The sequence below is a fragment of the Mus musculus genome, chromosome 14 (genome assembly GCF_000001635.26).
Source record: "Mus musculus strain C57BL/6J chromosome 14, GRCm38.p6 C57BL/6J".
Taxonomy (NCBI): Eukaryota; Metazoa; Chordata; class Mammalia; order Rodentia; family Muridae; genus Mus; species Mus musculus.
The window spans coordinates 19,253,735-19,325,823 of record NC_000080.6 but is presented as its reverse complement, the minus strand read 5'-3'; the positions used below and the strand labels follow the sequence as shown (position 1 = coordinate 19,325,823).

The 72,089-nt window shown below is 41.8% G+C and overlaps 1 long non-coding RNA gene and 1 pseudogene across 1 annotated transcript; both read left to right on the top strand.

The window, feature by feature from the left end:
- Positions 1–14,134: 14,134 nt before the first annotated feature.
- On the top strand, positions 14,135–33,476 carry Gm33022. Its single transcript, XR_383116.3, has 3 exons — positions 14,135–14,326; positions 14,982–15,148; positions 33,320–33,476. It is a non-coding gene; the product is annotated as a predicted gene, 33022 (long non-coding RNA).
- Positions 34,605–35,293, top strand: Gm6122 (predicted gene 6122; annotated as a pseudogene).

Below are 72,089 nucleotides of genomic sequence, written 5' to 3'. Positions count from 1 at the left end.
AGTGAAATAATGAAATGTCAGCCACTCCTCTGCCCAACCCATGGCCAAAGCGTTGAGGCTGAGAAGCAGGCCAGCTGAGTTCAATTGACAGCTGCCAGTGTCATGACCACGAGAAGAACTTTCCTTCTCCCTCCAAGATATATGGTCTTGTCTTTGCATCCCAAGTTGGAAAGACCTTACTGGAAATAAAGTCATTTGAAACAGGGCTTGCCTTGGGATTAGGAGGCACACTTCAGAGAAAGAATGTCCCTACATATATTCTGTGTGGTAAATAATAATAATAATAATAATAATAATAATAATGATAATAATAACAAAACATTTTCAATTGTTTTAATAGATTGGCCTGGAGGAGTGAAGATAAATGACAGGAAATTACATTAAATCAATAACTCAAGGAAATCTACATAGAGGTAAAGGTTCTTTCTCCCTAATTTTAACAAACCCCAAAATGATGGCTAACAACTTGGTTTAAATACTGAACAGGACTTCTCATCTTTCTACTGCACCAGTATCACTGTCTGATGTGTTCTTCTCATTGCTATACCCACATTCAGAAGCAATTTAAGGGAGATAGTTTGTCTGGGCTCACAGTGTGAGGGTAGACCACAGATCACTGTCTAGAAGGCTTGGCAGGAGAAGCCTCCTGGCCACGGTGGCAGGAGCTTAAGACTGCCTGCTCTCACATCCTGTAGATGAAGGAACACAAACAATACAGAACAGGGACCCATGTATAAACTTCAAGGCACACACACACACACACACACACACACACACACTGCTACCTTCTAAAGTTTTCATAAACTTGATAAACAATGCTCCTTTTTGGAAACTAAGTGTACCAAAAACATGATCTCACGGGAAAATCACAACAATTCCTTTAGGTAAAGTACATTAAGAACCACACCACAGTGTGGGAGAATCAGTGACCTCTTCAGAACACTGGCCATCCACTGGAACAACACTGGAAGATCGGGGCATGCACAAAGAAGACGGAGGCAAGCTGAACAGAAAAAGGTAAGAATTAGCCATGGGAACAGCAATGAGCTTCTGACTTTGAGTGCAGAATAAGTTATCTTCTAGGAGCACTATACCCCTTTAACTCTAATTCCTCAGAGGTTATGACCAGCTTTGTAACTTGCCTTACTTGGCCCATTCTCTCTTGACTGTCTCTCCCTCAGATGCTTGTAAATGCTAAATACTCATTTCCTCAGTCACAGCAGTAGATAGAAGTGGTCGGCTCATACACTTCTGGCCAACAGAACAAGCAGAGAAGAAAACCGAAAATACCTTGTGATAAAGGTAACTGGGAGAAGAGAGGTAGTTTTTTTTTTTTTTTTTTTTTTTTTTTTTACCTCAGCAGAATATTTGAGATAATCAACTTGAAGGGTAGATAGGAGCTGTTTTGTCCCATGCTTTTTAGACTTCTCTCCAGAATCTAGTAACCTGTTATTTGGGCTATGGTGAGGCTTCATATCATAGTACATAGTACACAGGGAATAAGCTAACTGCCCCACAAGAGCCGCAAGGGAAAATGAAACAGGAAGGGTCTGAAACGTGTATTCTCTTACAAGAGAACAGTGCCAGGATCTACACTTCTTAAGACTGAGTCTTGCATGCATATATGTGTGTGTGTGTGTGTGTGTGTGTGTGTGTGTGTGTATGTATGTGTGTGTATGTGTATATATACATATATATATACATATATATATACATATATACATATATGTGCGTGTGTGTGTATGTGTGTGTGTATATACATTTATATATATATATATATATATATATATATATATATATATATATATATATTTCTTTGGGAATATTACATAATGTCCACAGATCACACTCACCTTCCCAGTCCTCCCAGGTTCATAGGCTACCATGCTTGGGAACTCCTCCACTCCCCCTACCTCCCCCAAAATGAAGAAAATAGAAAGAAAAAACAAAAACAATTCCAATATTTGTCTTGGCATTGAAGCATGGCCAGGCCCTTAAAAACCACTGAATCTTTCCCCTGCCCCACCCACACAACAAACCACACACAGTGGAGCACTACACTTCAGCATCCTTATCACAACTTTTAAGGGTTCTCTTCAATGGCTTGCTATCTAGGCTGCTACTTTTTGAAAGGTCCCTCCCCTTCCAAGTTGATTCACAATGAAAGGACCTTTAGCATATAGGCTTTTGAATAGATTTACTTAAACCACAAAAAAAGGAGAAGTCTTTTGTCATTGAAGATGTTCTAGCCTGGTCCGTTCTCCATATTTTTTTCTTTCTTCATGAATCACATGTAGTCTTAGTGTATGAAGCTACAGCCATCCTGTAACCATGGGGCAGCCAGCAGGGCGATTAAAGCAAGCACCTTATGGATGTTAGTGTCAAGAGATGGAAAAGAAAATTTGGATTTTCTGTGCCATCCCTGAACAGCTGAGCCAATACCAGAAACTGTATAATTGTAAACATTTTTTACAGTAAAAACACAAATTTTTATCTTGCTAAAAGACGTTCTTCTTCGCAAGGCCAAATTTGGTTGTACACACCTTTAAAGTCAGAATTCGGGAAATAGACACAGATAGATTTTTGTGAGTTGGAAAGTAATCCAACCTACATAATGAGACCTCTTTCCCATGAGAGAAAGAAAGAGAGAGAGAGAGAGAGAGAGAGAAGGAGGGAGGGAGGGAGGGAGGGAGGGAGGGAGGGAGGGAGGGGAGGGAGAAAGGGAGGGAGAGAGGGAGGAAGGGAGGGGAAGGAGGGAGGGAAGGAGGGAGGAAGGAAGGGAGGGAGGGAGGGAGGGAGGGAGGGAGGGAGGGAGGGAGGGAGGAAGGAAGGAAGGAAGAAAGGAAGGAAGGAAGGAAGGAAGGAGCAAAAGTCACTCTTATTTGGATGTATTCTTATTTGCAAACAAAACACATTCTTGATCGATCCAAAGGTTTAAAAATGTGCAAGGATTAAAAAATGTGGATGAAAGAGACTAAGTCAATGATTATAAAATTCTAGAGTATAGACATTAAGGTCTAAGTCACACCTGTTTTGTCCAGTTCTCACCAGTTGGGATACCTTAAGTCAGATGGGAAGCACAGGCTGTGAACAGTTAGCATTTTCCTTCATTTACACGTTTCTGAAAGATAGAGTCTCATCGCCTGTGGCAAATGGGGCAAAGAGCCAGAAAAATTACCAGAGGACAGAGATTTCACACTGATAATTTCTCTACTCCTGCATGTAGGAGAAGTCTAGAATCATTCTTGCTTGAACTTGAGGTTTATTTATGTACCTAATGCTGCTCCTAACATTCACATAGACATACACATTGACATGTATACACAGAGACATACCAACACACACACATAGAGAGATAGACACACAGAGACACACACAGAGATCATATATACACATGTACAAATATACATACAAAGTCACACCAATACACACACACACACACACACACCCCTTCTCAAAGGGACTACACATTGCAAGCACTCATGCTGAATCACTAGAAACAAACTCTTTGCTCTGGAACTATGTAAAACACCCACATTGTCTACTTGGTCAACAGAAGGTAGTACAAGAGAGAAAGAATCTAGCACTTAGCAGAACGATTTACTGCTGACATTTTCATTTGGTTGTTATGGGAAGAAAATTCACAGCCAGTGGCTGTAAAGTCCCAACACGCAGGAGTTAACATGCTCCAGTGTTTGACAGATGCACTCATTTTTACCTTCATAAAAAAGAACAAAACAGGGTACAGGGCGCAAGGAGTACAGAAATGATCACATCTCTTTTTGACACTCACAGTTATGAACTTTGGTGCAAATACACACATTAACCCCTAAAGACACACAGACCTCAAAGAAAGGAGGAAAGCCTGAGTGCAGCCTTTCTTCACTCCGCCTCAGCTTCTGTCTTGCACTTTTGCCAAGTCTTATCAGAGGAGTGCTATAAGCAACGTAATTTATGTAAATAGAATCCATTATGCAAATGCTTCCAACTTGCTTGGCACTGATAGGAGACCCCCCCCCCACCCCATTTCACGGGGCAGGTTCAGAACTACGGGACACTTTACAGCTCTGCAAGGTACGTACAGTCTTGAAATTTCTCCAGAGTTAGACACCCTTTTGATTGTTTTCAGGGCGATTATTCCTTCCCTTTCGGTTTCGTTTTGCTTCGACTGCTGGAACTGCTGACTGGTTCTCAGTCGCGGTCAGGCCTGGACAGCGACCAGTATTGCTGACTGGTTCTCAGTCACGGTCAGGCCTGGACAGGGACCAGTATGGGGGCCTCCCACTCTGTGGTGACTGCCTTATGGTCGGTCCTGAAGCAGTGTGGCTTGAAAGTCGCCACCAAGACATTAGAAGGCTTTGTAAAAGAGGTAGATCGCATAGAACCGTGTTTTGCATGCTCAGGGTCCTTAACTATCCCCTCTTGGGAGAAACTCAAGGGAGATTTAGTTAGGGAACTGGAGAACGGCAAACTTAAAGCAGGAACCATGCCGTTGTGGAAGCTGATAAGATCGTGCTTAAAGGACAAGAAATGTCAACAAGTGGTTTAGGCAGGGCAGAGAATTCTGGACAAAATTCAAGACAATCTATCAGAGGTAGAGGGGGGAGAGAGATTAGGAGGAAAACGGACACATGGTGCACCAATTAAGCATACAGGCCTTTCCACGGACCTTGAGCCCAAGGAAAAGATAATGTTGGGAAAGAATACCTGGGGTGAGTTTGGAAGGAAGGAGAAGGAAAAAGAGAAGAAAGATCAATCAGTGGAGGTCCCTAGGAGAAGGAACCTATACCCGCCACTAGATGAGTTTAAGGACCTAGCTCTTAGTAGCTCAGAATCAGATGAGGGACTTAGCCCCTCTGAGGAAACGACTTGGAGGAGGAAGCAGCTTGTTATGAGGGAGAAAGGTACCAGTCAGATAAAATGCAAGCTAATCAGTCCAGAAAAAGGCCAAAAGTGGCTTGTGAAAGCCAGCTTGCTGCTCGGCCTCTGGACTGTCGGCTTCAGGGTCCTAATGTACCTCTGCTTTATGTGCAGAGGTATCATTCAGACTCATTCATTCCAAAAGAGGAACAGAGGAAAATGCAACAGTCATTTCCAGTCTTTGAAGGAGCCGAAGGAGGGCGAGTTCACACTCCGGTGGAGTATATACAGATTAAGGAGCTTGCCGAGTCTGTTCGTAACTATGGAGTCAGTGGCAATTTCACTATAGCACAAGTCGAAAGGCTTGCAGCTTAGGCAATGACTCCTGGAGATTGGACAATGGTGGTGAAAGCTGTGGTTCCAAATATAGGGATGTATCTTGAGTGGAAAGCATTATGGCAGGATTTCTGCCAGACGCAGGCAAGGGCTAATGCCACCATGGAAGGGAACCAAAGAACGTGGACTTTTGAATTACTTACAGGTCAGGAACAGCTACGCTTAGGTCATTTAGAACCCTCTACCTCACCCTGGAATACACCTATTTTCATAATTAAGAAAAAAATCTGGCAGATGGCGCTTATTACATGACCTCAGAGCAATTAATGCACAAATGTGCCTGTTTGAACCAGTTCAGCGAGGGCTACCATTGCTTTCTGCCCTACCAAAAAATTGGGAGATTATAATCATAGATATCAAAGACTGTTTTTTCTCTATACCTCTGTGCCTTCAAGATAGGCAAAGATTCACATTTACCATCCCAGCCATTTACCATTTGGAACCTGATCAACGGTACCAATGGAAGGTTCTACCTCAGGGGATGGCAAATAGTCCTACCATGTGCCAACTGTACGTGCAATTGGCACTTAAATCAGTTAGAAATTATTTTTCATCCTTGCTTCTAGCTCTTTATATAGATGACATTCTCATTTGCCATAAAAATCCACAGTTATTGCAAGATGCATACCCTATATTAATACAGACATTAGGGCAATGGGGATTGCAGGTAGCCACCGAGAAGGTGCAAGTTGCTCGAATGGGAACCTTCCTAGAGTCACGCATTTATCCTGACAAAATTGTTCCTCAAAAATTAGAAATCCGCAAAGATCAAGTACGTACCTTAAAAGATTTTCAAAAATTGTTGGGAGATATTAATTGGCTGAGACCATTTTTGAAAATTCCATCAGCAGAGTTAAAGCCTTTATTTGATATTTTAGAAGGAGATACTCACATCTCCTCCCATAGAGCACTTACCCCAGCTGCCTGTCAAGCTTTACAAACTATAGAAAAGGCCTTATAAGGTGCCCAATTATTACGCATTGATAAGTCGAAGTCCTTTGAATTGTGCGTATTAAAAACCGCACAGTTGCCAACAGCAGTCTTGTGGCAAAATGGACCCTTATTGTGGGTCCACCCTAATGCTTCCCCTGCAAAAATCATTGAAAGGTACCCTAATGCAGTCACTCAACTTGCACTTAGGGGAATAAAAGCTGCCATCACTCATTTTGGAAAAGAACCTCATATACTAATTGTGCCTTATACCTCTGCTCAAGTTCGAACCCTGGCAGCAATGACTGATGATTGGGCAGTCTTAGTTACCTCCTATTCAGGAAAAATTGATAATCATTTTCCTAAACATCCAATTTTGCAGTTTGCCTTAACTCAAGCCATAGTGTTTCCAGTAATTACAGCCACTCACTTGCAGACGGGGTGGTAGTATATACAGACAGATCCAAATCTGGCATAGGTGCATATGTAATAAATGACCAAGTAACATCCAAGCAATATAATGAGACATCACCCCAGGTTATAGAGTGTTTAGTGGTACTAGAGGTCCTTAACACTTTCCCAGGACCGCTTAATATTATATCTGATTCCTTATATGTAGTCAATGCAGTGAATACACTTGAAGCTGCTGGCTTAATTAAATCATCTAGTAAGCTTGCTCACATTTTTCAACAAATTCAGTCAGCCTTATTACACAGAAGACATTGTGTCTATATTACTCATGTCAGAGCTCATTCTGGCCTTCCTGGCCCTATGTCTCATGGAAATGACTTAGCAGATAAAGCCACTAGAATCATGGCTGCTGCTCTGTCCTCACAGACAGAAGATGCAAGGGAATTTCATAAACGCTTTCATGTGACAGCTAAAACTTTATGCTGCCGTTTTACTTTAACCAGAAAAGAAGCTCGTAATATTATCACCCAGTGTCAAAACTGTTGTCAATTTTTACCTACTCCTCATATAGGGGTAAGCCCCCAAAGTGTCAGGCCATTACAAGTCTGGCAAATGGATGTCACACCTACTTCCTCTTTTGGGAGAAATCAGTATTTACATGTTTCTATTGACACCTCTCTGGTGTAATTTTGCCACACCTTTAACAGGTGAAAAAGCCTCTCATGTTATACAGCACTGCCTAGAAGCCTGGAGTGCATGGGGCAAGCCCACAATCCTAAAAATGGACAATGGGCCAGCGTATACTTCTGCTAAATTTCAACAATTTTGTCATTAAATGGATGTCACTCACCTGACTGGCCTTCCTTATAATCCTAAAGGACAAGGTGTTGTGGAACGTGCCCACCGCACACTCAAGTCTTATTTTATAAAACAAAAAGGGGGAGTTGATGAGACTCTACCCTCAGTGCCAAGAGTAGTTGTCTCCATGGCACTCTTCAAATTTAATTTTTTTAATCTCGACGAGCAAGGACGTTCTGCAGCTGAGAGACATAGCACAGACCCTGATAGACCAAAAGAAATGGTCAAATGGAAGGATGTTTTAACTGGTCTGTGGAAAGGCCCGGATCCTATTTTGATAAGATCCAAGGGAGCTGTTTGTGTTTTTCCACAGAGTGACGACAACCCATTTTGGCTGCCGGAACGACTCACCCGCAAGATATTCATCAAGGATGGTGTGGAAGATGCTGACCTCCCGAGGACTGTTCCTGATCCTGACAAGGCTGAACTTGTCTCAGGTTCCTAGTATAATGGGCGAAATGAGATGGGCCATTCTCTCGACTTTCCCTAAACCAATGCCAATTCGCCATGATGCTATAGTTTTTCCAAAATTCTTTACTACTAATAAAACAGTGGATTTGCCATATCTACTCTATGATCCCACCCGAGCACCATTAGGAGAAAATCGCTCTTTACTAGAACAGGGTTCTTTATGTTTTCAAATTAATGGACCAGGAAAATGTATCAACCTCACAGCCTGAGCCTTGGGAACGTTTAATAAGCACCGAGGAGGCTTGGGGAACACAACCCAAGATACTTCCAATGCAGATATAACCATTACAAATCGGACCTTCTGGCAGGAGACAATTTGGGTTAATGGTACATTTCTACCACCTAACTTTTCAAACAAAGAACATCCGCACCAACCAAAAATAGCTCCCATTGTCGTTTAGAAGATGAAGGGCTGATCCTGCCCTGGTCTGATTGTCAATCCTCCACCACTTGTTGGGCAGATCAGAGTAAAACCTTTTCCTTTTCTCCCAACATGATGGTTGACCTAGAGAAGTAATTTGCTATGAAAAAGGGACTTTTCATACAGGACACTAGAATGCATCCCTTTCACAAGTGGATGCTTTGTGGAGTCAATGGCAGTTGTACAGAACTCAATCCTTTGATCTTTATCCAGGGAGGAGCAGTTGGAAAGGCTTCTTTTACTGGCATCTCAAGAACTGCTCAGTATTGGGGAATGCATGCTGCCTCCCTGGACTCTTATGGATACACTAATACCAATGTAGAGATCACTGGGTTCAATAAAACTTTGGTAAACCCAATTAATTAGCCACCTACCCCAGTCTGGGTTTATCCCCCTTTCTTGTTTATCCTTTCAAATGGTTCATTTGAAGGCTGTTCTAATGATTCCTGTTGGATTTCTCAATGTTGGGATGTAACAAAGGACACCCATGCCATGGTGGCCCGGATCCCACATTGGATCCCTGTTCCAGTGGAAACACCCTCCACCTTATCCCTGTTTAGACAAAAAAGAGATTTTGGCACTACTGCCGCCGTGATCATAGCAATTTTAGCCGGTGCTGCTGCTGCTACAGCTGCAGGGTACGCTATGGCTAATACGGTTCAAGCAGGCACAAAATTAAATCAGCTTTCAGTTGATCTGGCTGATGCCATCAATGTTCAAACTTCTGCTAGCACGCAGTTGAAGGGAGGGCTGATGATTTTGAATCAGCACCTCGATCTGGTTGAGGAACAAATAAGTGTTCTATACCAGTTGGCCCAGTTGGGCTGTGAAAGAAAATTGGGTGCTCTGTGCATTACCAGTGTCCAATATGAAAATTTTACTCGTGCAGCTAATCTGTCTAGACAGCTCTCCTTGTATCTTGCAGGAAATTGGTCCGAGGGGTTCAATGAGACTCTCGAGGCCCTGAGGGCAGCAGTTTTAAGGATCAACTCAATGCAAGTGGACCTGTCATTGACAGAGGGCCTCTCCTCCTGGATTTCATCTGCATTTTCTTATTTTAAGGAATGGGTGGGGGTAGTTTTATTTGCTGCTGCCATCTGCCGTGGACTTGTGTTCATGCTCTGGTTGGTTTGTAAGCTCAGAACCCAACAAAAACGTGACAAGGTCGTGATAGCTCAAGCACTTGCTGCCATAGAGCCAGGGGCCTCCCTTGAGAGACTCAATGCTCATTGATCAGCACTTGCACTTTGCTGAGTTTTACTAATTCGTTTTTTGGCTGGCCTCTTTTATAGAGTTCGCCCTAGGTCATTTGGCAGTTACTGTCACACAGTACTGCGGTACCCAGAGACGGGCAACTTTCCTCATGTACAGACCAACCTAAGACACGGGACCTGGTGGCGATAGGGTTACCCTATGACAGGAAAGGCTGTGACATTGGAGGAAAGACCTAAGACAGGAGCCACAGCAGATGGACATGACTGCAGAGTCCTAGACCAGCCTCAAATTTTAATAAAATAAAAAGGGGGAGATGTGGAGAGCCGTGCCGTGAGCAATCGCCATTATAAGATGGCACTGGCTTCCACTGCGCCTAACTAGTAAACAAGCCTTATGCACAAGTGCAAGAGTAAATTCATGCCCAGTCACTGCCCATCTCAGGGCATAGTAATGGGGTGATGGGCGAGCAACTAATCAGGTGCTCTCACGCCATATCAGGTGCTGAAACGTCATGCTGCGGGCTATATAAGCAGCGCCATTTTCCGGGTTCAGGGTCTTCCTTATGTTGAAGCAATGAAAGCTTTGCCATAGAAGGATCCGGTTGTCCAAGTGAATTCTTGCAGTTAAACCCAGTTAAACCCAGGTCCAGTTCCCAGCATGTTCAGCGCATACCCCGAAGCCTTAGGGCTCCCCACTCAGTTTGCACCTAAGGTACTCAGAGTGAACCATTTTCTCCGCCTTGGTGTGGCCAGAAGGCTCTCTTAATATCCAAGCATCTTGTGTGATTTCACTATCTGCTAGAGCAGCCAGCAGCTCTTACTCTAGGGGATCTCCCAGCAATCTCCCAAGTACCACTTAGTTTGTTTTAGTATTTTGGTTACAAAGTTATATACCTTCATTAAGTGGGTTCCTGCCATTCTAAACATTCTAATTACATTTTATTCAACTTGATGATTCTTAGGCCATAGAATAACACCCCTTTATAACACTAGAGACTCTTGTTTGTTTCTATATAACTCTGGCTGACTTGAGATTTGATGGGATTGGCTTTGAACTTGCTGTGATCTTCCTGCTTCTGCTTCTTGGGTGCTAGCTCTACAGGACTACACATTAATACTGGCTTTTTACAATAAAACTTGCCATAAAACAATTTAGTGGTTGAGAGTAAACTTTTTTTTCAGGGAAACAGGAAAATAAAACCCACAATAACTACACTTCCCATAAAGAGAAACAAGCGGTATATTATGAAATGTGCGTGTTTGGTTTTTCTGACACAGGGTCTCACTCTTGAGCCCTGGCTGGCCTGAAATTTGCTATGTAGCTCAGAATTCACAGAGATCTGTGTGCCTTATTTTCCTCTTGAATGATGGGACTAAAGGCACATGCCATCAGGCACAGCATAAAATATTCTGATTATTATATGGGTGATAATCAAAATGGTTTATTTCAAATTGACACGTATTCCTATAATATTTCAAAATACAAGGCATTGCAAAGTGGCTTAAAATAAAATCATAGCGTTAGATACTGAAATGTAATAGAAATTTTTTATAGAAATGACTACTAGTTTTAGATTCAAAATGCTATCGAAGGAATGTGTTAGTTTTGTAATTTCCTTCCTTCTTTTCTTCTTTCCTTCCTTCTTTTCTTCTTTCCTTCCTTCCTTCCTTCCTTCCTTCCTTCCTTCCTTCCTTCCTTCCTTCCTTCTTTACAGTGTTCTGTCTTAGGGTTTCTTTTATCGAGAACAGACACCATGATTATGGCAACTCTTATAAAGGAAAATATTTCATTGGGAACTGCTTACAGTTCAGAGGTTTAATCCATTATCATCATGGCAGGAAGCATGGTGGTATGCAGACAGACATGATGCTGGGGAAAAAGCTAAGAGTTCTATATCTGGATCAGCAGGCCAGAGGAAATGAATACCACACTAGGCCTGGCTTTGAGCAGCTTAAACCTCAGAGCCTGTTCCCAGTGACACATTTCCTCCAACAAGGCCACACTTCCTAATAGTGCTGCTTACAACCTATGAGCCCATGGGTCCCGTTTTCTTTTAAATCAATGCGCATTCATCCCCTTTCTTTTTCTTTCTTTCTTTCTTTCTTTCTTTCTTTCTTTCTTTCTTTCTTTCTTTCTTCTTTCTTCCTTCCTTTCTTTCTTTCTTTCTTTCTTTCTTTCTTTCTTTCTTTCTTTCTTTCTTTCTTTCTTTCTTTCTTTCTTTCTGTCTTTCTTTGATACAGGGTCTATGTACTCCAGGTTGTACTGAAACTTGTTATGTAGCCCAGGCTGGCCTCAAACTCATAGAAATCCCTTTACCTTTGCCTCATGTGTTCTAGTATTAAAGGTGAGCTCTAACATGCCCAATGATGCAACATTCTTACTGGACCAGTCAGGCCTGAAACACCCACATTTGACACAATAGAAAAAAAAAAGGATTATTGTTCTAGTTATTATTAACTGTGAACTTGACACTGCCTAGAGGTGTCAAAAAAAAGAAAGGAAGAAAGAAAGAAAGAAAGAAAGAAAGAAAGAAAGAAAGAAAGAAAGAAAGAAAGAGAAAAAGAAAAAGAAAAAGAAAAAGAAAAAGAAAAAGAAAAAGAAAAAGAAAAAGAAAAAGAAAAAGAAAAAGAAAAAGAAAAAGAAAAAGAAAAAATGTCTCAACTGAGTAATGAGTTGTATAAAATTGGCCCGTGTGCATGTATATGAGAGCTTGTCCTCATTATCTTAATTAATTCAGAAGAGCTCAGCCCATAGTGGGTGTCATCATTCCCTGGGCTGAACAAGGAAGCTGAGTACGGCTGGAACATCTTTCCTCCACAGGTCTTCCCTCCAGGTTCCTTCCTGCCCTAACTTCATTCAAACATGGATGTGATCTAGACATGTAAGCCAAACACACCCTTTCTTCCCTAGGCTGATGGTGGTCAGAGTGTTTTATTGCAGCAATAGAAAGGAAACTAGGACATGTATGTTTAAGAAGAAGTTAGAATAAGGCAAAAGTGAAATAGGTTATTAGGTTTCTTTGCAAGTTTTTTGAACTTTATGAGATAGAACTGACTTACTCTGTCTTTGAAGTAATTCTCCCATACCAAGTATAATATATAGCATATATTTAAATATACCCAGATAAACAAAATCGAAGTTCAAGAACAAGTATTCAAGTACATCTGTTTTTCTTCAGAGCTAGGACTGAATCCAGGACCTCACTGATGGGGAGCCAGCACTCTGCCAACTTACAATACCAGTAACAACAAAAATCCTTCCAGTTGTGAAAATGAAAAGATAAAAACAAAATATCAATTCTAGTGGAGGGTAGAGCACATACTTCAAAGCAGAACATGATTATGATCAGCTGCTTCTAGCTGATAATTTTTAAAGTAGAAACTGGGGCCCAACAAATCTTTGCATCTCACTTTCACCTACCTAGGGCACAGAGCGCCCCTACTGGGAGTTCCTGACTGAATTCAAAAGCTCACTTTTAATATATACTTGAGTTTAACACCAATGTTTGAAACTTTCAGGGATTTTACAACTCATCGACATATAGTTATTTGTTCCTTGGACCCATACAGATCATTTTCAACATATCGCATCAGAACCATCCTAGCCTCACCACAAACGTTAGGGCTTCCATATCTCTCTGCTTTTCCACTACCTCTCTGCAACATTCCATCATACCTTCCATCCCCTCCCTCCCTAAGTGAGTCTGGACCTGGGTGCTGAGAATAAAACCCAGGTCCTTTGCAAGAACAGGTGCTCTTAACCTCGGGGCCAACTCTCCATCTGCCTCCCAAACTAGGATCCACACCTTTCAAATCTCACTGAGGGACTTGAACTCTGGCCCTCTGAGTCCCCGCGAGTTTCCGGAGCTCGGCTAGGTGGGTGGGAATGTGGTGCGCTGGGGAGGTATAGATACCTTTGCTCAGCGCCTGCGCAGAGGGGTTGGGAAACAGCACCTACAGCTCCTCCCTTCCCTGCCATGGCCTAGAGCGACTAGCTTGGGCACTGGCCACAGACAGTCTGGCAGTTCTAAACCTCACCCCAAGCTGACCACTGTAACCCGGACTCTGCCTCTCACAGGTTGTTCAGTTTATCCCTCAGGTTATTGTACCACTCACCAGCAACACAGTCTGCCCCCAGATCGGTGCCACAAGCCTGGGCTCTGCCTCTTCCCTGCCTAAGTTTCGTGCTTTTCCTGTTGCTCCACACTAGGACTCTGCCTCTCATGCTCCAAGCCCCTTCCTCAATCTATTTCCTCTACTCCTGGACTCCGCTTTTTGTGCTCCTAAGCACGGTCCTCACCCCAATTACTAAAGACCCTGGCTCCGCCTTCATGGTTTCTAAGTTCCGCCCTCATAACTGTTGCTCCCCTCCGGGCTCCGCCTCTCGCGCAACAAGCCTCGCCCTCAGCCTATTTCTCCACATCCGGGATCTGCCCTCTGGGCCCCTGAGCTCCGCCCTCAACCGCTGGCTTCACACCGAGGCCCCGCCTCCCACTTGTGGGCTCTCCCAGGGCTCACTGGTCCTTCCAGTAGTACTCTGGTTGCACGGGACCAGCAGTGAACTTTACTGGGTAGGGGTGGGAAGCCGATGGCTCAGGACAGCCGTGATAACCCGGCACAGAAGCAGAGTCGCATTTCGGAGCGTCCACTCATAATGGGCACACAGAGCCTGTATTCCAGGGAAGAGAAGGCCAGGGCGGCCCTGGAGAGGTTGTAGGTGCAGGCTGGTTGGTGGTGGAGACCCTGCCGGGCTCAGGAAGGCACTGTGAGCAGCAAGGAGCTGAACCCCTTTCCCAGACAGTAGAGTCTCCCTTCCCCTCTCCGGTGACCTTTACCTGTCACCTCCTGAAGGATCGAACAGGAAATGTCCACTAAATTGGCCTTAGGCACCATTTGTCTAGGGCAAGCTGGCTGGGCCTCAGAACTTAGTGCTCTGGGCCATTGAGTTGTCCAGGGAGCACAGGGTGCATCACTTTTATGTAGGGATTGGGCCTGGGGCTGGGGCATGGGCGGGAGCTAATGTCCACAGGCAGTGCCAGCAATATGCCAAATGCACCAAGCACCAAGGCAAAGCCACAAGGCTGCAGATGACTTATTTCAGGCAACTCAGTTTTGTGCTAAACCTCAATAGACTTTCTTCTGTCAGGACCATGCAAAGAGTGGAACACCAGCTATTCAAGGATGTAGATGAAAGTTGCTCCTCAAAACTAAGAGTGGTGTGAATTATATTTAGTTCCTGTCTTCAAGGATTTATAAAGATAATTTAAAATGCCTTTGAGATGACAAAAGTTAAGACTCATCATTTTACTTAGATTTGCATCCTACCGTTATAATTTTAGGCTCCCTCATAGTCCTACTAACATTTTACTCTCTCGGTACTATTTTTCATTAATTCATCAATTTCATTTCATCCTGGCTAGGTTCTTTCCTCACTTCCTTCCCAGCATGCACTTGTACATGCTGTACATACACTCCAGTCTCTTCAGTACCACAACAGGACTACAAATTCTTTAGAGGATGTACAGCCAAACAAGGTGACCGCCTGCCAAGAGAGCTTATTAAGAGATTTCATTTCTTGTGCATCCAGGTAACTTATTCACAAAAACTCATTGTTTTTTTTTTAAATTTCATTTATATGTGTATTGGTATTATGACGTGTGTGTGTGTGTGTGTGTGTGTGTGTGTGTGTGTGTGTAAGCCCTTGGAACCCTTGAAACAGGAGTTACAGGCATGAGCTGCTGTTTGGGTGCTGGGAATTGAATCCAGGTCTCTGGAAAAACAGCTACTGCTCTTGAGTCATCTCTCCAGCCCCTAGAATATTTATCAAGACATTTCTCATCTGTGCCTTAAAGGCTAATAGAACTGTAACTTTTAAGTGTATCTTTTTTTTTCTTTCCATTTTTTATTAGGTATTTAGCTCATTTACATTTCCAATGCTATACCAAAAGTCCCCCATACCCACCCACCCCCACTCCCCTACCCGCCCACTTCCCCGTTTTGGCCCTGGCGTTCCCCTGTTCTGGGGCATATAAAGTTTGTGTGTCCAATGGGCCTCTCTTTCCAGTGATGGCCGACTAGGCCAACTTTTGATACATATGCAGCTAGAGTCAAGAGCTCCGGGGTACTGGTTAGTTCATAATGTTGATCCACCTATAGGGTTGCAGATCCCTTTAGCTCCTTGGGTACTTTCTCTAGCTCCTCCATTGGGAGCCCTGTGATTCATCCATTAGCTGACTGTGGGCATCCACTTCTGTGTTTGCTAGGCCCCGGCATAGTCTCACAAGAGACAGCTACATCTGGGTCTTTTCAATAAAATCTTGCTAGTGTATGCAATAGTGTCAGCGTTTGGATGCTGATTATGGGGTGGATCCCTGGATAAGGCAGTCTCTACATGGTCCATCCTTTCATCTCAGCTCCAAACTTTGTCTCTGTAACTCCTTCCAAGGGTGTTTTGTTCCCACTTCTAAGAAGGGGCATAGTGTCCACACTTCAGTCTTCATTTTTCTTGAGTTTCATGTGTTTAGGAAATTGTATCTTATATCGTGGGTATCCTAGGTTTTGGGCTAGTATCCACTTATCAGTGAGTACATATTGCGTGAGTTCCTTTGTGAATGTGTTACCTCACTCAGGATGATGCCCTCCAGGTCCATCCATTTGGCTAGGAATTTCATAAATTCATTCTTTTTAATAGCTGAGTAGTACTCCATTGTGTAGATGTACCACATTTTCTGTATCCATTCCTCTGTTGAGGGGCATCTGGGTTCTTTCCAGCTTCTGGCTATTATAAATAAGGCTGCTATGAAGATAGTGGAGCATGTGTCCTTCTTACCAGTTGGGGCATCTTCTGGATATATGCCCAGGAGAGGTATTGCTGGATCCTCCGGTAGTACTATGTCCAAATTTCTGAGGAACCGCCAGACGGATTTCCAGAGTGGTTGTACATGCCTGCAATCCCACCAACAATGGAGGAGTGTTCCTCTTTCTCCACATCCTCGCCAGCATCTGCTGTCACCTGAATTTTTGATCTTAGACATTCTGACTGGTGTTAGGTGGAATCTCAGGGTTCTTTGGATTTGCATTTCCCTGATGATTAAGGATGGTGAACATTTTTTCAGGTGCTTCTCTGCCATTCGGTATTCCTCAGGTGAGAATTCTTTGTTCAGTTCTGAGCCCCATTTTTTAATGGGGTTATTTGATTTTCTGAAGTCCACCTTCTTGAGTTCTTTATATATGTTGGATATTAGTCCCCTATCTGATTTAGGATAGGTAAACATCCTTTCCCAATCTGTTGATGGTCTCTTTGTCTTATTGACGGTGTCTTTTGCCTTGCAGAAACTTTGGAGTTTCGTTAGGTCCCATTTGTCAATTCTCGATCTTACAGCACAAGCCATTGCTGTTCTGTTCAGGAATTTTTCCCCTGTGCCCATATCTTCAAGGCTTTTCCCCACTTTCTCCTCTATAAGTTTCAGTGTCTCTGGTTTTATGTGAAGTTCTTTGATCCATTTAGATTTGACCTTAGTACAAGGAGATAAGTATGGATCGATTCACATTCTTCTACATGATAACAACCAGTTGTGCCATCACCAATTGTTTAAAATGCTGTCTTTCTTCCACTGGATGGTTTTAGCTCCCTTGTCGAAGATCAAGTGACCATAGGTGTGTGGGTTCATTTCTGGGTCTTCAATTCTATTCCATTGGTCTACTTGTCTGTCTCTATAAAAGTACCATGCAGTTTTTACCACAATTGCTCTGTAGTAAAGCTTTAGGTCAGGCATGGTGATTCCACCAGAGGTTCTTTTATTCTTGAGAAGAGTTTTTGCTATCCTAGGTTTTTTGTTATTCCAGATGAATTTGCAAATTGCTCCTTCTAATTCGTTGAAGAATTGAGTTGGAATTTTGATGGGGATTGCATTGAATCTGTAGATTGCTTTTGGCAAGATAGCCATTTTAACAATGTTGATCCTGCCAATCCATGAGCATGGGAGATCTTTCCATCTTCTGAGATCTTCTTTAATTTCTTTCTTCAGAGACTTGAAGTTTTTATCATACAGATCTTTCACTTCCTTAGTTAGAGTCACGCCGAGATATTTTATATTATTTGTGACTATTGAGAAGGGTATTGTTTCCCTAATTTCTTTCTCAGCCTGTTTATCCTTTGTGTACAGAAAGGCCATTGACTTGTTTGAGTTAATTTTATATCCAGCTACTTCACTGAAGCTGTTTATCAGGTTTAGGAGTTCTCTGGTGGAATTTTTAGGGTCACTTATATATACTATCATATCATCTGCAAAAAGTGATATTTTGACTTCCTCCTTTCCAATTTGTATCCCCTTGATCTCCTTTTGTTGTCGAATTGCTCTGGCTAATACTTCAAGTACTATGTTGAAAAGGTAGGGAGAAAGTGGGCAGCCTTGTCTAGTCCCTGATTTTAGTGAGATTGCTTCCAGCTTCTCTCCATTTACTTTGATGTTGGCTACTGGTTTGCTGTAGATTGCTTTTATCATGTTTAGGTATGGGCCTTGAATTCCTGATCTTTCCAGAACTTTTATCATGAATGGGTGTTGGATCTTTTCAAATGCTTTTTCTGCATCTAACGAGATGGTCATGTGGTTTTTGTCTTTGAGTTTGTTTATATAGTTGATTACATTGATGGATTTTCGTATATTAAATCATCCCTGCATCCCTGGAATAAACCCTACTTGGTCAGGATGGATGATTGCTTTAATGTGTTCTTGGATTCGGTTAGCGAGAATTTTATTGAGGATTTTTGCATCGATATTCATAAGAGAACTTGGTCTGAAGTTCTCTATCTTTGTTGGATCTTTCTGTGGTTTAGGTATCAGAGTAATAGTGGCTTCATAAAATGAGTTGGGTAGAGTACTTTCTACTTCTATCTTGTGAAAAAGTTTGTGCAGAACTGGAATTAGATCTTCTTTGAAGGTCTGATAGAACTCTGCACTAAACCCGTCTGGTCCTGGGCTTTTTTTGCCTGGGAGACTATTTATAACTGCTTCTATTCCTTTAGGGGATATGGGACTGTTTAGAAGGTCAACTTGATCCTGATTCAACTTTGGTACCTGGTATCTGTCCAGAAATTTGTCCATTTCGTCCAGGTTTTCCAGTTTTGTTGAGTATAGCCTTTTGTAGAAGGATCTGATGGTGTTTTGGATTTCTTCAGGATCTGTTGTTATGTCTCCCTTTTCAGTTCTGATTTTTTGAATTAGGATTTTGTCTCTGTGCCCTCTAGTGAGTCTAGCTAAGGGTTTATCTATCTTGTTGATTTTCTCAAAGAACCAACTCCTCGTTTGGTTAATTCTTTGAATAGTTCTTCTTGTTTCCACTTGGTTGATTTCACCCCTGAGTTGGTTATTTCCTGCCGTCTACTCCTCTTGGGTGAATTTGCTTCCTTTTTTTCTAGTGCTTTTAGATGTGTTGACAAGCTGCTAGTATGTGCTCTCTCCCGTTTCTTCATGGAGGCACTCAGAGCTATGAGTTTCCCTCTTAGAAATGCTTTCATTGTGTCCCAAAGGTTTGGGTACGTTGTGGCTTCATTTTCATTAAACTCTAAAAAGTCTTTAATTTCTTTCTTTATTCCTTCCTTGACCAAGGTATCATTGAGAAGAGTGTTGTTCAGTTTCCACGTGAGTGTTGGCTTTCTGTTAATTTTTTTTGTTATTGAAGATCAGCCTTAGTGCATGGTGATCTGATAGGATACATGGGACAATTTCAATATGTTTGAATCTGTTGAGGCCTGTTTTGTGACATATTATGTGGTCAATTTTGGAGAAGGTACCATGAGGTGCTGAGAAGAAGGTATATCCTTTTGTTTTAGGATAAAATGTTCTGTAGATATCTGTCAGATCCATTTGTTTCATCACTTCTGTTAGTTTCAGTGTGTCCCTGTTTAGTTTCTGTTTCCATGATCTGTCCATTGGTGAAAGTGGTGTGTTGAAGTCTCCCACTATTATTGTGTGAGGTGCAATGTGTGCTTTGAGCTTTACTAAAGTTTCTTTAATGAATGTGGCTGCCCTTGTATTTGGAGCATAGATATTCAGAATTGAGAGTTCCTCTTGGAGGATTTTACCTTTGATGAGAACGAAGTGCCCCTCCTTGTCTTTTTTGATGACTTTGGGTTGGAAGTCAATCTTATCAGATATTAGGATGGCTACTCCAGCTTGTTTCTTCATACCATTTGCTTGGAAAATTGTTTTCCAGACTTTTATTCTGAGGTAGTGTCTATCTTTTTCTCTGAGATGTGTCTCCTGTAAACAGCAAAATGTTGGGTCTTGTTTGTGTAGCCAGTTTGTTAGTCTATGTCTTTATATTGGGGAGTTGAGACCATTGATGTTAAGAGATATTAAGGAAAAGTAATTGTTGCTTCCTGTTATTTTTGTTGTTAAAGTTGGCATTCTGTTCTTGTGGCTGTCTTCTTTTAGGTTTGTTGAGGGATTACCTTCTTGTTTTTTCTAGGGCATTGTTCCCGTTCTTGTATTGGTTTTTTTTCTGTTATTAACCTTTGAAGGGCTGGATTCGTGGAGAGATAATGTGTGAATTTGGTTTTGTCCTGGAATACTTTGGTTTCTCCATCTATGGTAATTGAGAGTTTGGCTGGGTATAGTAGCCTGGGCTGGAATTTGTGTTCTCTTAGTGTCTGTATAACATCTGTCCAGGCTCTTCTGGCTTTCATAGTCTCTGGTGAAAAATCTGGTGTAATTCTGATAGGCTTGCCTTTGTATGTTACTTGACCTTTTTCCCTTACTGCTTTTAATATTCTATCTTTATTTAGTGCATTTGTTGTTCTGATTATTATGTGTCGGGAGGAATTTCTTTTCTGGTCCAGTCTATTTGGAGTTCTGTAGGCTTCTTGTATGTTCATAGGTATCTCTTTCTTTATATTTGGGAAGTTTTCTTCAATAATTTTGTTGAAGATGTTTGCTGGTCCTTTGAGTTGAAAATCTTCATTCTCATCCACTCCTATTATCCGTAGGTTTGGTCTTCTCATTGTGTCCTGGATTTCCTGGATATTTTGAGTTAGGATCTTTTTGCATTTTCCATTTTCTTTGATTGTTGTGCCGATGTTCTCTATGGAATCTTCTGCACCTGAGATTCTCTCTTCCATCTCTTGTATTCTGTTGCTGATGCTCAAATCTATGGTTCCAGATTTCTTTCCTAGGGTTTCTATCTCCAGTGTTGCCTCACTTTGAGTTTTCTTTATTGTTTCTACTTCCCTTTTTAGGTCTAGTATGGTTTTGTTCATTTCCATCACCTGTTTGTATGTTTTTTCCTCTTTTTCTGTAAGGACTTCTACCTGTTTGATTGTGTTTTCCTGTTTTTCTTTAAGGACTTGTAACTCTTTAGCAGTGTTCTCCTGTATTTCTTTAAGTGATTTATTAAAGTCCTTCTTGATGTCCTCTACCATCATCATGAGATATGCTTTTAAATCTAGGTCTAGGTTTTCGGGTGTGTTGGGGTGCCCTGGACTGTGCGAAGTGGGAGTGCTGGGTTCTGATGATGGTGAGTGGTCTTGGTTCCTGTTAGTAGGATTCCTACGTTTACCTTTCGCCATCTGGTAATCTCTGGAGTTAGTAGTTATAGTTGACTCTGTTTAGAGATTGTTCTTCTGGTGATTCTGTTACCGTCTCTCAGCAGACCTGGGAGACAGATTCTCTCCTCTGAGTTTCAGTGCTCAGAGCACTCTCTGCTGGCAAGCTCTCTTACAGGGAAGGTGCACAGATATCTTGTTTTTGGACCTCCTCCTGGTCGAAGAAGAAGGCCCAAAACAGGGCCTCTCTCAGAAGCTGTGTTGCTTTGGCAGTTCCCAGAAGCTGTCAGCTTCTGTGATGCAGACTCTCACCTGTGCAGACTAAATTCCTAAGTTCCAGGGAGTCCTGGAACCAAGATGGCGACCGCTGCTCCTGAGGCTGAGGCCGCCTCCCGAGCCAGGTGGACACCTGTCCTCTGGTCCGGACGGTGGCCGGCTGTCTGCAGCCTGCAAAGGGTACTGCCTCAGCGGCTCTGTGCTTCCGCCTGTCCCAGAAGCTGTCCGGTTCTCTGGCGCACCCTCTAACCTGTTCAGATTAATTTCCTAGGTCCTGCGGAGTCCTGGAACCCAGATGGCAACCGCTGCTGCTGAGGCTGAGGCCACCTCCCAAGCCAGGTGGACACCTGTCCTCTGGTCCGGACGGTGGCCGGCTGTCTGCGGCCCACCAAGGGTGCTGCCTCAGCGGCTCTGTGCTTCTGCCCGTCCCAGAAGCTGTCCGGTTCTCTGGCGTACCCTCTAACCTGTTCAGACTAATTTCCTAAGTTCTTTAAGCGTATCTTAAAGGGCATTTTTTTTTTCCTGGAAGAAAGGTTTATTGCATAAGGAAATCGATAGTGAAGGTAATTAAAATATTTTTAATTTATGCAAAAGTTTCATCTGTATGAAAGTTTTTCTTTATTGCATTGTAGTATTCAAGAAGTTCTGGAGAATTTCAGATTTTCAAGATTAGGGACATTTAATCGTTTGGTTTTTTTATTTTGTGTTTTCTTTGAAGTTTTTGGTAGGTTTACTTTCTATTACTTTCACATCTGGGGGTGGGGGTGTCTCAATATTTTGCCTGTACTTGTCTCTAACTCCAAGGCACAAGCAATTCTCCTGCCCCCATCATATGCTGGAAATACAGGATTGTGACTTCATAAGTTTCTACCTATATTTTGATAAGATTTTGGATTTATAATTTGATAGTGAAGTGGGATAAGAATTTGGGGACTGTCAAAAATATATATGAGAACTTATATGTCTCAAGAGCAGAATGTTATGGATTGAATTAGGTTCCTTAAAAACTTATATGTTAGCCCAGTACAGTGCCACATATCTGTAATCACAGCACTTGCAAGATAGAGATATGAGAATTATAAATTCAAGGCCATTCTTGGATATATATATATATATATATATATATATATATATATATATATATAGAGAGAGAGAGAGAGAGAGAGAGAGAGAGATGGATATAGTGATTTTGAGGCCTGGCTTGGCTACATGAAACCTTGATATATATATATATATATATATATATATATATATATATATATATATGCGCCAAGAAAAATGTTACACGCCCCAATGATATCATATGGCTGCCCTCACAGACTAATACAGCCATTGTCGAAAAAGTAAATTGGCCCAGGTACAGGGTGTGTGCCTGTCATCCCAGAACTCAGTACAGCAGGGCAAGAGCCTGGGTTACATAATGGCACTACCTGAAGAAGCAAATGGAAAGACAATACAGAAGGTTGGAGAGATGGCTCACTGGTTAAGAGCTCTTGCTATGCCAGGCATGGTAACAACCTTTAATCTTAGTACTCAGGACACAGAATCAGGCTGATCTCTGTGAGTCCAAGGCCAGTACGTAGAGGGACTTTTTTAACACCCTCCAAACAACAACAACAACAACAAGAATCAGCTCCTGTTGCTTTTGCAGAAGACCTAGGTTTGGTCCCCATCACTGACATGGTAGTTTACAGCCTCTTATAACTACAGATGAAGGGGATCTGATCCCTCTTCTGACCTCCATGTGCACCACCACACCTGTGAAATCACACAGATACATGCTGTCAAAACACTTGTACACATTAAATCTTTAAAAAGTTTTCTTTTTTAAAGATAATACAGATTGGGAAAACAATTTGCAAACTCTGTCTCTTACAGTCTGTCTTAAATATATGAATAACTCTAAACTCAACAAAAGACATCCCTATTTAAAAATGAGAAATGAAGCTAGGCAAGTGGCTAAACTCTGTAATTCTAGCTACTGGGGAGGTTGAGGCAGGAAGATCACAAGTTCAAGGCCTGCGTCAGCAACTTAGTGAGACCCTCTCTCAAATTTTATAAAGGAAAATGAGGACAGAGTGTATAGCTCTAGTAGAACACTGAGCAGAGAGAGAGAGAGAGAGAGAGAGAGAGAGAGAGAGAGAGAGAGAGAGAGAGAGAGAGATGGGGGGAATGAGAGGAAGGAGTTGAAGAGATATTTCTTCCTTCTCTCTCTCTCTTCCTTCCTTCCTTTCTTTCTTTCTTTCTTTCTTTCTTTCTTTCTTTCTTTCTATTTGATTTTTATTGGATATTTTCTTTATTTACAATTCAAATGTTTTCTCCTTTCCAGGTCTTCCCTTCAGAAATCCCCTATACCATCCCACATCCCCCTGACTCTATGAGAATGCTCCCCCACCCACCCACCTACTCCCCTCTTCCCTCCCTGGCCCACACTGGATCATAGAACACCCTCAGGCCCAAAGGCCTCTCCTCCCACTGATGTTCAACAAGGCTACCCTTTCCACATATGTGGCCAGCACCATGAGTCCCTTCATGTGTATTCTTTGGTTGGTGGTCCAGTCCCTGGGAGCTCCAGGGATGGTGGTCTGGCCTGTTGACACTGTTGCTCCCTCCATGGGGCTGCAAACTATCTCAGCTCCTTCAGTCCCTTCTCCAACTCCTCCATCTGGGGCTCCTGTGCTAAGTCCAATTAATGGTTGGCTGCAAGCATCTGCCTCTGTATTTGTGAGGCTCTAGCAAAGCTTCTTAGGGGACAGCCATATCAGGCTTCCATCAGCAAGCACTTCCAGGCATCCAAAATATTATCAGGGTTTGGTGGCTGTATATGGGATGGATACTCAGGTGGGAGAGTCTCTGGATGGCCTTTTCTTCAATCTCTGCTCAACTCTTTTCTCTATATTTTCTTCTGTGAGTATTTTGTTCACCCTTCTAAGAAGCACTGAAGCATCCATATTTTGGTCTACCTTTTTCTTAAGCTTCATATGGTCTGTGAATTGAATCTTGGGTATTCTGAATTTTGGGCTAATATCCACTTTTCAGTGAGTACATACCATGTGTGTTCTTTTGTGACTGAGTTGCCTCACTCTGGATGATATTTTGAAGGTCCATCCATTTGCCTGCGAAGTTCATGAAGTCATTGTTTTTAATAACTGAGTAGAATTCCATTGTGTAAATGTACCATGTTTTATGTATCCATTCCTCTGTTGAGGGATATCTGGGTTGTTTCTAGCTTCTGGATGTTATAAATATGGCTGCTATGAACATAGTGGAGCATATGTCCTTATTAAAAGTTGGAGCATCTTCTGGGCATATGCCCAGGAGTGTTATAGCTGGGTCCTCAGGTAGTACTATGTCCAATTTTCTGAGGAACTCCAGACTGATTTCCAGAGGGGTTGTACCAGCTTGCAATCCCACCAGTAATAGAGAAGTGTTCTTCTTTCTTCACATCCTCACCAGCATCTGCTGTTACCTGAGTTTTTATCTTGACTATTCTGGCTGGTGTGAGGTGGAATCTCAGGGTTGTTTTGGATGCATTTCTCTGATGACTAAGGATGTTTCTTTAGGTGCTTTTCAGCCATTCAAGTTTCCTCAGTTGCGAATTCTCTGTTTAGCTCTGTTCCCCATTTTTAATAGGATTACTGGATTCTCTGGAGTCTAACTTCTTCAGTTCTTTGTATATATTGGATCATGTCTATCAGATGTGACATTGGTAAAGATCTTTCCCCCAATCTGTTGGTTGTTGTTTTGTCCTATTGACAGTGTCCTTTGCCTTACAGAACTTCTGCAATTTTATGAGGTCCCATTTGTTGGTTGTTGATCTTAGAGTGTGAGCGATTGGTATTCTATTCAGGAATTTTCCCCCTATGTCCATGTATTTGAGACTTTTTCCCACTTTCTTTTCTATTAGATTTAGTGTATCTGTTTATATGTGGAGGTCCTTGATCCACTTGGTCTTGAACTTTGTACAGGGAAATAAGAATGGATCAATTTGCATTCTTCTACATGATGACTGCCAGTTTAACCAGTACCTTTTGTTGAAAATGCTATCTTTTTTTCCAGTGGATGATTTTAGCTCCTTTGTCAAAAATCAAGTGACCATAGGTGTGTGGGTTCATTTCTGGGTCTTCAATTCTATTCTATATAAAAATAAAAACCCCAGTGTTTAGCTCATGAGAATTGCCCTTACAATTTCTGTGGTGTATAAACAGCTTGTCTGGTTATTTTCACTAATTAAAAATTGGAAGCTGAGCTGGGCATGGTGGAACACGCCTTTAATACCAGCACTCGGCAGGCAGAGGCAGGTGGATTTCTGAGTTTGAGGACAGCCTGGCTTACAAAGTGAGTTCTAGGAAAGCCAGCACTATACAGAGAAACCCTGTCTCAAAATCCAAAAAAAAAAAGAAGCTGGTATGACTGAGGACTTGGCTATGTTAGCTGCATTCTAGTTAGAAGTCAAATTTAAATTAGTTCTATTTATCTCCCACGCAGAGACCCAGAATGAAATAGCAGTTATCACTAAGTTGTGGTTTCCTCATAGTGGAAAGCAAGCACACATGAGGCCAAGTCACAAAAACTCAGCTGGACTGTTCACTCCCTGCCAGGAAACAAACCCAGGGCCCTGTGCTTTGTACACAAGCACTCTGCCTAGGAACTTATGGGGGACCTCTGACTAAGTATGTTATATGTCCTACGTAGTCACTTTAGTTAACTGAGGAAGCTGTGTGAATGAGTTATGTGGGCATCCCTTGGAGTAGAGAAGTAAATGGGAAGGAGAAGGCATGGTCAGTACCTTTCAGCAGACTTCCTAATAATGACCTACATCTCTGATATATTGGTGTTAGGCAAAAACTTAGTACATGTATCATCAGGATGGCTTAGCCCATGAAGCTACTTGTCACCAAGCCTGATGATCTCAGCTGATCGCCTGAACCCACAGGTCAAAGCTGAGAATGGACTTCTTCAAGTTGTCCTCTGACTTCCACACATACACTGCCATGTGCATGTCCACACACAGACACACACACAGACACACATACACACACACATAAACACGCAAATATAATTTGGAAACTTTAATATGTGGTCACTACTTGTCTGAGGACAGAATGGAAATACAGCTTTTATTCTCATCAGTCACCCAGTTAAAATGAAGAAAGGTTAGCCCTATGTCGTAATACACTCTTGTATGAGGCACAAGGATCACGCATTTGAACCCAGCCCACTCTGTGTAGTGTGACCAAGTCTCCAAACCAAAGTCTATTAGTGAAATAAAGATTTGCTGCTGAGAGGGAAACTATTAACTTCTACTAGACTTTCTTAAGCTTCATTAAATTATAAACCTCAATAGATACATTCACTTAGATGCCTCTGTATAGAGGGTGAAATAGAAGACTCAACTGAAGAAAGGGTCTACAGTCAGTGTGGAGGTAGAAGGAAATAAAGTGGATATGGAAGAGGTGAAGGAGATTTAAAATGGAGTTTCTAATTGTAAATTCCACTAGAACCCCAGAAGGGAAGTCGAGAATGGATGCAAGTTTGTTTTTAAAAGACGTTGAGTTCTTTCTCCAAACTATTGAAAATTAGAATAATAGGTCAGAAATCACTAAGAATACTAAAGAGCATACATAAGAAGAAATGCAACCTAGGTACATCGGAGTCAAACAGGGAACAGAAACCAAAGAGTGGGACTTAAAATCACTTGCACTGGGTTCTTCGGGCTGCCACATCCAAGTGCTGCAGACGGGAAATTCATCATCTCAGGTTCTGGTCCTGAGGATGTAGCATAGTGGAGGAACACATAGATACTTAGAATCCACGAAGTCCTAAATTCAGCATCCCTTCTTTCAGAAAATTCATAGGATGTTGACAGAAGTATGCTAAAACTGTACTGAGTTTATGATAGGAATATCTAAAACCTTTATTAGGGCTCCCTGTGCCTCTTCCTGGCTCTGATGATTAGCTGAAAATCCTTTGTCTTTAGCTTGCAGCTGTAACCCCCAAGTATCTCCTAGTATCACATACCCTTAACTAATTATGTCAGCAATAACAGATGCTCCTCCGTTTATGGGGTTAAAAGGCCAGAGGGCTCATTTTAAATGGAAAGTTTCTTAATCTAAAAGGCAGTTAAGGTGGATGTGGTTTCAGTGTTTGCAACTCCAGCACTTAGGAGGCTGAGGCAGGAGGATCTCAATGAATTCAAGGCCAGCTTTGAACTCCATAATGAAGCACATTCTCAAACAAACAAACCAAGCAGTTAATACCCAAGTGCCTAAACTTTACAGCATGCCAATACAGTGCATTATACAGTATCTGGTATTTCCCTTTCTGAATGTGTGAGTGAGACCTGAAACTTCTGTTGTTGCCCAGCCTCACAGAGAATATAACAGGCTTAGCTCTGAATGCGTCTGAACTGTGCTCTGTCTGCCCTACATAGGGGTGGCTAGTCTCCTGGGTTTTGTGGGGATTTAGAAGGCTGTTCTCAAGACTACCAAGGAACCAGAGGATGAGTGATAATAATCAAGAGGATAAATGATTGTTTAAAAAAAATAGCCAGTATTTTCTTATATGGTTCAAATTGGCTGAGTGATTTTTTCCACCAGCCAGTATGAAATAGAAAAGGCTAGAAAGTTTTGGTAAGTAGAAAAGTAATTTCTTCCAGGATAACATTTAGATATTTATTAATATCTACTCATAGATATTTAACACCCTATTCCTGAGAGTAGTACATTCTAAGGACAAAATGAGTCCTTATTGACTTCATTACACCACACAAGATGCATATGAACACCTAAAAATCTTAATGGACAAGGTTGTTTGTAGAAGAAGTCGGCTTCATCATGCCCCATTGACACAGCCAGTGTAGGAATAGAAATCTCAGGACACAGAATTTTATAATTTCATTATACTGACCAAGGCAAATAGATGCCTACCTGTGTAACTGACAGTATATCTCAGGAGACAAGATGAACATCTCATCTGGCAGTTTTCTGGGGACTAGTAAAAAATAATTTGGAATAAGCTAGTTTTGGAGAAAAAAGTCTATTTGATGATAAATTAGAGATCACACAGTCTTCTAAGCACCTTCTTAACAAAAAAAATCTAATTAAGGAGATTTATATCTAATTTAGTTCTATACCTACCTTCCAATTAGTACTAGGCAAGGAATGAACTTTTGTGACCAAAGGTGACAAACTTCATTGAATCTAAAAAATGTATAAATCTCATGTTACAGGGAGGAGTCAAAACAAACAAACAAACAAACAAAAACTCATGTTACCTTGCAAAAGATGACAATCTTTTGAAAATCAAAATTCCTAAGCCAGTGACCATTGGAGAAGCCTGGCCGGCATTTTGTTGAGTATCGTGTCCAGAGTCTCTAATTAGCCACCCTCTGAACTGAGACCTCAGCTGCAGGAGCTGAAAAGGAAGAAGGATGACTTGGAAGCAGGGCTGCGGAGAAGCACCTCAGCAGGCAGAGAACATGTTTTGATCGCATGCTGGTAACTATTTAAAAATGAAAGAGGAATTCTATTTTTTGCCTGAAAAAGGCAAGAAAAATGGGAGCTGCAGAGATGGTTCAGGACTTAAGAACATTTGCTTATGTAGAGGACCCAGGTTTGATTCCAAACCACATGGTGGCTCACAACTGTTCTGTAGCTCCAGTATCAAAGGTCAGCTGCTATCCTCTGGCCTTTGAGGGCACCATGCAGGCAAAAGTGTAGTGAGCATGCAGATACATGTACCCAAACACTCATATATTAAAAAGTCACCAGTTGGAACAGTAGAAATAAGCTTTCCTGTCAAAAAAAGAAGTTATGTAAAATTTTTCACAAAGCCCAAGTCATTATGTATAGCTAGAGGTATCCAGATGGACCACCATCAAAGGCCCATTTCTGGATCCATTCTTGAGAATATGGAGACGCCACTTGGAGAAATGAGGTACCACTGAAATGGCCGCTCTCTTGAACTTAGTGAGAACCTTCACCTGGATTACACAACACTAGAGAAGCCTTTTTTTTTTTAAGGGTCCCTATGAACAATGTTCTTCTCTTATTTGAGTGCCAGAAAGTCTCTACTCATTGTATAAATATCGCTACTTACACACACCCATTGCTATTGACACAGCCATAGGCATCCCTCCCAGACCACAGGGAGCACATCTCCCATAAATCATTGTTTCCCCCTATCCATACAACAGTCATTTTCTCTCCATTAAGAAAGCTAATGCTGGAGTGCTAGCCCAGCTCAGGCAGTGTAAGCATGGCTTCACAGACTAGAGAGAATAAGAAAAAGCCTTTGAGAAGGGAAACCAGGTTCATCATCTATATTCCAATGGGAACTGAAAAGAAAGGTGGAGCTTACAAACATGTCCTGAAAGATCCCAAGAGATGAACCAAAGACATTTAAACCTTGGTCTATACCTATAGCTTAAGCAGCTGTCATTTCCTAAGAGATATTTTAGTACTCAAGTGAAAAGCTAGCTTCTTAATCCTGACTAGACTCCACACTGTTTTCATACGCTGTTGGGTGGGAAGGAGGGGTGAGCCTTGTCACAAAATTTAGAATCACTGTTCAAATCTAACCACATTAGAGAGATGAGGCATCTCTTACAAATTGTTTACTTAGGGTCCTCAGCCTAGAGGACGCCAGACAAGCACTGCAATGTCTGAAGCACTTTTAATGATTTGTCTTTGAAAACACTGAGTAAATGTTGTTGCAGACGGAGCAGAAAGGAAAGGAGATCTGGTGTACAGACGCCATTTTTGCCTGAAAGAGCCTGCCAGCAGCTATTGTGATGCCTTTGACCAGGAGCCACTGAGCCTTAGCAGGGCGAGGTTTCTGCAAGGATTTCTTCCTTTTTATCCCCCTCACCAGCGATAGGCTGTAGGTCTATGTATGTGTATTTAACAGAAAAGAAGTGGTATTTTCCTTGTGTTAGATGATTGTTCAGCATGTGAACATCCCTTTGGAATTTGAAGGAGAAAACAGTGTACAGAGTTTTGAATGCATTATCACAAGATGTTTTTTGCTTTTATTTGTATGGGACTTTTTTGTTTGCTTGCTTTTGTTTTGACTTTTTATGGAAAACATCTGATCTGATATCAGAGCTTCAGAAATGCTGGACGGCTCACTTCCTCATACATTGAAACAAGCAACAGGGAATAAATGAATCGCAATTGTTCTCAGCTTTGTATTGTGGTTTAAGATACTTAGGAATTAAAATGTAGGTCAGTGATGGAGGATTTGCCTAGAACGTTCTATGTCAGTCCTGAGTTTGAACCCCGGCACAACAAAAAATAAAGCTAAAAAACAGTAAATGATAAAATATGCAGGGTCCATGGAAGTCCAAACAGGTTTTAAGAGCTTTCAAACGAGCAGAAAATTGCATATAAATTGGGTCTATTGATCAGAAAATGGATGAGAACACTGGTATTCTACCAGCCAGGATTCACAAGTCCTAGTGGACAGACTCCAGAAGTGGGTGAGAAACTGAGGCTGGGCAGAGAGTGAGGGGGGACTAGTGGGCACAGGGGCCTGGAGAGCAGGCCCTCATCACCTGAGGCCACAGACACACTGGCTTGCAGGGGGCAGAGCACAGCTGTCCATGAGTCTATCCACTGACTGAGAGGTTCCATGGCCACAGGAGTCCAGGAGAAGCAAGCACAGGAGAAAGGACTGTGGGGCAGAAATGTCAGAACAGGACAAGTTAAGGTGCACAGGCAGAAAGCAACAAACTTTTCAGGGTGGCTGAGATGAAAAATTGAAATTAATAAAACAAATCTAAACTCTTTTGAAAACAAATTCCTCAGTGTAAAATCTAATGAAAATGTCAGAAAGTTGCTTTATCATTTGTATTTTAAATGGTTATGCACATAGTTTATTTTAAATGGTCATACATATAGTTTTTTAATTTGGTTTCTTAAGGATAAGTGTGGTTACTGGAAATGTATTTTCTTTGTCATGGGTATTTCTAAATACTAAAATGAGTGGGGTTTGCATACAAATGATTCCTGTAAGTTGATGTACTCAAATCTGGATAGTATAAATCTTAATAAAATACTTTTTAAAAAATCGAAAAAAATAAAGAAAGCTAACGCTGTTTAGAGGCCACAATCAAAATAGGAAAAGGCATTTCTGGAGCTTGTTGTTAGCACAGAGAGCTTCAGAGACCCCCAAACATTTCTTTCTTTCTCCTACAGCTCTGTGTCCTGGGGCCTTTGCAAACCAACTCAGCACTACAGAAAACCAAGTCCACCAATGAAATGCTTTGAAAGCTGTGATGGCAAGCTGGGTACAATGTCTCATACTTGCACTTGGGAAGCTGACACAGGAGGACTGCTGAAAGTCTGAGACCAATTTGGGCTATAAGTGAGACTGTCTCAAAAACAAACAAACAAACAAAACAAAACCGAGAAAGAAAAATAGTAACATGATGTCCTGGTGTCAGTGGCTCTTGGATCACTCTAGTTTTCTCTTCTCTGACTGTATCAACAAACTAATTCCTTAGAACCACCATGTGGCGATGTGACTTGCAGATGCCTCAGTATAGGGGAATGCCAGGACCAGGAAGTGGGAGCAGGTGGGTTGGGGAGCAGGGCAGGGGTGGGTATAGGGGGCTTCGGGGGTAGCATTTGAAATGTAAATGAAGAAGATATCTAATAAAAAATCAATAAGTTGATAAAATTTAAAAAATTAAATGTGTAATTTAAAAATACTTTTTACATTGTTTTACTCTGTTGTACAATTTTGTTATATCTGCATTTATTTTAGCTACAAAGTAAAGGAAGAAATACATCTAGGAAATATAAAATTATTGATATTTGAATGTCAGTTTGTCTGAATCAAGAGACCTGCTGACAAAAAATCTTGGAGTTGAAAAATATATCGACAATATCAATATGAATAACAAAAAAATCAATGTCCCTGATAGTTGACCAAAGTTTTTGTATTAAAAGAAAGCATTGATCTCAATTGATAAAGATATATCTGTACAGGATGGATGAGTTAACTATAATTTATCAGGAACTACTGAATGACAAACTTACACTAAATAAATATTTTTAAAAAACACATAAACGCAAAGGGAACATTGTAATTGAGGCGAACTCATTTTGGCTTCTAAATATGGGGCTGTTGATAACTTTACCAACATGAAGAAATCATGATAACAGTGTTTAAACTACTTTGCTCAATCTCAAGTATATAGAGGAGGTTTATTTAGATCACACATGTACTCACTACCCATACAGAAGATTTAATGATTCAGCTCAGGAGAAAGAACTTGACAAGCCAACCTTCCATACTCAGAGTTCTTTCTAACAACTTCTCTGACTGATTCCTGGACATGTTTCTATGATGTTTCAGTGATTCCTTCAGCACTGCAATTAAAGTTAGTTCCTCAAATTTATGCCAAATGTACTGTCAGATAGTTGGAAACTTCCTTTAAAGTTTAGTATTATAAATAAAAGTTAAATCACCAGTTGCCTGATTATTTTGTGTGAATGAGTGAGTGTGCATGTGTAGGAACAGGTGTGCATACATGTTTCTGTGCTTTGGGTGTGTTGTCTATATAAAATACAGAGTATATGTCCAATTTTTCTATATTTGTTTTCTACTGTATGTTTCAAGACTGTGTCTCCCACTAAATCTAGAGCTCACCAATTCTGCTACACTAGCTGGCCAGCAAGCTCCAAAAAATGACCAGACTTTTACCTGAGTACTAAAGATAAATCCCAGGTCCTCTTTCTTTGGCAGACTGTGTTAAGTGTCAAATTCAGAATGCAACCCTGGTTTCTATAGTTATAACCAATGAATCATGAGGCTTTGCTATTCCTATAACACTAACTTTCTTGATACTTCTTTACTACAGGGGAATCAGACTGAAGAGAACAACAGTCAATAAGGGTCACCCAAAGGAGTTTGTTTTACTTGGTTTTGCAGATAGTTCTTGGCTGGAACTCCCTTCATTATTCTTCTGGAAACATAGCCCACAGCGATGATTGGGAAGATTACCATCATTCTCCTGTCTTCCTTAGACCCATGTTTCCACAGCTCCAGGTATTTCTTCCTCACCAACCTCTCCTTTCTGGACATGTGCTACACCACAAGCATTGTGCCTCAGATGCTAACTGACCTGAGGGCCTCCACAAAGACCATCATCTTCATGGGATGTGTAGTTCAGCTTTATTTGTTCCACACAATTGGGGGTACAGAGGGTATCCTCCTAGTTCTTATGTCCTCTGCGAGCTATGTGGACATCTGCAGATTTCTGTACTACACCTTGTCGAAGGCCAGCTCTGGACTTCTAGTTCTTTCTTGATGGTAGCTGAGCATCAGTGGGGGCAAGACTTGGTCTTGTGATGGATTGAAATTGCTTTTTTAAATTAATAATAGTGTTTACCTATCTTGACTTTAAGTTACTGTGAAGCCAGAATCTACAGGCCTCTGGTCAAATTAACACATCTCTTAACAGCAGAGGATTGAGTAAAGAATTAATTGCTAGGGCTCCTTTCTCTTTTGTCCAGAAGCCTTGCCTTTAGCTTCGCAGGTGCTAGGGAGCAAGAAACTTTTATTGGGCCAGAAGAGAGTCATGCTTGCATAAGGAAAATTTACACATGCGAATATGCATAAACACACATATTTTCATACATACACATTCATGCTTATTTGTTGGACCCAACAATTTATCTAATCAACTTACATACTTACACACACATACATACATACATACATACATACATACATACATACATACATACATACTTATCTAAGCATATGGAGCATAAGTCCAAACACCAGTGCAGAAAGAATTTACTCATTCTGGATGAAAAATGAGTTCCAATCTTTATTGCATAGAGAAAGAAAAAACTTCTACCTTTTATTGCTAAATTAATTAAACCCAAGTCTATAAGAAAAAAAAAAAAAACAAACAAACAAAGAACAACTTTGCCCTTTTTAGTAAGACTAAGGCCTACCTTGTTGTTAAGAAAAGACCTGTTCTGTCCCATGGTAAAGAGAAGTCCACCTGCTCTTTCTGCTTTCTTTGCAGCTTCTTTGTCCCTCCTTCCCTCTGCTCTTTGCATATTGTTCTCTTCTTCTGCTCCTGTCTTAACGTCCTCTTTATTTTTAAGGGAAAGTAAAATGGGAGAAATCTATCAGAATATATTCTCTCTTAATTTCTAAATTACTCACTTAATTTTATGTTACTCTACTCTGCTGTCTTTCGCCTTACTCCTCCATGGTGAAAGGAGCCTGACAGAAGACACTGAGGGACCTGCAGCTGAACTACCTGAATCTGCCTTACTCACTGGCCCACGGGCTTCAAGCCTGGGCCCGACTATTTCCCACTGGATGCATCAGGAAACGTGATTCCTAGTGACACAATTTTGTGGACACTTGGACGCTATGGAACAACTTGTGGATGGAGGTTTGGTAAGAGCAATTAGTATCTCCAACTTCAACCCGCTTCAGACTGAGAGTATCTTGAACAAACCTGGCTTAAAATATAAGCCTGTGGTGAACCAGATCAAGTTCGACAACCCATACCTAACTCAGGAGAAGCTGATTGAGTACTGCCATTGCAAAGGCATCGTGGAGACAGCATACAGCCCCCTTGGTTCTCCTGACAGGCCCCGGGCCAAGCCTGAAGACCCTTCTCTCCTGGAGAATTCCAGGATCAAGGCAATTGCAGACAAGTACAATAAAACTACAGCCCGGGTGCTGATCCAGTTCCCCATTCAAAGGAACTTGGTAGTGATGCCCAAGTCTGTGACACCAGCGAGCATTGCTGAGAACTTTAAGGTCTTTGACTCTGAGCTGAGCAGCAAGGTCATGACCACTCTACTCAGCTACAACAGGAAATGGAGGGTGATGAACTGTGCCAAACACAATGATTACCCCTTCCACACAGAAGTCTGAAGCTGCGGCGGATCCCTTCTCCTCCTCGAGAGACAGACCTGTTCTTTCTGCCTCATCTGCCCTTGCAAGTATCCTGTGTCCTGTGTTCCTCTGCACTGTGTGGCACCTTGCAGACCAGATGGTGAGAGTTTGTTAGTTTAATGTAGAATCTGGAGGGCAGTACCAGTAGCTGAGGTGTTTCTTCCAGCCTTTCTTTGTCTTTCTTCTTACCCACCTGGAGGACTTTAACATGAGTACTCTTTCCAATCAAAGAGAAGCAAGATTTATAGCCCAAGTCGTGCCACTAACACTTTAATTTGAGTGCTTAGAACTGTAATCCTTTGAGTCAGACTTCTCCTTGCCTCAAATAAAAACTGCTTCTCTGAAGAAGAAAAAAGCCAAAAAAAAATTCATATACTTAATAACGAAACACCAAGATGCAGCTCTGACAAGATCCATCCTGGGGGATGCTGAGATGAGATGACCTGCTGTTCCAACTTCTGCCTGACTCTGCCTCTCCTTGTGCTGTTTCCAGACACTTGCTCCCAGACAGCTTCAAGAATAGCTGCTGATTTTTGATGAGCTTGGTCCATCCAGCCTTTTAGATGGTTCCAGTCAGGACTTCAGGGAAGCCCTGAATTTTCTAAGGATGCAGAGACTGGAAAACAAATGCTAAAGCTAGCTATTTTAAGTCAAACCATTTTGTCTAATTTTCCTACTCCTCCACACCCCTTTAAAAGTAATTTGCTACCCTAGTAGTTGTGGAGAGCTGTCATTCTGATCCCTTGGGTCTGGGTGTCTGATTATGGTTATTTTATAAAATATAGATAAATTGTCATTTTAAGGGAAAATTTGGAAATGGTCATAATTTTGGACTGAGAGGAAACTAGATACAGAGCATAGACTCAGGGATTTGTTTTTTTCCTTCCCTCTTATTTATACTTTCTTAGGTAAAGGGAAGTGGCTTGACAAGAAAATAAAAGGAATAGAGTAATAATAAAAGAAATTAGATAAATGGAGATGGATTAATAATTTTACTCTTAAAACTTTTTATAGCCACAGTTTTATATTTTTTATTAGATATTTTCTTTATTTGCATTTCAAATGTTATCCCCTTTCCTGGTTTCCCCTCCAAAACCCCCCTCTCCCCTCTCCCCACATCCCTGCTCACTAACTCCCCCACTCCCACTTCCTGGCTCTGGCATTCCCCTACACTGGGGCATAGAGCTTTCACAGGACCAAGGGCCTATGTTCATAGTCTCAAATTTTGATGCAGAATTGAAGTTCTGTTTTCTTACATTGGTACAGAGTGTATATATTGATTCAGGATTAAGGTTTTCACTGGCATAAATCTTTGTATGTTGATACAAAATTTAAAATTAAGTTTGTTGCTCTTAGATAGATGTTGTGCTTATGCAATTTATTTAAGAATACAAGGGTTAGACCCAGCCCTTCTAATAGCTGCTATTACAAACTGTTTCCAATGACTAGATAATGCAAGTTAAAGGTCAGATAGTAAACTCATAGTAATATTAGATTCTGATTTAATTACAACAAAGTGTTTTCAAGATTGTTCAAATAGTAAACAGCTAAGAGTAATCACTGTTTACCGACTCTGTTATACTACCTATAAATAGCTGGCCTTCAACACATCAGAGATCCACAGAATATGTCATTTAAAATAATTTCATTATTAATAGATCTTCTGACTAAGAGACATGTGTGCTCCTGACAGTACCCACATCCCACTTCAAAGAAGATAGTGAGTACCATTACCTCCAGATACAGTTGGTCCAATTGTGGCAAACTAGCCACTGGGCAAGAAATGCTTTAATTTCATCTGCAGACAAAAATACTATTCAGAAAGGATATATAGATGTGGGATAGTTGATAGCTAAGCTCTGCCAATACAGGGTAAACTAGTTTTTCATAATTCCTGCTTCACATAAGGTTTGTCAGATAGGTATGGCCCTGGAGACAGATGCTCCAACATTATAAGGAATATTGTAGACCTACAGGACATTCAGCTGTCTCTACAAATTGTATAAGTTTTGGAAGATATTTCTTGGTTCTTCCTACATAGTCAAGTGATATATAATTCCTTCTCAGCTTTCTACAGAGTTGAAGACTAGCTAGAGTCATATAATCAAACTCATGGTGTTTAACATTAAAGAAGATGATCTAGATTTGAAGGATGGTTTTCAGATGGTAATATAAGTTAAAATCAAACATAATTGAATTGTAAACTACTTAAATTAGATTAGATGATAGAATATTCTATCCAAATTGCCAAATGTAAATGCATATCATCCCTTAAAATTTATATAATTGTTATAATTATGTTCAATATATAGCTGAAAGAAAAGATCATTTTTTTCCATTGAACAAAAAGGGGAAATTGCAGCTGTTTGTATTACAAATGCCAATTATGTTCCCCCCAAAAAATGTTTGCATGAGAGAATATGCATATAGCTTCTGGAAACCTGCCCCTTATTGGCTTTGACTGGTAAATAAAGATACCAGCAATGCGTAGCTGGAAAGGACAGAGAGAGGCAGGATTTTAGGATTTCCAAGCTTGGGATAGGAGGTGGGGGAAAGAGAAGAGATCTGCCATGCTTTGGGAGAGTGTGGAGGTAGGACGATGCTCAGAGTACCCTGGAAAGAGAGGCCCTTACCACAGTACCACAGATGTCACTGCTTCCGTTGCTGGTCTTCTTACTCTCCACACTTCACTCCCTCAGCTAGCTTTTGGTTGCTGTCGCCCCAGGCTCATTGGGTTGGGTCCATCCTGCCATCAGTAAGAAAAAGAGCACGCAATGATATCAAGGGCCTTCTCATGAATGGTACCCCCTAGGGTACCTGCATGGCTTCTACGGGGGCAGGGCAGGTAGTCCTGGTGGCTCTTCTTTCTTGTTTGGTTCTTCTTGAAGCAGTGAATGGGGAAGAGTGTCAGCAGCGGTAAAATTTGGTCTTATGAGATATTTAGGGTTGCTGTGTAATAATAAAATGTTTACCTAAGTCTAAGTCACTTTGCTACTGTAGTGGACCTGCCTGAGGCCAGAAACTGCAGGCTCTGGTATTTACTACCTCATTATAAAATAGCAGGTGATAAGTGAAAGAATTTCTTGCTAGTGTTCTTTCCTTTGGTGAGTTAGCCAAACTAGCTAATATGTTTGACTCTTGGTGAACCAGAGAGGAAGGAAAAGAAAAGAAGTAAATGGTTTGTACAGACAAATATGCACAGATATATATGCATTCGAACGTTCATACACCACACTCTGCCCGGGCCTGACCATCTGTCACAATCAACTCCACAAGTATTCATAAATGTTTACACATATACCTACACAAAAACATATATACAAGTAGACATATACATTTGGATGGATGGGGCAAAGTTCCCCCAGCCAAAACATTCGACCAACAACTTTATTTCTTTTTTCTGGTCTTTTATTTATACCTTATTAGACAAAAATTTCTTTAGAAAATTACCTCAGAAATATAGTTTCATAAAATGTGAGTTACAGGAGGATGTTGATATTAAGTTCCAAGTAGTGTTTCATTATAATATACTCTCTGTAAGTTAAAAGCAACCATTTTTACATGGTCTTGCCTTATCATAGTGCATAGTTGTGACTTTATCCTTGAAAAACTCAGTGCTTTTCCTTAAACACAAAATTGTCCCAAGCTTATTTCTCTTTTTAGTGTGATTATGACAGCTCATTGGATTTCTTGCTATGCAGCCATTACTTGCTATTCTGAGGAATGGGCATAATCTATCCTTGATTCTAAATATATTACATTTTTCTATCAACTAAGACCATCTCTAAAAAAAATTCTTCCTAAAATAATTTGTATCATATCAGGAATTCTAAAGAATTATTATCTATTCGTCTGTATAGCATCACTACAAGATCGTACAGCAGGTCTACAGAAATCTGCTCAAAACAGTGGGTCAGTACCTAGTGAATGTTATAAACATTTAATAACGGGAAAAGAATATTAATAGCAGGAATCTTTCCTGAAATGAATTTCTCTTGGGCCTTCTCTATTGGAGCAAATCCGTGGTAGATTTTAATCAAGGGCGGTTCCACCTCAGGAAGATCACCTACTAGTTTTTAGCTGCTTCTTGTTGACTCTCGACAGCCTTCTGCCCAGAGATTCAGCCAAGTACATCCCTACTCTACTCCTGTCTTTGGTGTGGAAGAGCATTTGCTCTTTTTTCTACCATGACCCATGCCTCCCAACTCCAAGTTGGAGGAGGGATCATATCGGGCAGCACTATCATTTTGCCAATGTGCAGAGCTATGAGTTCTTGTGGTGGTTGGGAAAGGCAGTGCACACTCCCTTCTAGAGTACCTGTGTGGAATGGGGAAAGAAAGGAGGTAGGCTCCTGGTCAACACCTGTGTCCCATCCTCTAGACGTGCTGCCGCATGTATCCCTCCAGCTTGTGTACCCCTTTCTTCTGTTCCTGCAATGCAGACATGCTGTGTGTGGTGCTTGATCTCCTGCTTGAAATGTGTGGTATTGTGTCACCCCCTTTCTTGGCAGTGTTCCCCTGATGGTGGGATGCAGGTGTCTTGCCTTTCTCAAGGACAGGAGGGTCCATGTCTTGTGAGATTGATCTCTCTTGGGGGCAGCCTTTTGGGGAATGGTGGTTCATTGCTGTCTGAGGGTCTAAGTCATATGCCATTGGTTTGGGGGCTGCACAGCACTGCAGACATGGTGAGGCTGCTCCGGGAGTGTGGGCAATGTGATTCCTGCCGCTTTATCTTGCAAGCCCATTTGTCACCTGTGTGGCCTCTTGATCCTGCATGAGGTGCCTTCCAGGGGTCGTTCCTGTAGCCCCTACAATAACTGACTCTAGTTCCCTAGTTCTGCTGTGTCATTCCCTCACCCCACCCACACTGCCTTCTCTCCCAGTCTGGCTGACCTGTGGCTGGGTTGCCTAAACCCAGATTTGTGAATGGCCAGGCAAGAAAAGACCCAGGCAGTCACCATGGTCTGGGAGCTCCCCACAGACAAGAGAGCAGTACAGGTGACAACGACCACGGGGAAATCAGGAAAACACCTGACACAAAAACAACAAACAATGCCCAGTTGTCACAAGCCACCTAAAGAGCACACTCAAGAAAGGAAGCACATGAAGTAAGAAGTAAGTGGTGTGCAGGTGTATCTCCAGGCACTAGGAGTCCCAAGGGCAGAATATAGGTGGCCAGATAATCCAACAGTCTTGAAAGGTCCTATCCTTTAATAACACCAACCAGAGGACAGTGTGTCAGCATATATCTCCAGGTATAATATGGACAGATTGCAAAAATAAAAACAATAACAGGTATGGGGGAAAAAATCACAGGCCACATGGTATACCCAGAAGTCATGTCCGTCCGGTACAGTACTCCCTCCACCCCCAATGTCTCCATAAACAGGAGAACAGACCTCTAAGGAAGTCAGTTGACATTATGGCCATGATTAGATGTAGTCAGACAGGGCCATGCTAGAATGCCATGGCCACAGCATTATCTCAGCCTCAAAAATCTAGAGCCATGGCCCCAGAGACCAAGGAGCTCCTGAAGAAATTTTAAAAAATTAAAGACTCTGAAGCTCCAGGTAGACCAGGCTGGGCCTCAATGGCTTGGAAGCATGGGCCACATTATCCTCTTTGCCTCAGAAATCCAGAGCCCTGCCTCCAGGGACAGAATAGGAGGGGACAGGGAAAACATGAAGTTCCAGGGCAGAATTTAAGCCTTCTAGTTGACATGATCAAGTGCTGCCAATCCTGTAATTTGTCTCAGTAGGGAGCACAGCAACTAACATTCCCCACATAGATCTCCCAGAATTCACTCTGATAGTGAATATACCATATAACAGAGACTTCCACTGAGCACCCTGACTATCATGATACCTCTTTCTTTTAAAAATTAAACTCCATAGCAACACCAGACTTCCAATGTGCTTTGTTTCATTTTCTTTTTCTTGATGTCCTCTTTTTGTTAGAATTCAGAGTCAAGGTAAAACAGGAAAAAATGACCCAAAGTGATCAATTTGTCAGCCTCTGAATTCTTTGTCCTTTCTTTTTTGTTTTTGTTGTTCTCTGTGCTTGCTATCCTCTGGATGATAGGTATGTAAATAGAATTTACATGTGGTGTCTTGTAAGGGGGATCCACTAACATTGAGAGTACACTTGAAATAAAATGAGACTCAAAACAAGGACTTGTAATAAAATATATGGAAAAAATACAATTTCTGCTACGTTCTCCAGTTGAGTCAGCTTGACAGGCGAAAGTTCGGAAGCCTTCTCATGAGGAAAAGAGTTTCATGAAAGCTCCCTCCTGGAGTTTGGTGTAAAGCCATGTTCTCCAGTTAGGCCAGTTTGACAAGCGGAAGTTTGGAAGCTGGCCGTGAGGAAAAGAGTTTAAAAGAAACTCCCTCCTGGAAGTCTGGCCATCCCCCTAACCCATAAAATTAATTTTCCACTCCCGTGTTAGTCTAGTGTATGGATCCACGTGCCCTCTATTAAGCATTACCCTATTATAAGTGCCTTTTAAGATTGTAACATAGCTAAAGCCTTTCCCAGTGTTCCAAAATTCCAGATTACAGCAAGGAGTTTAACCTATTCAGTAACTAATTAAGCACTACAATAAATCAAAGCCATTATCTCAGTTGTCTGCAGAAAGAGCCTGGGAATCTCACTGAGATAGAAATCTTTACTACAGGCTACATTCCATGCCAAGAGCAAGTTGATATACTATCCTGATAAATGGGGAATTCTCCAGACAAGATAAAATTTTACAAGACCTAGGAATTTAGAGCTCCATGACACCACATTATTCTTGAGGCCTGTCAAGAGTTAAAAAACCCCTGGTGCTATTAACACTAAAGTGTGAAACTCTTGCCTGGCACTAGGCTGATCCTAGGCAGGGCTGCTAGTCTCTATTGTAAACATTTATCTAAGTTTCTGCAAATTCCTTTAGCAGTAATCTTGCTTGTATCTGGTAAATTTCAGTGTACCTTGTCTTATTTGTGATTTGAAACTCCTGATAATTCCCTGTAATATAACAGCTCGACCAGACATTACATTCAGATTCAACACCTCTCTTGTGTGCATCTGTTTGTCAATTCCTACGCTTTGCCCATCTGCTCGAGAGGACCCGTTCCACGCAGACACAGGGGACCAGAGGGTCTGCGGCAAATTTCTATTATTAAAAGAAGCCCACACACCACCACCAACAACAACAACCCCCCCCCCCAAAGAAAAGACCCAACAGTAACACTTTACTGACTGGACGAGTCCCTTTACTGCATATGCAACCATTCCTCGATAGCTAGGTAATGTGCAACTCTGTCCTAGTTGGACTATCAAGGTTAAGAAAATGGGAAGCCACTTATTCTGTTATGTGAAGCCATCATCAGTACTAGGTAGTCTTACATATATCAAAGGACAGTGAGTTGTAAAACATTCACACTAAAATTATGACTGATTTCATGCAGAAAACTGCTGCTGGAAAGACATAGCTCAGAATTTAAGAGCACTTGCTGCTCTTCCAGTCCCCGGGCAACTGACACCCTTCTTGTGGCCACAGTGGCCACCAGGCTTTCTAAAATAGTTCACAGACCAACAGACATGCAACCCCCTAACACATACAGGGAGATATAGTTGGGTGTGGGGCAGGCATAGGTGTTGAGGAAGAACTGAGCTAGCTTGAACAAATATATAACTGAAAATTTTATTATTTTATTTACTTCATTTTATTGAGTGTGCAGCACAAGAGGCAAAATGGGCTGCACCACACTTAGGGTACCACCTGTGGGGCAAGAGGAAGGACCATCTTCTTCTTCACAATTGATCCGTCCCTTGGGAGGAAGGGTAGTCATCCCAGATGTGCTGGTATGTATTCCTGGTTCTTTATCAAAAAGACTTTGATTGTGACCTTTCTTCTGATTCGCCAGGGCAGCCTGGGAACTCAGCACATATAGAAAGGAAAACCACGTCAATCAAGCCAGCATGCAGGAAAAAACAAAAACAAAACATATCTGTTAAGTTGAACCCAACAAAGCAAGCTCACATTCCACAAATCTGAGAGCCTAAGACTCATCTCTGTCTGGAAGGAGAGAACTGAGTGTAGCACACACAGAGAGCTGGTCATCTCAGAGTCCACACTCACCCAGCCCTGACGTTCATTTCACTAGGCCACAGCATCTAGCACCTCACTTTGTTCCAGATAAATTATGGTGGCTGGAGCATTTAATCTCAGCAACCAGATCTCCACTTTCTAGGTAGGCATGATCTCTGGAGTAAAAAGAAATAGATGGACAAAATAAATATTTATTTGTTAGAGATATTTCAATATTTCTTTTTGAGAACAGTTATAAGTTTTAAGGAACATAACAGCTTAACATTCAAAGCCTCTGGTTCACTATCACCTTCCTCACATATCTAAGCCAATGCTTCCTAATGACTGCCTCCTTCTCCATGACTGGTCCCCAACCCCTGTGTGTTGTGTGGTGAGTGTGTGTGTCTGTGTGTGTGTACAAGTGAGCACGTGTGTGTGTGTGTGTGTGTGTGTGTGTGTGTGTGTGTGTGTGCGCGCGCACAGGACTACCACACTTGAAGATTAAATATAAACAAACAAGAGAGGAACCATAGACATAGCCAAATACTTTCTTTCTTCTTTTCATAGAAAGAAAGAAAAAAAAAAAAGCTGCCACTGTAGCAACATCTGCCACCATCACCACTACCACTACCACCAACAACAACAACAACAAGAAAAAGATACTTGTCAAACTCCTTTTGTTATAATAACCAAAATTAAAAATTGTGTGCATTTGTGTGTGACCCACAGTACAACCCTCACAGGAGGATTAAATCAACCAAGAGCGCCAAGGCTTTATAATAAAAATACTAAAACACAAATGATAGATAGACAGACAGATAGAAAGACAGACAAATAGACAGATGGACAGATGAAGTAGGGAGGAAAAAGAGAGAACACAAGAAGGCTAATAAGGGCTCATCATAGCCCCTCGGAAACAAGGAAGGCTGGAGGGAATAGTCAACCTTATGCTTATGAAAGGCAAAATCAAAACAAAAAGTGAAATGAAACAAAACAAACCTAGCCAAATATTTTCTTTCTTCTCTTCAGATACTAATTTAAAACACACACACATACACACACAATCATCAAAAAGAAAGAGACACATAGAGAGAAAGAGACAGAAGAAAAAAATCTGGTTTTGGCCACTTTTATTGTAATAAGAAAGTAATGACTATTAAAAATTAAAACTGGCCCATCTTATTCTAACACTCAGTGATAAAACTGATTCTGTTGAGTAAGAGAGGGATACCTGGTCAACATTCTTATAATTTAATCAAGAACTAAGGAAAACAAAACAAAAAAACAACAACAAAAAAAAACAAAGCAAAAAATAAAACAAGAACAAGAACAACAAAAAAAACCAAAATTTAAAAAAAAAGCCAGACAACATTCTCTCCTTAGATAAAAAGAAAAGTGGACAACTGGTTGAACTCATTATAGTTTTTATTATTAAAAAAAGAAGAAACAAAATAAAGTCTGATTATCGACTGCCTTTTCTAATTGTTAATATCACTAAATATTTTTTAAAGATTGCCCCACTTTTCTAAAAAATTGGTCGACTTTACTATTCACTGTTCATTTAACATCATGAGTACTATTATCTCAAAACAAGTTTTTGTTTTAATAGACAGGACAACTTGTCGATCAGGAATCAATGTGGCATCGAGACCAGAAAACCAACTTTCACAGTTTCCCTAATGCTAGAGACCAAGAGTGACATAGACAACAACCAGCCAACTAGTTCACACCCCTCTTAGGAAAAGTCAAGGAAAAATGGCCAACTGTTCAACCTCATTCAAATTTAAAAACAAAAAGTGGGGGTTTGACATCTGGTAGACCTGGGGTAGAAGAAATAATGATCCAGATGGGCCGAAATCTGGTTGGCCTAGCAGCATCCAAGACAGAGAGAGAGAGGGTGGGGGTGGAGGGGTGGAGAAAAACCAAGCGCCTCTCCCTGCCTTTCCCCCAACCAACATGTACCACATTGTCATAAGGCTTTGAGGGAAGATAGAGAGTGGAGAAAGTGCCTGCTCCCGGAGATTCACACATCCCACCTAGGTAGACACCAAGCCCAGGAAGAAAAAGTTTCCACAATTCTCCAGTGCCCCGGGATGAAACACAGAGATGGGTAGGGGCACAAAAACAGTGAGGACCAGGGCCTTCGGTGCCCAGACTAGCCTCTCTGCTCACAAAAACCTGTGTTATTCCCAGCTGGAAAGAACTAGATATCCATCCCTCTAGGAGGGAGAGACAGCTCAAGGGAGGCGTGAGGGCTGGGCACCAGAGAGACCTAGAGTTTTTCCCTCACCTTTCTCCCCCCCCCACCCTGCATACACACACCTCTGAAATACCTCTGGATATCTTAGGCTTCAGTGGGACCGGGTGGGGAGCTGTGATGAAGCACACTCAGCTCCACTCATAACCCCCCCAACCACCCCCACCCCCACTCCCGCTAAACTCAACCTTGCTTGTCCAAGACCAGAGGACAGCAGAGGTGGCAGCCACAGGAAAGAGCCCATGTGGTGCCTCCAAAGGAGAAGCAGTTTTGGAAGCTAGAGAAGACCAGAGATAGAGAGCCTATTGCCAGTTGCTTACCTGGTGATATGGGATGATGACGCTGCACTCCTGGGTGCAGTCAGAAAGGACTGCACACTACCTGTCATCAACCATGAGCATCTAGAAGAGCCCACAGAAACAAATCCTTGTGTAGAGGGCTGAATTTCAATAGATCACAAGGAGGAAGCTGCTCTGCTATATATAAAACCCCAACCCAGAATCAGGATGGCTGTGAGTAGCTTAGTTCCAGGTTCCACAAGAACACACATTAGTGTGACAAGCAGGAAGGTGGCTCCCATTCTGGGAGCACCAGGTTTCTCAGGAACAATGTCTCTCTGCATCGGACCCCAATCCATACACAGGGTAGGGAACCTGCTTGACACATGGGAGTGCAAAGAGACTTCCAGCAGGAACGGCAGGAACAGGGAGGACACAGCTTGGCTCTCTGGGGCTAACAGGCTCCTTTGGCACTGGCTCAGCTTTCTGCCTGGGTGGAAATCTGACTTAAGAGGCATTCAGTCAGAGTCCCCCAGATGGTAACTTCACCCCATTGGCACCTCAGCTAAGCACATACACCAAATGTCTGAACCTGTGACTCCTATAACACTGTGGTAACTTTTCTAACCCATCCTGCTCAAAACCTAAAAGGTCAGAAGGATCATGAGGCCCTGCTTTCACAGTCTGTATGTGTGCTGAAAATCAAGATCAATCAAGCTTTAAGCACTCTGCTCTGGATTTCTGACCTTCTTGAGCTTGCATTACAGCACCAGCTTTACTCTTTAACAGGTTTACCACCCCATTCAAACTCACCACATGGCACTGTCCCCAGAATGGGTCACCTACCTGCACTAGCAGAAGAATGCTTGGCACTAGACGCAAGAGAACCTTGGGGGCTTGACCTCCCACTCACTGGGTCAGTGAAATCATGGGGAAGGTAGTGGTAATTCACCAGTGGCCTGCAAGGCTGGCAGACACTGCCCCAACAACTGGCAGGGAACAGGGAGGTACCGGGGGCCTCCATTATTCTATACTTCTCAGGTCTCTTCAGCATTCCAGACTAGATTCAAGCGCAACAGGGTCTTCTTTCACTGATGATTTAACCAAGCCCATTCATTCCCTTGGCTCTGGATTTGCTGGATCATAGGTATGGACAGTAGGAATATATTTTCCATGTCACTAGTTAGATGATGAGGCATTTGACTACATTAAGAGAGTCATACTCACTATGGCCATTTACCCATGCTTCATTGAATTTCTTCACTTTGACATTCAAAGCACTGGGCAGTCAGTATTCACATAGTGTCAATATCTGCCACAGGCCTGTGTGATACTTTCGATTGGCCAAGGGCAACAGAGGCCATTGCCCATTTCTTCAGAAAAGTTCTCATATATCTCTTGCGACTGACTGACCATATCCAACTGTTGTTCAAGTGGAACCCTTCTCCACTTTGGCTTTCAAATTTCTCCTATGAATATTTGCTTCTACCACCAAGATCTGCACCTGCATTGGCTCCAATCAGTCCTGCACTCTATACTTCGAGGCTCACTACAGCCAGCAGCTCATCATAGCACTGTACCCACAGGAAAGGCAGCAAAGCTCAGGTTCCTGTGAAGCTCCAGTGCCATCCATTTTCACAGCTAGTTGATTAGACAGGTGAGTTGTTACACACTCCTTAGCGAATTCCTACTTCCATGGCCAACATCCTGCTGTCTATATCAACCAACACCTTTTCTGGGGTCTGATGAGTGTCAGAGTCATGAACCTTAACCTGGTAACCGACTCAACCCACAGTACCAGTGCTGCTTTCCAAAAGTGTCCCAGGAATCACTCACATTCCACTTCCTGCTCTTTGCCACTGAGCCAGGCTTCTTACCCATTTAATATCTGAGAATAGGTTGAGATCGTTTCAGCCCCAAGATTTCTAATCATTCCCTTTATAGGATAAAACTGTGGACTTTTTTTTTTTTTGGTGTGTGTGTGTGTGTGTGTGTGTGTGTGTGTGTGTGTGTGTGTTGAGAGAGTGCTAACTATACTGGGGAAAACTTCATAGGGAACCAGCTACTAGATGGTTCAATTAGTTTTTAGCTCTTATACCTCAGTGGGACAATTGATTTGCATGTCAAGACTGCTAAGGACCTCCCCAGAGTTCATGTGCATCTCTTTCTTTAGGTTAGGGAAGTTTTCTCCTATAATTTTGTTGTAGATATTGACTAGCCCTTTAAGTTGGGAATCTTCCATCTTTTCTACACCTATTATCCTTAGGTTTGGTCTTGTCATTGTGTCCTGGATTTCCAGGATATTTTCGGTTAGGAGCTTTTTGCATTTTCTTTGATAGTTGTATCAATGTTGCCTACGGTTTCTTCTGCCCTTGAGAATCTCTCTTCTATCTCTTGTATTTTGTTGGTTATGCTTGTATCTATGGCTCCTGATCTCTTTTCTAGGTTTCCTAACTCCACGGTTGTCTCTCTTTGTGATTTCTTCATTGTTTTTATTTCCATTTTTTGATCTTGGATGGTTTTGTTCATTTCCTTTTGCATGTTTACTTGTGTTTTCCTGCAGTTCTTTAAGGGATTTTTGTGTTTCCTTTTAAGGGCTTCTATCTATTTACCTGTGTTCTCCTGTATTTCTTTAAGGGAGTTGTTTATGTCCTTCTTCAAGTCTCAGTCTGCCCTCTTCCTGAGAGAGAGGGTAGATAGGGTTCACCCCTTGGGTTGCCCAGTGAGGAAAATCAATGAGAAGGAAAACCACATGAAATGGGTTGGGGGCAGGAAAATAGACATGGCTAGACTGACACAAGGCCCCACATCAGTCATCAGCAGCACACATAAATTGGGTATGCCAGAAAAAAGGGGTGAGCCCCATGGGTGCCCTGAATGGTGCTGTCAGCCCCAACCACAGCCTTGAGACCAGCAGTGGAAGGAGTCATGAGTCTGAGGAATTTGGGTGAGCAGTGAGGAGAAATAGGGAGCCCTCCCAGTGAAAACCCTACAGGCCCTGCTCTCCCTTGACCATGGGGTCTTTAAACCTATGTGCCAGAACACTATATCTAGGTACCTGGAGAGCAGTAGGGTAGACACACATGGGTCCACAGAGGGACAACACCAGGCAGAGTCATGAACCTTAACCTGGCAACCAACTCATCCCACAGTACCAGTGCTGCTTTCCAAAAGTGTCCCACACATGAACATACAAGAAACCCACAGAACTACAAATAGACTGGACTAGAAAAGACTAGAAAAGAAATTCCTCCTGTTACATAATAATCAAAACACCAAATGCACTAAACAAAGAAAGAATATTAAAACCAGTAAGGGAAAAATGTCAATTAACATATAAAGACAGACCAAACCAAATTTATACAATATCTTTCCACATATCCAGCCCTACAAAGGATAATAGATGGAAAACACCAACACAAGGAAGGAAACTACACCCTAGAAAAAGCAAGAACGTAATCTTTCAACAATCCTAAAGGAAGATAGCCACATAAACATAATTCCACCTCTAACAACAAAAATAACAAAAAGTAATACTCACTTTTCCTTAATAGCTCTTAACATCAATGGACTCAATTCCCCAATAAAAAGACATATAGACTAACAGACTGGATATGTAAACAGGACCCAACATTTTGCTGCATATAGGAAACACACCTCGGTGACAAATACAGTTACTACCTCAGAGTAAAAGGCTAGGAAGCAAGAATTTCCAAACAAATGGTCTGAAGAAACAATCTGGAGTAGCCATTCCAATACGAAAATATGAAAATAAAGACACATCATACGAAAAGCTATGGGACACAATGAAAACAGTGTTAAGAAGAAAATTCATATCTCTATGTGCCTCATAAATAAATAAATAAATAAATAAATAAATAAATAAATAAACTAGAGAGAGCTTACACTAGCAGCTTGACAGCACATCTGAAAGCTGAAAGCTGAAAGCTCTAGAACAAAAAGAAGTAAGTACACTCAAGAGTAGTAGACGTCAGGAAATAATGAAACTCAGGGTGAAAATCAACCAAATAAAAACAAAAAGAACTATACAAAGAATCAACAAAGCCAGGAGTAGGTTCTTTGAAAAAAATCAACAAGATAGATAAACCCTCAGCCAGACTAACCAGAGGGCACAAGACAGTATCCAAATTAATAAGATCAGAAATGAAAAGGGAGACATAACAACAGAAACTGAGGAAATCCAAAACATCATCAGATCCTACAGCAAAAGTTTATACTCAGCTAAACTGGAAAATCTGGATGAAATGGGCAACTTTCTAGACATATACCAGGTGCCAAAGTTAAAACAGAATCAGATAAACCATCCAAACAGTCCCATAACCCCGAATGAAATACAAGCAGTCATCAATAGTCTCCCAACCAAAAAAGCCCAGGACCAGATGGGTTTAGTGCAGAGTTCTATCAGACCTTTAAAAAAAACCTAATACCAATACTCTTCAAACTATTCCACAAAATAGAAACAGAAGGAACATTTCCCAATTCGTTCTATAAAACCACAAATACACTTATACCTAAACCACACACACACACACACACACACACACACACACAGACATACATACACACACACACAAACAACAACAAAGAAAGAGAACTTCAGACCAATCTCCCTTATGAACATTGATGCAAAATTACTCAATAAAGTTCTAGCCAACCAAATCCAAGAACATATCAAAATGATCATTCACCATTATCAAGTAGGCTTCATCACTAGGGATGCAGGGGATGCAGGGATGGTTCAATATATGGAAATCCATCAATGTAATCCACCACATAAACAAACTCAAAGAAAAAAACCATATGATCATTTCATTAGATGCTGAAAAAGTGTTTGACAAAATTCAACATCCCTTCATGTAAAAAGTCTTGGAAATATCAGCAATTCAAGGCTCATACCTAAACATAGTAAAAGCACTATACAGCAAACCAGTGCCCAACATCATACAAAATGGAGAGAAACTTGAAGCAATCCCACTAACATCAGGGACTAGACAAGGCTGCCCACTCTCTCCCTATCTATTAAATATAGTACTTCAAGTTCTAGCTAGAGCAATTAGACAACAAAAGGAGGTCAACAGGATACAAATTGGAAAGGAAGAAGTCAAACTATCACTATTTGCAGATGATATGATCATATACTTAAGTGACCCAAAAAATTCCACTAGAGAACTCCTAAAGCTGATAAACAACTTCAACAAAGTGGCTGGATATAAAATTAACTCAAACGAATCAGTAGCCTTGCTCTACTCAAAGGATAAACAGGGTGAGAAAGAAATTAGGGAAACAACACCCTTCACAATAGTCACAAATAATATTACATTTCTTGGTGTGACTCTCGCCAAGCAAGTGAAAAATCTGTATGACAAGAACTTCAAGTCTCTGAAGAAATAAATTGAAGATCTCAGAAGATAGAAAGATTCCCCATGCTCGTGGATTGGCAGGGGTAATATAGTAAAAATAGCCATCCTGCCTAAAGGAATCTACAGGTTCAATGCAATCCCTATCAAACTTTCAAATTCTTCAAAGAATTGCAAAACTTCTATAAGGCAAAGGACACCATCAATAGAACAAACATCAACTAACAGATTGGGAAAAGATCTTTACCAATTCTACATCCAATGGAGGGCTAACATCCAATCTAACAAAGAACTCAGGAAGTTAATACTCTAGAGAATCAAATAACCTTATTAAAAATAGGGTACAGAGCTAAACAAAGAATTCCCAACTGAGGAATTTAGCTGAGAAGCACCTAAAGAAATGTTCAGATCCCTTCCAGTCAGTGCCAGCACCAGGTCACCTTGGGCCTGGATGCGGCAGACACCCCCAAGGTCCCCTTAGGACCACGGGTGAGTGGAAGACAACTTCTGTTCCAATCTAATTGTGTGGGGTGTGAGACAGCATTAGGGAAGCAGGAAAGCCGGCCTGACCAGGGTCACAAATCCCTTCCAGTAGGCACCAGCACCAGGTCACCTTGGGTGTGGAGATGGCAGACACTCCCAACGTCCCTAGAGGACAGCTTCTGAGGCAGATCATCAGGGAACCTTCCCTGCCAGAGGAGAGGTGTCTGCCCCGCGCAGAAGAGCTTTGCCGGAGCACCTGGGGGTGCCATATTTGTCCCCTGATCAGTCTGAGACTAGTCTGCGCAGGTGAGAGTGGGGATTACAGAAGCTAACAGCTTCTGGGACAGGCTGAAGCGACACAGGTTCTGGGAAAGGCCCTGTTTCAGGCCTTCATCTTCTGCCAGGCGGCAGGTCCGAACGCCAGATATCTGTGCACCTTCCCTGTAAGAGGAGAGCTTGCCTGCAGAGAGTGCTCTGACCACTGAAACTCAGAGGAGAGAGTTAGTCTCCCAGGTCTGCTGATAGAGGCTAACACAATCATGAGAGGAACAAGCTCTAACCAGACACCTATAACAACTAACTCCAGAGATTACCAGATGACGAAAGGCAAACGCAAGAATCTTACTAACAGAAATCAAGACCACTCACCATCATCAGAACGCAGCACTCCCACCTCGCCCAGTACTGGGCACCCCAACACACCCGAAAAGGTAGACACAGATTTAAAAGCAAATTTCATGATGATGGTAGAGGACATCAAGAAGGACTTTAATAACTCACTTAGAGAAATACGGGAGAACACTGCTAAAGAGTTACAAGTCCTTAAAGAAAAACAGGAAAACACAAGCAAACAGGTAGAAGTCCTTAAAGAAAAACAGGAAAACACATCCAAACAGGTGATGGAAGTGAACAAAACCATACTAGATCTAAAAATGGAAGTAGACACAATAAAGAAATCCCAGGGAGCTGGTGAGATGGCTCAGCAGGTAAGAGCACCTGACTGCTCTTCAGAAGGTCCTGAGTTCAAATCCCAGCAACCACATGGTGGCTCACAACCATCCGTAACAAGATCTGATTCCCTCTTCTCATGCATCTGAAAACAGCTACAGTGTACTTACATATAATAAATAAATAAATCTTAAAAAAAAAAGATATCCCAAAGTGAGGCAATGCTGGAGATAGAAACCTTAGGAAAGAAATCTGGAACCATAGATGCAAGCTTCAGCTAATCAGGGCAGCAGGGGCATGTCTCCACCAAAATGGATTTGCCAGTATCCTGGTGCACCTGCGCAGCTCTCATGATGGTTGTGGCTTATTTTCAGGTGTATGAGGAAGTCAGGTGCAAGTCATAAGACTTAGCTGCAGTCCCAGGCGCCTTCTTGGGACTGCTGCCACACCCGCTCCTCACATCCCCCGCTTTTTTTCTTTTTTGGCAGAGAGAATGTCTGTCTTAGATTGCCCCCTGCAGCAATGCCCCTTACCCATCCTTGGGAGACAGAAAGCATTGGTTTTATCCATGTCTTAGGTTAGTGACATTCCCAGGGAGTCTTATCCATCACTGACTACGTCTCTATCATGCCAAGCCACACTTGGGGAGATTGTCCTGTTTGCATGCGGCAGGTGCATCAGAAGGCCAGGATGCTGATTAATTTATGGCCAGATCTTGATTGCTGCAAGCAAGCCTCATGGGTGAAGGTAGAGGTCTGATCCCCAGTGTGCAAGCATAAGGGCCCTACACAAAACTATCCCTTGGGCTCATCACCCAGAGAGGTCTTGGCCACCTCCCGTGCCATTTTTCCTGGGGGAAGGAAACTAGGACACTGAACCTTCATGCAATCAGAGGTGCCTTCCACAGGATGCCAACAGCAAGCTATCCTCTGGGAGTGCTTAGCCTCACAACCCATGGCATAACACAGCATTATTTCTTTAGAGCGGCAAACAGAATCTGAGGAGATTGTCCCATCTCCACTGCGGCAAAAGCCTGCGCTACCATGGCAAAAGTGCAGGCCAACACACACACTATTACAAGCATACATCCCAGGGCTCCCATCAGCCCTGAGGCAAGGGATCTTATAAACAATAAACACAAAAGGAGGTCACATACAAATAGGCATAGCCTGAAAAGAAACATTCCTTCCTCTAGCAAATTGAAATAGAGAAGTTTCAAACACATTAGAACCATTCCAATAAAATTTGCATTATCTCAGGCCCCTCCTGCCACCTGGCTTAAGGGGGAAAGATCACTGCAACTACCATTCACACCACATAACAACCATACATATAAGAGGCACTGCCCAAGAGGAAGGGAATCAGGAACACTCCTACAAAAAGGAAAGGGGGGCCCATCTAGGTTGGGAGGGTATAGTGCCAAGGCCCTTGGATATACTGGCAGGCCACACCTCTTGAATCCAGGTAGCATTAGTTTTAGTAGATACAGCTGAACACAATCACTCATCTGTGCAATATTTTGAATCATCTGAAAACACAACAATCCCTTTAGCTGAAGCAACAGAGAAAAAAGGCAATTGTAGTGAAGCATTAGATGTAAAGAATTGAGGAAACACATGAATGCGTCAATGGCATGGGTTTCAGGAACACAGACATAATTCCCCAATGTAGCTCTTCAGTTCTCACTAGTGGGAGCATTTCCAGCCACAGGAACATCCACGTCCTCATATCTCTGCTTGTTTAGAATTGCTCTGGTCAGCCATCCTGGGCCCCACAGCTGTTGTCGGTGATCCTGGGGAAACACACAAACAGACCCTCTCTCCCAAACCAATTGAGAGCGCTCCTCTCTTAACTGATGCAGCGCCTCTTTGCCTCTCTGGAGTTCTGCAACACCATCAACACTGGTGGGCAATGATTTCCACACCCTTATGGCATTCTGATTCACCTGCTCAAACACCTGCACTGGATATCCTGTCTGTTGTTGTGCAAAGCAAACTTGACCAAGCAGCATATCCCTATCCCATGCTGGATTTTCTGCAGCAATGTTAGCCACTGCCTGTTCATTTGTAAATTCAATAAGGAAGGCTTTCCAATCTAAATACTGCCCAGGTGAAAGGCATGCCTTTACCAAGCCTGCCCAATCGGACGGCTCATGCAGTGTCTATTCAATGCCTCTACTTGAGCCACAATATAGGAGTCAGGTAAGCCGTACATCCGCACAGACTCAGCCAGATTCCTGATTACTTTGAAATCTAGAGGATCATGATATCTCTGCTCTGCTTGGTCGGTGAAAATAGGACATCCCAGCAAGGAGAATCTAACCTCTCTCCAAACCTCTTGAGAGAAGGTCCGTCTATATGCGGCTACCAAGGAGGCATAGGGAGGGGGCACGGAAGATAATTCGCCTTCCTCCTCCACCTCGGCTTTATTTTGTCCTTTCTGTCCACCTGATAACACTGTGTCTCCTTTCTTTTTCTTTTTTCTTTTTAAGCCCTTTTCCTCTTCCGACATACTCTCTTGTTGCTCTATAAGGATTTTCTGACCTGTCTTAACTGCCTCTCGATTCAAACAGTAACAGAGTCCATATATCAGAACAAACAAGACCAAAACTATCAGACCTACCCACAAAGGGTCAATGGGAGAAAAAAGCATAACTACACAGCAAGGATCTATTGATCACTACATTGAGGTTATCATAGTTCCTTACCTTGTCCCAAAACCGGGAACCTTAACTTGTCCCCATGGTTTAACTTTTACTTTGTGCCTGCTTCCTGGCAACTTTATATTCGCCTTTATTTTATTCGAGGTCCTTCCCAAACTCCTGGGTTACTTTGTGCCTGCTTCCTGGCAACTTTATATTTGCCTCTATTTTATCTGAGGTCCTTCCCAAACTCCTGGGGTCATAAGTTTCACTTACTGTGAACTTACACTACCGGCAAACACTGACTGCTGAAAGTTATGAGCTCGTTGGTGGGGAGTCAGTTCCCCGTACAGGCCATCAATTGTTGCGTCTGCTCTCGACCAGCAAGAACGACATGACCACCAGTCCTTCTAACAGCAGTTTATTCAGCAAACTTCAATCTTCATCCCCCTCGCTTCAATTTTATCTCTCTCAACTTTATCTCTCTCAACTTTATATCTCTCTAACCTGGGCCTCTCACTCTTATATACTCTCAGCCCTTATCCTCTCACAGCAACCTGAAAGACACAGGTGAAGGAAAATCTTCACAGTGGGCAGAACTTCGGGCAGTACACATGGTATTACAGTTTGTTTGTAAGAAGAAATGGACAGATGTATGATTATTCACTGACTCATGGGCTGTAGCCAATGGATTGGCTGGATGGTCAGGGACTTGGAAAGATCACAATTGGAAAATTGGTGAGAAAGACATCTGGGGAAGAAGTATGTGGATAGATCTCTCCAAATGGGCAAAGGATGTGAAGATATTTGTGTCCCATGTAAATGCTCACCAAAAGGTGACTTCAGCCGAGGAGGAGTTCAATAATCAAGTGGATAAGATGACCCGTTCTGTGGACAGTCAGCCTCTCTCCCCAGCCATCCCTGTCATTGCTCAATGGGCACATGAACAAAGGGCATGTCTCCACCAAAATGGATTTGCCAGTATTCTGGTGCACCTGCGCAGCTATCACGATGGTTGTGGCTTATTTTCAGGTGTATGAGGAACTCAGATGCAAGTCATAAGACTTAGCTGCAGTCCCAGGGGCCTTCTTGGCACTGCTGCCACACCCGCTCCTCACACCTGTTGTTGATGGATTTAAATTATTTTTCTAAGTATATATTTGAAGTCTTTGGCAATCATAAAAAGAATGACCCCACATCTTTGCAAAATCTCAGTCTGTGAAGGTTTGTGCTTGTTAACAATGTCATTTCTCACTACAAAGAGCCTCTATTCAGCTCTGAAATCTTCATGTGAAGATGAAGTGTATCAGTGATTGGTGATATGTCACCATTGACACAGTGTAACCTCATGCCTCAGTTCCCTGCATATGAAGGAACTCTTTCTTTAGCATGTGAACACCCAGTCTCTGCCCTGTCACACAAATTCTCCTCATGGCACACCTTCTTGCTTGCTCTCCTACATTGCTCACACTGCACACCTTCTTGCTTGCTCTCCTATGTAGGCAGCCAGTGCCTAAAAGATGGTGCCAGTCTCCGGTACACCATTGCTGTAAACAACACCACTGCGCAGGCGCTAGCCCGAATCTGGCACCAACTCCTCCCAAGTGGGTGCATGCAAATTAAGGTGCCAGCAGACTGACCAATCCCAGGAGGACACATAGCCTTCCCCAGTGCTGGGGTGTATATAAGCAGACCTCCCTGGGTTCCTGGGGTTCCCGTAGCATCGAGGCGTTCCTGCAATAAAGCTGTTGAGAAGAATCTGACCATGTTGCCTTCTCCTTGCCAGATGAGGTAGGCACAACAAATTGGTGGCCTGCACAGGGACCCGAGGATCTCGTGGATTCAGAACTCTTCAGCTGAGGAACGGCATTACCGGTAAGTCTCCCAAATTGATCCCCAGTTAAAAGGGGGGATATGTTTTTCTCACCTGTAGACCCAGTGTGGATAGCTCTTATCATTGTTGTTTCGTTTTTTTGTAATTTCTGGCCTCTGCTTTTGTTTGATAGAAGCAGTTTAGGCAGGTCAGAAAATTCTTACGGAACAACAAGAAAGTATGTCAGAGGAAGATAGGAAATGCATAAGCAAAAGAAAGAAAAGGGGAGAAAAAGAGAGAGAAAAGGAGAAGGGAGAAAAGGCAAATTCAAAAGGAAAAGGAAATAATGAGAAAGAAAAGGAAATAGCAAAAATATATCCCTCATTAAAAGACTTAACAATAAGTTCAGCAAGTTCTGACTCCAGTGATTCAGAGCTTGATAAAGATGAGGAAGCTGACCTAGAAGAAGAGGCAACTCGGTATGAGAGGGATAGGTATGATCCAGATTGGTCATACAAAACCAATCCTTTAAAAAGGGGGGGTTTGGCTGGCAAAAGAGTAAAATAGAAAATGCCAAGTGCTCCACCTCTTAACCCTGAGTATACAGGAAAAAAGGAATCCACAAATGCTGGTAAACAAGGTACCTCATTTTACCCAGAGGTTTGGACGGAAGTTGGACTGACTTTCCCTGTCTTCTTAGATGGCCAGGGATGTCGGTATCATGAGCCAATAGATTTTAAAACTATTAAGCAACTGACTGAGTCAGTCCGTACCTATGGGGTGAGTGCAGCTTTTGTAGTTGCACAGGTCGAGGTCCTGGCTAGATATTGCCTCACCCTGGGGGACTGGAATAATATTACTCAGGCTTGTTTGTTGTCTGGGCAGTATTTAGACTGGAAGTCCTTGTCCTATGAATATGCAAACAGTCAGGCAGTAGCAAATTTAGCCACAGGACAAGATCCTCAGAGACATTGGGATGCAGACATGCTTCTAGGTTTAGGACGTTTTGCTTTAGATCAAACAAATTATCCTGAAGCAGTCTATGCCCAAATAAATAAGGTAGCTACCAAAGCCTGGAAGGCATTGCCAAATAAAGGCGCAGTCTCAGGCAATCTTATGAAAATCTTGCAGGGTCCCACAGAACCATTTTCAGATTTTGTAGAATGCCTCATTGAAGCAGCCTCATTGAAGCAGGTCTTTTTGGAGACCCTGATACAGCTATGCCCTTGGTAAAACAGCTAGTGTATGAGCAATGCACTAAGAAATGTAGAGCAGCTATTACACCCTATAAACATAAAGGTTTAGAAGTTTGGATGAAGGTTTGCAGAGAACTAGGGGGCCCGTTAACCAATGCAGGCCTGGTGGCAGCTGTAATGCAATTGGGTAGATCTAATAATGATACTTGTTATAAATGTGGCCAGAGAGGACATTTTAGAAGACAATGCCCCAAAAATGAGAAAAGGACTCCATTAGATAAACCTAGACAGCCAGGAATATGCCATAAATGTAGAAAAGGAAAACATTGGGCTAATGAATGAGGATCAACAAAGGACGTAGAACGCTGACCATTACAAGCAGGATATGGTGGCACTAGGCCAAAAAGTGTACAACGGGGCCCACATCCCCAGGGCCCTCAAATATATGGGGCTCTTCAGAAAGACCAGAAGAAACCTTGGCCATCTCTCTGTCATCCGAGAGACCACGGAGAGCCACTACTGGCTCCGCAGGATTGGACCTCCACTCCACTACCAGACTCATATTAACCCCACAGATGGGAGTACAGCCAATAGATACAGATTTTAAAGGCCCCCTTCCCAAAGATACTGTAGGACTATTGCTTGGCCGCTCATCTTCTGCTTTAAAAGGATTACAAATTACCGCTGGAGTGATTGATCAAGATTATATGGAGGTTGTGAAAATCTTAGTGGCCTCCCCCAGTGGCATTTCAGCTATCTCCCCAGGAGATAGAATTGCTCAATAATTACTGTTGCCAAGCTTGCATAAATATTTTCCAGCAAATAATAAAATAAGAGGAGAGAGTGGGCTAGGTTCTACAGGTTCTCGGTTCACTTTCTTATCAATGGAATTAGGAGATCGCCCCATGTTAACTTTGGAGGTTGAAGGATGATCCTTTCTGGGGTTGTTAGACACAGGTACAGATCGCAGGATGATCTCCACTCATGATTGACCATCAAAGTGGCCCTTGCAAACATCATCTCAAAGCCTCTGTGGCCTAGGTTATGAGACTGCTCCCCTTATATGTGCTAAGGAATTGACTTGGAAAAATGAGGAAGGTAAGTCAGGGAAATTTTTTCCTTATATTGTGGATATTCCTGTGACCCTATGGGGTAGGGATGTCTTAACCAAAATGGATCTTAGACTAACTAATGAGTATTCCCCACAAGCCCGAGAAATTATGTCTAGTATGGGCTACACTCCAGGAAAAGGGTTAGGAAAGTCATTACAAGGCACGACTATGCCAGTGCCTGCAAAGTTCAAACAAGATAAAAAGGGGTTGGGTTTTTCCTAGGGGCCGTTGAGGGTTATATACCCATTACTTGGAAAACAGAGGAGCCTGTATGGGTTCCTCAATGGCCTCTTTCCTCTGAAAAATTAGTAGCTGCAAGAGAATTAGTAGAGGAACAATTGAAATTAGGACATATTAAACCTTCCCAGTCACCTTGGAATACAGCCATATTTGTGATTAAGAAAAAAATCAGGCAAATGGAGGCTCCTGCATGATCTTTGAGCTATTAATAATCAAATGCAGATTATGGGCCCCATACAGAGGGGTCTGCCCCTACTTTCTAGTTTTCCCAAAGAGTGGCCTATTATAATCATTGATATTAAGGATTGTTTTTTCTCTATTTCTCCCCTTGCATTGTGTGACAGCGAGCTCTTTGCCTTTACTCTTCCTTCTGTGAATAATGAAGAGCCTGATAAAAGGTATCAGTGGATAGTTTTACCTCAAGGGATGGCAAACAGTCCTACTATGTGTCAACATTTTGTAGGAGAAGCCCTACAACCTGTCCATGATACATTCCCAAAATTAAGGATAGTACATTATATAGATGATATCCTTCTTGCCTCAAAGAATAAAGAAAGTTTAGATGAAGCCTATACTAAGCTAGTAAAAGAATTAGAAATGGAACAATTATTTATAGCTCCTGATAAAGTTCAAAAGGGAAATTTAGGAGAGTTCTTGGGTGCTCGAATTACTTCACATTTTATTACACCTCAAAAGATAGAATTACGTAAAGATCATTTGAAAACATTGAATAATTTCCAGAAGTTGTTGGGAGATATAAATTGGATTCGTCCATATATGAGGCTATCAATTTTTGAATTAATCCCTCTTTTTGATATATTGAAGGGTGATCCACAGCTTTTGTCACCTCGTGCTCTCACCCCTGAGGCCCGAGTAGCATTAGAAAAGGTAGAAACGTGTTTAGAAAAGGCCAAGCTGTATAGATGGATACAAGGAGAGGACATCCTCCTATGTGTTTTGAAGACATTCCATCAACCAACAGGAGTGTTGTGACAGTCAGGTCCTCTATTGTGGATTTATTCTCATGTGTCTCCCAATAAAATCCTTGAATATTATCCCATTGCTGTAGCTCAATTAGCGATTTTGGGCATTAAACCGTGCATTCAACATTTTGGAGCACCCCCCTCAGAAAATCATTACACCTTATAATGCTAATCAAATACAGATCCTAAGTTTTTTGATAGATGATTGGGCCCTATTGTGCTGTAGTTTTGATGGGGAATTAGATAATCATTATCCCAAAGATCCTTTGCTACAATTTTTTAGTGAACATCCAGTGATTTTCTCCAAAGTCACAGCATCTAAACCCATATTGGGTGCATTGAATATTTATACAGATGGTTCTAAAACAGGTGTTGGTGCCTATGTAAATTCTCAAAAACCCATTCTTTTTCAATACAATCCTGGCACCCTGCAACTTACTGAATGTAAAATTGTGTTGGAAGTATTCAAAGCTTTTAAGGAATCTTTTAATCTAGTCTCTGATTCGGCTTATGTAGTAAATGCAGTGTGTGCATTAGAAATTGCAGGACCCATTAGACCCACCAGCCCTGTGTGTACCATCTTATTAGAGTTACAAAAATTTATTTGGAAAAGAACACATAAATTCTTTTTTCAACATATTCCAGCTCACTCTACCTTGCCAGGTCCTATGGCTGAAAGAAATGCTTTAGTGGATGCTAGCACTCACATGGAATTTATTTTTCAGGCCACCCCACTGGAGCTTGCAAAAGATTTTCATCAATTGTATCATGTTCCTGCTGCCACACTTCAGCAGAAATTTGATATCTCTCTTGCCTCAGCACGAGATGTGGTGTTACAATGCCCACAGTGTGTACAAGTTCACCACCCTCCTCCTGTTGGTATTAACCCTCACGGATTGATCACTTTAAAACTGTGGCAAATGGATATTACTCATGTCTCAGCATTTGAAAGATTAAAATATGTTCATGTTTCAATTGACACATGTTCAGGTGTCATTTTTGCCTCCCCCATGTCCGGTGAGAAATCCTGCAATGTGGTTGCCCATTGCCTAGAAGCCTAGGGAGCTTGGGGAAGGCCAGATAGTTTAAAAACGGATAATGGCCCCGAATATACATCAAAATCATTCCAAACCTTTTGCAAAATAATGCAGGTTAGTCACTCTACTGATCTTCCACAGGGCCAAGGCATTGTGGAAAGAACACATCAAACCTTAAAAGAAATATTACAAAAACAAAAAGGGGGAATCGCTGATGTCCGGCCACCCAAAGAACAATTATCTTTAGCCCTCTTTAATTTTTTTAATTCTGGATGAACATGGTCGTTTGGCTGCAGATAGGCATGCCATGACCTTGCCTATCCTTAAACAGGATGTCAACTGGAAAGATGTCCTAACGGGAAATTGGTATGGCCCACATCCCATTATTTCGAGATCCAGGGGAGCTGTTTGTGTTTTTCCACAGGGTCAAGAACACCCGATTTGGGTACCAGAGAGGCTGATGCGAAAATTGCTCCCCCCAACAGAGATATAGATTGTAATAGTTCCGGAAGGACATGTTTTTTAGCAGAGTGTTGGCAGGGTATACTGCTGTGGTTGTGAAACTTCCCACCTTTGTGTCTATAGTAGATTTTGAAATGTTTGCCACCTATGCCCATTGGTGCTACTCACTGAGTGGTCCAATTTGAAACTCTTTTCCTCAAATCTTTGGTTCTGTTTGAGAATGAGTTCATTCACCAAGAAATTAGGATAGAGATGGTCAATATTGTCCACAACATAATTACACTTGGGACATCTATTATTGTCCTCCAAACTCTGGTGAATACACTTGTAGCAAAAGCTGTGGCAACATTTTGTCATGTATGCCTCCTCAGTCATAGCAAAGCAGATAGGACTCTCTCTTATTTAATAGTCTTAGTTCAAGGACAGGTTGAAGAATTGTATAAAGTTGTACAAGCTGATTTCTCTCAGTCTCTTGAACAGAGTCGCCTCTTATCTGAGTAGGAAATTGGTCGGCTAAAATGGAGCAGTTGTCCAGAAAGCTGCTCCTCTACATTGTCAAACTCAACAGCACTCTACTGGACCTTGTCACCTTGGGGGACTTCACCTCCTGGATCACCAACGTTTTCTCATTTTTTAAGGAATGGTCAGGAATGTTGGCCTGGGGGGCAGTGGTCCTCCTGGGTTGTGTCTTTTGCATCTGGCTATTGTGTCGACTCAAACGAGAGCACACTCAGTATAAGGCAGTGGTGTACCAAGCATTGATGGTGATTAAAGATGGCGCATCTCCCAACGTTTGGCTGGCCTCTTTAAAAAATTAAGAGTTCACCCTAGGTCGTCTGGCAGTTGTAGTCACACAGATCCATGGTATCCAGTGACAGGCAACTTTCCTTATGCACAGACCAACCTAAGACACTGGGCCTGGAGGTGATAGGGTAACCCTAGGACGGGTAAGGCTGTAACATGAAAGGATCGACCTAAGACAGAAGCCGTGGTCTATGGACAGACTTGCCCAGACCTAGTCCAGCATCATATTATTAAACAAAACAGGGGGAGATGTAGGCAGCCGGCGCCTAAAAGATGGCGCCGGTCTCCGGTACACCATCACCGTAAACAACACCACTGCGCAGGTGCTAGCCTGAATCTGGCACCAACCCCTCCCAAACAGGTGCATGCAAATTGAGGTGATGGCAGACTGACCAATCCCAGGAGAACACATAGTCCTCTCCAGTGCTGGGGTGTATATAAGCAGTCCTCCCTGGGTTCCTGGGGTTCCTGTAGCATAGAGGCATTCCTACAATAAAGCTGTTGAGAAGAATCTGACCGTGTTGCGTTCTCCTTGCCAGACAAGGTGGGTGTGATACTCCTACGCTGCTCACACTGAGGCACAGTCAATGCAACCTTTCCTCAAGCAACTGCTCAAAAAAAAATGTTCTTAAAACAAAGCACACATGTTTTCTGGCAGAGCAAGGATGCACCAGTCAAAATAGTTTTATTTAATGACTGGGCATAGTTAGCTGGCTCCCCATAATTCATTTTGTAATTGGGAAAAATATACCACTTCTGATATTGTCTGAGTGCTGATCTGGAGTGACTGAGCAGGAGTTTCCAACAAGAAACATTTAGTTTTTCCACTTAACAAATCAGGAAGAATGTGGTCCAGGGCAGTTATAGACTCTAGAAGTTGCTTTCATTTCCAGGGTTTTAGTTCAAGTTTCAGGCAGGAAGGAAGCTTGAGCATAGTTTAATTTCCAAAAACAATGTTTTATTTGTCAAATCTCATTTCCTCATATACAGACTGATACAAGTCTAATATCAAACACATTAAGCTCTGAAAAAAAAAAGTTTCAGAAATGAAAAATAATGAATGAGTAAAGAAAAGTAACCACTGTAAATTCTCCTCTGTGAGTTTCTTAAGCAAATAAGTGTTCACCTGATTCTTTCAACTGGGGCCTTTAATTCCTTTGAAAGTTTCCAGTGCAAAATGTATATGGAATGCATCAATGGGTGACTGAAAGCTGTGTACTCCCAGCTGTAGTAATATTATTCGATCTTGGTGGTAAATATCATGACTTCATATCTACTACTATGCATATGGTCAAAGAGTATCTAGACGTTGTTATTTTTAAAAAAGAAAATATTTATTTTTATATCCTTAAATGTGTGTGCCCATATGTCTGTGTGCACCATGTTTGTGTGCTGTGGAGACAAGAAGATAATGTTGGAGTCCCCTGAAACTGAAGTTACAGACAGTTGTAGGCTACCCGATGTGGGTGCTAGGAATGGAACCCTGGTTTTCTAGAAGAGTAATACACTTCCTTAGCCAGTGAGCCAACTCTCCAGCCATAAATTTTTCCTATAAGACTCATCTTCTTAAGAACCTATAATAACCTACATTTTTGTATCAGAGTCGAAACATGGAAATTTGTTTGGGGTTGGTCTAGTGTTGCCATGTGTTCAAATGTTAGATACTGTCCTCTGAGATCTGCTTACAGTTCCATGAGCACATTCTTACATATATAAAATTATGTTGTATAAACTTTGCTCGACAATTTTCTCTGAGGGGTTTAATAGAAGAATCCACAGTCAATTACTGGGAGAATAAAGGTAGGCAGGGCTGGGTGCCAAATGTAAATGCATTTTTAAAAGTAAGTATTTATTGATGTATGTAGCTAGCTCATAAATAAATGAGACTGAGACTACTAAAGTCATTTAACCATCTTTAGCACAATTACTGGGCAAATTATCCCTACTCTATTTTTTGTATGCTAGGCTGGCTACTTCCCAGCCAAGCTCCTCAAGTACTTGCTGTTTGTGTCTCACCTGGGTTATTTTTGCTCCACAAGTCGGTCCTCAGGGGCACTTCACTCAGCCACATATTTCTGGTCCGTTGCGTCTATTAGAGACCTCCGGTTCTCTCTGCCTTCTTTCTCCTTCTCTTTCTCCTTCTCTCTTCTTCTTCCTCTAAGTTTTTCCTTGTGGTCCCTACCTGAGATCCCCAGCCTGGTAACTGAACGCCTAACTCTATTCTTCCCAGTAATTGGCTGTTGCTTCTTTTATTTAACCAGTCAGAGAAGACTGGAGAGTAAAATTATACAACATCATTTTGTTCCATGTGCTCATGAAATTGTAAAGCAAATCTTGGAGGACAGTATCTAGCATTTGAATACATAGCAGCACTAGACCAACTCCCAACAGAAATTGATTGTGTGTGTGTGTGTGTGTGTGTGTGTGTGTGCAAGCCCATGTGCTCACATACCACAGGCTTGAGCATCTGCAGGCCAGAGATAAACATCAGGTGTCTTTCTCTCTTCACCTTTAAAAAATTAATTTTTATTCTCTTAGAGTTTTATACATTTACGCTATGTATTTTGATTGTATCCATCCCTAGTCTTTTCTTCTGACTTCTCCTGGAATATCCTGCTCCTTCATGTACTACTTCTCATTCTCCTCTTCTTTATGACACAATTCATGCTGCCCATATGCATACAGGGTCATCTGCTGGAGGATCATAGGGAACTTATGAGGTGCTGTACTTCTGAAAACAAACAAACAAACAAAAAACAAAAAAAAACAAAAACAGAAGACAAAATGGATTTTTCCCTCCCCAGCAACCATCAACTCCAATAGCTGGTAGTTAGGGGTGGGTCTTCATGGGGCCCTCCCCCATCCATGCTGGAATGTTGACCAGCTTGATTTGCAAATATTTGTAGGCAAGCACAAGTTGTGTGAGTTCAGGGGTCTAATTGCTCTCCTGTATCCAGAGAATATTTCATAGTAGTCCATCTTGACATCTGGCTCTTACAGTCACACTACCTCTTCTCCCATGGTGTTCCCTGAGTCTTGAGAGGCAGGAGTATGAAACAGATGTCCCATTTAGGGACAAACACTCCACAGTAGATTATTTTCTGCACATTGACCAATAGTGAGTCTTTGTATCAAATGAAGCTACTCTTACGGAGGATGAGAGTTGTACTAGTCTTTGCACTTAAGGATAAGTATTTAGAAGGCATTTTAATTCTGTGTACCTTTATCAGAGTAATAGTAGTGGGTTTACTTCTAGGAACTATGAATTCTTCAGCTACTAAATCTTAGCTAAGTTTAGAGTACTAACATGAGTATTCTCTTGTAGAGTGAGCCTTAAATCCAACTTGAAATCTGTTGGCGACACATATAATATTCAAGCCACTAATGCTCTAATGGCATATCTTGCCTGGCAAATCATTACTGTAGCTCACATGGTTCATAGTAGGTTAAGACTATTGTTGAGTTTTCTTTCACAGCAGTATGTATGCAGAGCACCTCTGACAGTGGGTAAACCAGCCAGTGAGGGGAAAGCTCCCACATCAGCATCAGCTTGAGCTCTGTGTGTGTGATACAACCATCAGGTGTCTTTAGCAGTAGGATCTTACTGTCAAGCTCTGAAGGATGAACAAGAGCAGCAGCAATAGCCTATATTGCTTTGGAAAATAATCTGAGTAGCCCCTTACTAAGAACCTGAAGGGATATTTGTTAGGTAACTATAGCTTCTGGGAGGGGCTTTCTTCTGCACCTATATATCATGACTCTGTTTCTCTTTCTCTTTGTCTCTCTCTGTTTCTGTCTCTCTCTGTATCTGTTTCTCTCTGTCTCTACACACACACACGTAAAACTTGGGAGGAGTATGTTTTCATGTGGATTTTTCAAGCATCGTCATTAGTTACCCTTCCCCTGACCCATTCCTTTGCTCTATCCTCCCATCCTCCGCCCCAGTTAAGGTTTCTCCTCTTTGTATTCCCTTTTCCTCCTTCTATGACCAGTATCTCCCTTCCTTAATGGCTTGTTTCCTCCACAACAATGGCCATTTTCTAGTTTCCTGGCTCCCATATTCCAAGTTAAGCAACCAAATGTCAAGATTCAAAGCAGAGTCCATAAATGAGGGAGACCATGTGAAATCACTTTTTTTTTCCTTTTTTTTTTTTTTGCGATGTGGCCTTTCATTGACTGTGGAGTTCACTAAGTGTCTCAGATGGTCCTCAAGCCCCTGAGATCCTCATCTCTGTCTCCCAACCATATAAAATCATAGCCGTGGATCATCATGCCTGGCTTATAATATGGCTTCTGGGGACCATAACTCAGATCTTCATACTTGAGGAACAAGCACTTTATGCCCCATGCCATCTCCCAAGACCATCAATCAACTGACTAATCATTTTTTAAATTTATTTTACTTTACTTATTTTATGTATGCTATGTAGGTACCTGTGCCACAGCACATGTATGGAAGTAAGACAACAACTTTCAGAAGTCAATTCTCTTCTTCAACCATGTGGATCCAAAGGATTGAACTCAGATTGCAAGGCTTGCTGGCAAGCACCTTTACCCAGTCACTGACTCAGAGGAACTGCTTAGAAAAGTTGATATTTCAGTGTATTTGATCTTATATCTGTCTTTATTCTTCATCTACACTTCTTGGCTAGACTTAGATCATTACCTGGGCCAAACCTGCTGGGCTGCTTACTCTGTGCCTGAATCTGAACAAATGAAATAGCAGAGGAAACCAGTGTAACTCGGCTCCCTTTTTAAGGTCTGTACACATAAACCTTATGCAGGCACTCAACATGTCCAGAATCCAAACATATTTTCATAATAGTTTACCATCATACTTCCCTAAGTTGCCATTTTGCATCTTCTCTTTCAAGTTTCCATATACCCAGCCCCTCTGTCATGCGTACCACTCATAGTAAGTTTGCCTTCTATTTATGAGGAAAATAGGGATATTAATCAGGAACTACATCATTATCCCAAGAAAGTTACCAGCCTGCAACTTTGTGCTTCCTCTCTCACATCCTTCTCATTGCTATGGATAGTGTGTCTTGATCCAGGCCAAAGGCAAGCTGACCAAGGACTTCCATTGTAGCCCAGATCCTTTCCAGGAACTTAATTTCTACACTCACCCTTTCTCATATTCATACTTCCTTAGTGATCTCATTTGTCTCCATTTTAAAGAACTTGTCTTTAAGGAGTTCTCAAGAGTTTCTTGTTTTTATGGACTGTTATGGTTTGACTACAAAGCACAGGCTCATGTTTTGGAACACTTGTTCAGCTGATGGTGCTGTTCTTGGAGGCTGTGATATCTTCAGGAGATGGGCACAGTTTATAGGAATAGGTCACTAGAGTTGAGCTTTGAATGTTATACCTGGCCTTTGACTTCTGTTGTCCTCATTCTGCTGCTTGTTCCACAGTGATATGAACAGCTTCCACCTTGCATTCCTGCCACCATGATCAGAGATATCAGTCATACATACCCCCATCATAATGACTCAAACCCTCTGATTCAGGAATCACAATAAATATTTCCTTTCTCAAGTTGTTTGGGTCATGTATTGTTGCCACAGTGACACAAAAGTAGCTAAGATAGAGACTCAATTTTATCCTTTACTCAAATACATTAACTGAAATACTAAACTACACCATCATTGAGACTGTATTTGGAGACTAGTCTCTAGGATATTTAGTGAGATAATAGCGTTAAATGAGCTCACAAGGGTGGAGGTCTCAATCGGATGGAGTAGAGTCCTTTTAATAAGAGGAAGAGGACTGGACAGTAAGTCAATGGTGCACTGCTTTTCCAACACATACAAGAACCCAGGTTGAATACTGAAATTCTTGCATGGCACCACATGTGCAGAAAAAAACCTATGTGAATATCCAGCAAAAGAGCAGCCAGAAAAGAGGCTCCTGAAAGCCAACTCTAATGTTATCTTGAGTTTGGGTGTCTAGCTTCCAGAACTATGAGCTAATAATGTCTCTGTTGTTTAAGTCACACAATGTGTACATGTATGGCACACTAATAGACTGTTATTATTACTTTTCCAACTCACATTCCTTCCTATTTTGCTTTATTTAAAGGTCTGATGTTACGACTTTTTTGACTTTCTACTGTTCAAAGTTTCAAACATTTACTGTATTCCAAACACAGATGACTTATCATGCTCGCCATCCAGATGACATTCAATAGAGTCCATAATCACTTCCTTCTTGAGGTAATTGGGTTGAAAACCATCATTCACAGTATATCCAGCTTCCTTCTCTTTCTTCTTCTTACTGTACACTGTGATCTCTCTTCTCCCTGAATGCTGAGGCTCTCTCCTGGACTGCCATCCTTCCTCAGTTTATATGGTTTTCCAAGTTAGTCCTCTTTGTGCCATGGTTTTTACATAGTATTTGTAATGGTAATATTTTCTGTGAAAATCTTTATATTCAACTCTGACTTCATCTTTAATCTTCAGTTTTTTCCTCTAAAGTTTATATTTGAGAGATGTACATTAACACTAAATAATTGCCCCAGTGGATGTTTTGTTTGGTATCATGGCTCTGTTATTGCTACAGTTGCTCAGCTAAGTATTTGAATGACCACCATGATCATTCCTTTCTACATTTGTTCTCACACAGAAAGATATTTTAAAATATCATCTTTTAGCTCCTGCAACTGCTTATTTAGTCTGGATGCCAGAATCTTTACCCCCAAACCTTATATCTATAGGAGAAATCTTCTGTCCTCAGCTTCAGTTTGCATGGATTCTAACAGAATGTCTTGTAGCATGTGGAACACATTTTGCAAAAAGGAACGATATCATGACCCACTAACTCCTTTAATGATTTTTCCAATGGCCCCTTCTGTGGTCAGAATAAAATCTACAACAAAGACCCTACAGTATTGGTGGACTGCTACCTTTTAAGTTTTCTCAGTGAGAGACTCAGACTTTAAGTCTCTATATTAAGCCTTTCTTTAGGTATGAGTGCCAGGTCTTCACTCTACTGAGTTTGTTGAGTTATTTTTTTTTTCCTTTTTTTTTTTTTTCCATTTTTTATTAGGTATTTAGCTCATTTACATTTCCAATGCTATACCAAAAGTCCCCCTTACCCACCCACCCCCACTCCCCTACCCACCCACTCCCCCCCTTTGGCCCTGGCGTTCCCCTGTACCGGGGCACACAAAGTCTGCGTGTCCAATGGGCCTCTCTTTCCAGTGATGGCCGACTAGGCCATCTTTTGATACATATGCAGCTAGAGTCAAGAGCTCAGGGGTACTGGTTAGTTCATAATGTTGTTCCACCTATAGGGTTGAAGATCCCTTTAGCTCCTTGGGTACTTTCTCTAGCTCCTCCATTGGGAGCCCTGTGATCCATCCATTAGCTGACTGTGAGCATCCACTTCTGTGTTTGCTAGGCCCCGGCATAGTCTCACAAGAGACAGCTACATCTGGGTCCTTTCAGTAAAATCTTGCTAGTGTATGCAATGGTGTCAGCATTTGGAAGCTGATTATGGGGTGGATCCCTGGATATGGCAGTCTCTACATGGTCCATCCTTTCATCTCAGCTCCATACTTTGTTTCTGTAACTCCTTCCATGGGTGTTTTGTTCCCACTTCTAAGGAGGGGCATAGTGTCCACACTTCAGTCTTCATTTTTCTTGAGTTTCATGTGTTTAGGAAATTGTATCTTATATCGTGGGTATCCTAGGTTTTGGGCTAGTATCCACTTATCAGTGAGTACATATTGTGTGAGTTCCTTTGTGATTGTGTTACCTCACTCAGGATGATGCCCTCCAGGTCCATCCATTTGGCTAGGAATTTCATAAATTCATTCTTTTTAATAGCTGAGTAGTACTCCATTGTGTAGATGTACCACATTTTCTGTATCCATTCCTCTGTTGAGGGGCATCTGGGTTCTTTCCAGTTCCTGGCTATTATAAATAAGGCTGCTATGAACATAGTGGAGCATGTGTCCTTCTTACCAGTTGGGGCTTCTTCTGGATATATGCCCAGGAGAGGTATTGCTGGATCCTCCGGTAGTACTATGTCCAATTTTCTGAGGAACCGCCAGACTGATTTCCAGAGTGGTTGTACAAGCCTGCAATCCCACCAACAATGGAGGAGTGTTCCTCTTTCTCCACATCCTCGCCAGCATCTGCTGTCACCTGAATTTTTGATCTTAGCCATTCTGACTGGTGTGAGGTGGAATCTCAGGGTTGTTTTGATTTGCATTTCCCTGATGATTAAGGATGTTGAACATTTTTTCAGGTGCTTCTCTGCCATTCGGTATTCCTCAGGTGAGAATTCTTTGTTCAGTTCTGAGCCCCATTTTTTAAGGGGGTTATTTGATTTTCTGAGGTCCACCTTCTTGAGTTCTTTATATATGTTGGATATTAGTCCCCTATCTGATTTAGGATAGGTAAAGATCCTTTCCCAGTCTGTTGGTGGTCTTTTTGTCTTATAGACAGTGTCTTTTGCCTTGCAGAAACTTTGGAGTTTCATTAGGTCCCATTTGTCAATTCTCGATCTTACAGCACAAGCCATTGCTGTTCTGTTCAGGAATTTTTCCCCTGTGCCCATATCTTCAAGGCTTTTCCCCACTTTCTCCTCTATAAGTTTCAGTGTCTCTGGTTTTATGTGAAGATCCTTGATCCACTTAGATTTGACCTTAGTACAAGGAGATAAGTATGGATCGATTCGCATTCTTCTACATGATAACAACCAGTTGTGCCAGCACCAATTGTTGAAAATGCTGTCTTTCTTCCACTGGATGGTTTTGGCTCCCTTGTCGAAGATCAAGTGACCATAGGTGTGTGGGTTCATTTCTGGGTCTTCAATTCTATTCCATTGGTCCACTTGTCTGTCTCTATACCAGTACCATGCAGTTTTTATCACAATTGCTCTGTAGTAAAGCTTTAGGTCAGGCATGGTGATTCCGCCAGAGGTTCTTTTATCCTTGAGAAGAGTTTTTGCTATCCTCGGTTTTTTGTTATTCCAGATGAATTTGCAAATTGCTCCTTCTAATTCGTTGAAGAATTGAGTTGGAATTTTAATGGGGATTGCATTGAATCTGTAGATT